Source organism: Natator depressus, chromosome 5 (assembly GCF_965152275.1).
Source record: "Natator depressus isolate rNatDep1 chromosome 5, rNatDep2.hap1, whole genome shotgun sequence".
Lineage (NCBI taxonomy): Eukaryota > Metazoa > Chordata > Testudines > Cheloniidae > Natator > Natator depressus.
In genome coordinates this window covers 84,523,282-84,595,370 of record NC_134238.1, presented here as the reverse complement: position 1 = coordinate 84,595,370, position 72,089 = coordinate 84,523,282, and positions in this window count along the sequence as shown.

The following is a 72,089-nucleotide window of genomic DNA, read 5'->3' as shown; positions in this document are numbered from 1 at the left end:
TAGAAAGGGTTAAACATCCTTCAAAATAAATAACCCTCAAAAGACATGTGGAGAGATCATGTTTGTGTTTTTGTGTATTTACATATGTATGAGTAGGGTCAACAATGTAATCAACAGTCCCTGTCTATGCTGTATTCTGATAGTTCAGAGACCAAAATGAGTTGTAAACCTGGGATATCTAGGTATTCATCTGTCTTTGAAATGTACTGTGAATGGTGAAGGAACAAGCAAATGGCCTTATATTAATTTGTAGAGCTAAGTACAGGTGATGGACCTCCTTCAAAGTCATCCTAATTACCTTTTGTTCCATAAGGAACTCCAACTTGTCAAAAGACCTGAAATTGTATAAAGGGTCCTTGGGTCCTGATTCTGTCACCTCAGATATGCTTAGGCTTCATCAAGGGAAATATGAGTCACAAGACCGAGGTCCCACTTATGTTCTTCCACCCTGAATATGATATTTGCACATCGGGCTATAACCTATGAACTATTTCTAAAATAACTTTCTTTGCAACTACAAAGCTCACCATCTCTGCTATGAATCTGAACCTCAATGAATTAAACTCATGTCTGGTATATATATTGATCTTTTAAACATTCTCTTTCATTTTTTAATAAATTTTAGTTTAGTTAATAAGAATTGACTGTAGCATTTATTTGGGTAAAATCTGAAACATTCATTAACCTCAGAGGTAATGTGTCCGATCCAGTGGTGGGCAATCTGCGACACATCAGGGTAATCTGTTGGCGGGCCACCAGACAGCTTGTTTATATTTGCACATTGAACCGTGCCCACTGGGAGCTGTGGGAAGTGGTAGCCAGCATGACCCTGCAGCCCACGCTGCTTCCCGCAGCTCCCATTGGCTGGGAACAGCAAACTGCAGCCACTGGGAGCTACAGATGGCCATGCAAATATAAAAAAACTGGTGGCCTGCCAGCGAATTACCCTGATGGGCTGCATGTGGCCCACAGGCCGCAGGTTGCCCACCACTGGTCCGATCCTTTGGAATTGGTAGAATCTTCTCTTATATAATGAAATAAGATTTACAGAAATTTTCATCATATTTGACACGGGTACCTGGATGGAGGCCTGAGGCAGGATCACGTTAAGGGAACGGTGTTGTTTGGACTCTGAGTAACCAGTAAGGTAATAAAGAAGCTGTTTTATGCTGGCTTGGTAAATCTTAGTATTGGAATATCCACCAGCTTTATGGGAATTGTCTGCCCCATTCTTTGAGATTCACCCTAATTAAGTGACCATAGAAATCTCCTCATGTAGGTTCTTCTAGACCACGATCAAGTCACTTCATAATCTTCTCTTAAGGAAGATGGATTTGTTCAGTTTACCTTTACCTTAGTCTCACTATAATGCAGGTTTTCCTGACACAAAATCATTTTTGTAACATTTTCCAACTTCACACTTCAGAAAGAATGTTTAAAAATGGAGTAGACACCTGAACTAGACATAGTATTTCAGTGATGATTGTTGCCACTTTAGTGAGAGACCTCCCTACTTCCATTCAATATTTCCTCTGTTTATACAACTGAAGGTAGTATTTGCTCTCAACTATTGCTTTGCACTGCAAGTCACAGTCAGTTGGTTACCGACTATGAAATCTAAGTGCTTTTTGGAGTCTCTACTTTCGAAAACACAGTAAGTGTGACCTACATTTTTGTTTCCCAGGATTATGACATTGCATTTGGCTGAGCGATCTGGGCTTATTGTGCAGAACTGACCTGTCCTTATCTTTACTTAACAGTGTACCAATTTTTGTTTCATCACCAAACTTTGCCAGCAATGATTTTGTGTTGTTTTCTTCCAGGTTATTGATGACCTTTTGCTAGTCAATATAGTTAAGAACAGATCCCTGTAGGTATCCACTAGAAACAGATGACTCCCCATTTATAATCATGTTTTGAGATCTGCCAGTTTTTTACCATTCAATATGTTCTGCGTTGATTTTGTACAGTGCTGAGCAATGTTCCCTCTAATTTTTGATAGGCTGTGTGCATGAAAAATTTCTTCTGTGCAAATTTTTGTGCTCGCAGTGTTTCGCCGTGTGCGTGGGGTTTAGGATCTGTGCACACCTTAGAGGCAACAGTGGTGCTTAGTGTGATGTACAAGTCTTTTAAAGATTTACAGTTATCACAAGATCCTTCTTTCTTCCAGGAGCTAAAACATTCATCTATGATCTGATCATCTTTAGTTTAGTTGATAAAAGTAATAGTGCTGATATAATATACTTAAGACTTCTGCAAGACATTTGACTAGTGCCATACAACATTTTGATTATGAATACAAAAATCAAGATGACATACATTAAATGGATTAAAATCTGGTTGATATATATCAAAATGTAATTGTAAATGGGGAATCGTCATTAAGCAGGTGTTTCTCTAATGGAGTCCCAAAGGGATCTGTTCATAGCCCTATTTACCATTTTTTAATCAATGAGCTGGGGGAGGGGAGAAGTCATGACTGATGAAGTTTCCACATGACCCAAAGATTAGGGAAGAAGATAGATCACTGATAGAGCAATGTGGATTGCTCGGTAAACTAGGCACAAGCAAACAATATGCCTTTCAAATGACAAATGCAAATGTTTACATCCAGGAACAAAGACTGTAGACCCCAGTTACAGGATTGGGGGATCAATCTTTGAAAAGCAGTGATTGCGAAAGAGACGTCAGGGGTCACGCTGGATAGCCAGCTGAACAAAAGCTCCCAGTGCAATACCGTTTCAAAAGGGCTAATATGATGCATTGATGTATAACTAAGGGAATATCAAGTAGGAGTCGACAGGTTATATTAGGTCTCTATTTGGCACTGCTGTGACCACAACTGGACTCATAATATCCAGCATGTCAAGACAAAACCATCTGCTAGACTTCAAGAAGGATGTTAATAAATTGGAGAGGTTTCACAGAAAACTCATGACAATGATTAAAGAATTAGAAAACATGCCTTATAGTGAAAAAGAGTCAAGGAGCTCAGCCTATCTAACTTATCAAAGAGGTGGGTGGGATGACTTGACCACAATCTATAAGAACCTACATGGGAGTATAGTATTCATGCATAGTTAGAGAACTGGTGCACTGTCCCATTAAAAGACACAGGAAGTGACTCTCATATACTGGCTCTGTGTGCCCACAAGCTGAGGTGGGCTGCTGAAAATGAAATATGTATCTGAAAGCCTTGTAAATAAAACCAAGTTTAGTTTACCCCATCCTGTGTAGACCTCCATTCCTGTGAGCAGTCTAAACAAAGACAGTACAATGGTGAACAGAAATCCAATAATAAATGTTTTTTTCAACCTAGCAGACAACTGTACAACAAAAATCCAATGGCTGTTAGTTGAAACTGGGCATATTCAACTCAAATAAGGTGCAAAATTTTAACAGTGAAGGTAATTAACCACTGGAACACCTTACCAAGCGTTGTGGTGGAATCTCCATCACTGAATTTTTAAATCAAATCAAGAGTGGATGTTTTGCTAATATAGATATGCTCTAGTTCAACCACAGCTATTAGTCTTGAAGCAAAAATTAATTCAGAAGTCCTATGACGTGTGTTATGCAGTAGGTGAGAATAGATCACAATTGATCCTTCTGGCCTTGAAATCTCTGAATCTACAAGCCATCCCAGTTACTGCAGCCTCTTCCTTCTGGTACTCTCATCACACAGACAACCCTGCCCCCCTGGCAGTCACTCCAAATGTAGCTGCAATAGCTATAATTATAATCAGATTATTAACATTTGTTTTAGTAGAGAGAGTTTTAAAATCACTTTGATTAATCAAATAAATGCATTTAATGATACAACCCCACAACTCTTAGTAACATGAATAATCCACGACCACATGACTACAATTGAACCACTCACATTAGGAGGGCCTACTCATATGATTAAGGGTTGCAAGAAAAGGCCCTAAAGCACCATTAAGCAAAGGCTTGCATACATGCTCGCCCTTATGAACTCTGAATTGCCCCGCTGGCTTCAACAGGACTACTCACAGTGTGTGAACTTAAGCACCTGTGTAAGCTTTTACAGGGTAGGAGCCTAACTTTATAAGTCTGATTACTTTACTGCCAACATAAACCCTACAAAACCCAGGATTTTTGGTGACAAAAGAATCTAGAAGAAAAACAATATTTGGTATTCAGTTTCAGAAGAACTACAGCATCTATAAAAGTTCCCTAAAGTCCATTTCTATAGAAATATTAGGAAATTCCCCCAAAAAAGTTATCACTAAATATTCAGTAAAAATCAAACAAACCCCACAGAAATCACACCTTAGATATCAGATCTATGGTAATTCAATTATCTCTCTAGTTTCAATATCTATGAGATAGAGGTTAGACCTTGATTCAAAATGCTGAGCTAAACTGGTGGGCTGGGTCAGTGACATTGTTCTAGTTAAACATACTGCTATACCCTTGACTATTAGCACCACTCACTTAAAAGGGACACTGACAAGACCCACATTTAACCTACCTTGAACATTTTTTTTAATGTAATTGGATTTCTGATTCTGAAAGTTACATCACTCTCCAAAGCAAGGGTTTGGAACAGGTAAAATGCCTGATATTCATCTGGGTATTAAAGAGAGACAAGGTGCATGAAGGAATACCTTTTATTGGGCCAACTTCTGTTGGTGAAAGGGACAAGCTTTTCAGCTTACACAGAGCTCTTCAGGTCTTGAAGAAGAAGAGCTCTGTGTAAGCTTGACTCTCTCACCATCAGAAGTTGGCCCAATAAGAGATATTACCTCACCCACCTTGTCTCGCTCATATCCTAGGAGCAACACAGATACAACACCACTGCAACAAACCCATAGGGATGAATTTATTTACAAGTATGTTCACACTGTGCTATTCCTCTGTTCTTACTGACCCATTTCAGCAGAGTACTTAAGCACATGCCTAACCCCACTGACTTCAGGGAGACATCTCTCACATTCAAAGTGGGGTATGAGGTTAACTTCTTTGCTGACATTTCTGCTCTTTGCATGGGAATAGGTATTGTGTTGAAATATTAGACTTTGGCTGCAGGAACTGTTTGTCCAAAGCCCTATTCTGATTGGCAAGCCGGATCTTTTAGATATCACAACCAGAAGTGCTGGAACAATTTGTATAGCAGGGGTGCTTAAAGCCAGTGAATCAAACTGTAAACCTCATATATAATGGAATCCACTTCAAGCCAGTGTTCCTAGTTCCAGCACCCATCATCACAACTGTGTACCAGCTGTCAATTATGTGCAGCTGAGATCTTGTCAATGAAAAACATACAGAAAAATATGTATGCTCATTATGGGAGTGTGGACTTACGCAGGAAAGAATTCATTGTGAGGCATCAGTTAAAAAGGCTCACTGCACAGGTGAGACATTTAGAGAGATGGATGAGGTTAAAAGAGAGAGAGAGACTAAATGAGAAAAAGTAAAAGTTTTAGACTTCCCACTACTTAAAAGGTTTAAATGTTCTTTCACGGCAGTAATTTGTGGCCATCTAGCCACTATTTAGTAGAGCTGGTTGAATAATATTCACCGAATATATCAATCAGTGAATAGTACTGTTTAACCATCAAATATCTTGTTCAATTAAGGGGGCGGGGTGAGGAGTAGAGGATATATATTCATGTAGTTCTATAGCTGGCCAAATACTATATACCAACACCAACAATATTGAAGTAATTTATTTATGAGAGATTTTTTTCTGGTACTCAGCCAGCCATTCTTGAGACACTTTCTCAAGCAAAAGCTAAACTGGGAATTGTTCAATATTTGGGACACTGCTTTGTTTTTCTTCACATTTCTTTAGGTTCCCCTAGCTCACCAACCACAGTCGCCACAAATTCCAGCTTCACACACACACACACACACACACCCACCCACCCACCCCGACTATCTGCACCAGAGGCTGCTTTTCAAAAAGGGGAGAATTATAAAAAGGAAGCCATTCAGAATGTTCCCGCTGCAAAAGTTACTGAATGTTTCACTAAAAAAATTTTTTTTTACATAAAATGCTATTGTGCTCTGAAGATTTATTGTGCCTAATTTGAAGAACAAATGCAATCATTAAAGAGTAAAACAGAGGGATTTTAGTCCGCCTCCAAGCACAAATTCTCCATACAACCTTAACTTTGGAATCACTGTTGAAGCCTACACACTTTTCAAAAATATGTTAATTAAATAACCCCAATAAGAATTCAGGGAAATAAGCAAACTAATTTGCAGAGTTCCTTGGTGTACTAGGGGTTAATTAAAATGATTCAAAAACATTTGATTCACCATTCAGTTGAGTTTTGACCATTTCTTGATGTTTCAATTAGTTCTGTTAATAAGGGGTTTGATGGTGTGCATTAGAGGGAACAGACCTGGGGGTTGGGTGCACAAAAGATTCTTACAACCAAGAATAGTCTCTTGAAGCAGGCCGTCTATTTGGTGTGTTATCACATACCCAAGCTGTTTCTCTCAGAGGATATGGATCTCTGTGTAGAGTATACAGATAATGCAAAAACGTGACGTTAGCTTTGTTGGGTATACTATAAAACTGCTATTGACAGTTTATGAATTAGTTCTGTGATGGTGTAGCTTTTGAATGAGTATTATAGGCATGTAAAAAAGCTGAAGCAAATGTAGCCCATTTTGCTATAAAATGTTTCATAGACAGGACTGGCTCCAGGCACCAGCAAAGCAAGCACATGCTTGGGGCGGCACGTTTCTAAGGGCGGCGTTCCGGCCATCCCATCTCCCCTCTGCGAGCTGCGCCCACCCGCTGCCCCCACATGCACGGGCGGAGTTGGGGGCGCTGCTCCCCACCCTCCACCGGGGCAGGCTCCCACCTTGCAGGCGAGATTGTAGCCCTGCCTGAGTGACAGGGACTGCTCCTGGACTGCCATGGGGCACCCGTTCTGGGCAGGAGCCGTGGACCCTGCCCAGCGACTCAAGGTCCCAGGAGCCTGGTGCCCGGGTAGCAAGCGGGAACTAGGAGAGGCTGGGCAGCGCCCACCCTGCTGCTCCTCCTCCCCGTGGCCCGCCCCCTTCCTGGCTCCGCTGCTGTTCGTGCTAGGGACCGGACCAAACCCAGAACCGGAGCAAGCCCAGCAGCCTCCCCAACCACCAGCGACAGCTAGGCCCGTCCGTTGCTCTGTGGGCTGTGCAGAACCAAACCTTGCTGCGCGTTCCAAGGGCCGAACCAAACCAAACCCCAGCACCCCCTTCCCCGGACCAGACTGTTTCCCTCTCCCAGTCCATGCCTAGCCCGGACGCAGCAGCAGGGCCAGCTCTAGGATTTTTGCCGCCCCAAGCAAAAAAATTTGGGGCCACCCCCACTTTTTTTCGTCCCCCTCCCTACCCCCAGCTCTGCCCCAACTCTGCCTCTTCCCAACCCCTTCCCCAAATCCCTGGCCCTGCCTCCTTCCCCGGACATGCCACATTCCCCGAGAGGCAGCGCGTTCAGGGGAGCAGACGGAGCAGAGGTGAGCGGGGGGGAGGGAGGAAGTGCAGGAAGTAACAGAGGAGGGGGGTAGAGGAACTGCTCCCCGCCCCAGCTCACCTCCGCTCCACCACCGCCGCCTCCCCCGAGCGCGCCGCCACTCAGCTTCTCCTCCCTCCCTCCCATTTTGCACGGCAAGCCTGGGAGGGAGAAGCCGAGCGGCAGCACCGCGCTCAGGGGAGCAGGCGGAGGCGAGCTGGGGCAGCGGGGGCACATTTCTAGGGGCAGCATGGCCAGCGCTGGAATACCGCCCCTAGAAATGTGCTGCCCCAAGCACCTGCTTGTTTTGCTGGTGCCTAGAGCCGGCCCTGCCCAGTGGTGCCACCCCAGCCTCCAGCCAGAACAGAACCCAGTCCCAGACCCAATTTATGAGAAACTGGGTGCACCAGAAGACACTAACGTTTTTCATTACAGTGTATAGTTGAACCCAAATTGTTTGTAATTGTGATTTTGTTAAAATGAAATGAGTACACTAGTAGAAAATTGTTTTATTTCACTAACTACAAATTCTCTGTTTTCATTTTTAAAAAATTTTAAACAGTCAAAAACCAAAAACATTGCAAAGTGCAAACAAGTGTAAAAGCCAAAAAAAAAAGTGGGGTGGGGGGGAAGACAAAAAAATTTTTGCTTGGGGCGGCAAAAAAATCTAGAGCCAGCCCTGTTCATAGACCTTCCATATTTTTTCACTTTATAGAATTATGTAGAAATAGTTTCTTCCTAAGGTTGTTACTTTTTTGCCTTATGTCAGTCATAACAGTGAGTGAATAAAGCAGCCAGGAGTGAAGCTTCTCAAAACCACTGCCTCTAGGCATTTCAGAGTAGTAATCATTTAATCTACAACCCATACCAACACCACAAAGAGTGCTGCCTAATTGTGCCCAAATATGGCATGATCCTCCAATATGAATCCCTTGCTTCTTAAAAATGTAACTGCCAGATGTACAAAATTTATCCCCAAATCCCAGTACATAAGCCAAAGTGCAAGAAATAATGCCTAAAACATATCAGCTCCTGGTCCAAACTGGCTTTTAACTTTCACTTTAAATAAATAAGAATGTGACAGTCTAATACCAAATCACATATTTTTCACTGTAACAGCCGTGACACGAGAAAGTCAGATATACCATTTTCAGACATTGCATGAATTATACCCGTCTTCCTGTTTAACAAAATCCACTCCTCAGGTAAAACACCTCCTCCCCCAGCACTTTTTGGAGGCGTAATGCCTGATTCACAAATGAGTTATTTCAGTTTTACACCAACATAACTCCATTAATAAAAGTTATACTAATGTAAAGCAGGAACAATGAAGAGATGAATAGGTTTATAATATTGCCTGAAGTACATGCAATAGTCAAATAAATGTAGCTGTCAAAATGGGATATATAGAAGGCAAGGAAGTGTCCAGGCCAGCTTGTCACATCTCTGAGATGTGTCAGATTTTACATGGAGATTCAGGTTTATAGCAAAACTGACACTGAGCTAACATTTATAGAAACTTAATCCTAAAGTCTATTCTGCATGCTGTGTGTGCATGCTATTTAATTGGTGACTTCAGGGTCTGGTTTTATTTTTCACTCAGATGTTATTCAGAAAAGCAATTATATATTGGTAGGATTTCTATGCACAACACTGCCCTCTACCTGCAAGTATAAAAAACCCCTCAAAATCATCAATTCTATAGTTAAGGTTGTGCTGAAACAGACTTAAAACTGGGCATAAATTCCTGTTTTCCCCCTTCCAGCCTCCCCACGCATGGCCGTCCTGTGTGAAATTTCACACACAGTTTTTATGTACTTTGAATATTAAATATAGTTTTTATTTGGTCTTGTGCAAAATATTTTATAAGTGTTTGAAATTGGTCTGTGCCCAAGTTGTCAGCATTTCTAATATTTCATTGTTGATATGTATCCTTAAAACAACTGTGCACATCACAAGTTGCTCGGGAGAGATCCCTTGAGTATATCTGGTACAGTGGATAATTTTTCTTAAGAAATATGTAGGATTGAGAGTCAAATGTTACCATCATTCTCCATAACTAAAAGTTTGTCTGCAGAGACTAGTGCATAAAATTTCTTCCTTCCAAGAAACTCACAAATAACTATCCGTTTTAAATGGCTGCCATCTCCCACTCTTCTCATTGGAACTAGGGCCACAAGCTACCTTCAGTTAGGATGGCCACCATTTCCCAACAGCTTGTGCAGAAGGATATTTAGACTGTCTTTACCAAAGATGGGCACCATCTCTTATTGTCCCACTAGGAGTAAAACCAATGAAGACCACCGTATACTAGGCTTTCAGGAGGCAGAGAGGGGTGCTATGGGTATCATTGGGATAGGGAGGCTGGAAATGTCATGGAAAAGGGAAATAAACTGGGCTGGGGCATGTGAATGGAAGGTACCGGGTGAATTGGTGAAGAAGAGAGACAGGGAGGGGAAAACTACCACAACCTTAACTCTGCCCACCTTACTGTACCAAAGATCCACAACTACTAGAGTTACAAGGAGGTAGAATTTTGAAGTAGGTATATGGAAGGGAAAGCTATGGAGTAGTTTCTCGCTCCAGTAACATGAGGTTTGGTAAAATTAGTGCCTGAAGGCTGGTATGTTAAGGTTATTGCATTCCTGTGAACAAAGGAACAGAGGTTATATACTATTAGGTGGCTTAACTTCTCACTTCCTTGTTTCTGTGTGTCTCCGATGTGTTTGTAATTCAGGTTTTGAAAAATGTGAACAAAGATATATTACAATTATTCTGTATGTAAGAATAACCTATGGAACTGAAGATATCTTTGGTGATGTGGTCCAGCTGCTCAGTTGGTGTAAATCAGCATAATGATAATGAAATCAATGGAGATACACCAATTTACATTGGCTGAATATCTGGACTCAAGAATTTAGCAGCATTCATAAAAGGATTAGTCTCTTATTTAATTCTTGATATTCATATATCTGATATGAATATTAAGAATTAAATAAAATAGGATACAAATATGCTTTGGGGTATAAAAGCCAACCACCATCTGCTAAAGGTTAGAAAGAAGCTTCCTCTATTAAAAGCTTATTACATAATTGTCCTTAATAGAATTTTTTACACCCCTGAAGCCTGAGTTTAGGAAGAAAAAGTATAGACCATGTGTTATCCACTCCAAATCTGATAAGACAGTTCCTAGGTTTTTAAGACACTTGTTGACTTGAGGAAAAGAAATGAGGAGGACATTGCAGCAAAATAGAGGGGTGGGAAGAGAGAGAAAGATGGTGTCAAGGCTCATTCCCCATTCTGGCACTTCAAGTGGCCCGCAAGGATTCTAAAAAAAAAAAAAAAAATAGTGGCCACTCCAGGCTTGTATTAAACTCCCAGGGTTACAGCTTCTGTCTGACCTTGGATGTGTAGATGCTGCCACCACCCTTTGCAGATAAAGCAAGTAGAAAACAGCTACTAACAGGTATTTTGTAGCTAACTGGGTGTCCATAAAAGGAAGCTACCCCCCCCCTTCATTTTTACCTCAGAAACGGGAAGAACCTTTAAGTTATCATCTAAATATCCTTAATGAGTAGAAAAAAGTTGCAAGGGAATAGAAACCAGTGAAAGGTGAGCCAATCAGATCATGAAATAATCTTGCCCTATTTTGGGAACACCCCGTATGACCAATCCCCAGTGACTGTCCCAAACAAACCACCAAACAGAATAGATTCTCTCGAAAAGGTCTCATTTATTAGTTTTAAATAACTTCAAAACAAAGACAGTCAAACTCAGATGTCCTGTGCCTGTGGTGATTCTCAACCCTTTCAGACTGGTGACCCCCTAATTTAAGTTTAAAAAAAAGTTCACTATGGTGTTACATTTAGCAATAGTAAAATAATTTATTATATGCTTATCACTATCAATACATTTGCATTTCCAAGTACATGTGTTTTTCTGAGAGGCTGACAGAGAACACTCAACCTTGAAGTAAAGGCCAGGAGCAAGATAGTGGGAGTGAATTACCTGTGTGGACTCACAAACTTTGAAGGCTTTGGCTGCCCTAAAGTTATTCTAGAAATTTTATTTTCTTTGCTTTAAAAAAGTAATAAAATGTTCATTGCTTCACAACCCACCTAATTGTCTTTTGTAACCCAACTGGGGGTGAAGACTCACTAGTTGAGAAACACTGAACTAAGGTATATAGAAGAAATAACCTTTGCATCATGTTTGTGTAAGTCCCAGGTCTATCCAAGGAGATTTCCCTTGAGCTTCCCTCAGAAATGGAAATGTTTTCTGTCAGCCTGCTTTCTTTAGATACTCTTTATAAACCCTCTATTAGCAATATTGCACAGCTGTCTTAGTTATAGTGAGTTAGATTCTCAAGATGGATATTCAGGGATCTCTCAACTTTCAACAGCATTACAGGCAACATGTGTGGGTCCTAGCTTCCTCTGGAGTTCTCCTATCCTAATGTCGAAGTTGAGGTCACAGCACTTTCAGAGAGAAAATGGGGCAGGAGTGCATCAGGGCTATGAGGGCCACATATGAGGCACCAAAATATACCACCCATCAAAACCAGTAGCCAGTCATCTTATCACTCCTTTCATCACATGGTCTTACACAGACCGCAACTCAAATATCTACATGCATTCAATCATACCATGCTTCTACATGACAAGGAGATGCAAACCTCATTTCACCGAATGATGAAAGTACCAAAATAGAAGTGTTTCAATGCAAGTAATTCTATATGCACCATTTCCAAACTCATTCAACCGTTGTCCAACCCATTCACACAATCACAAAGACCCACTCATGCACAGAAATGCTCAGTGAATGATTCACTCATTCTCTGTTTCACTTTTAGTCAATCACTCCTCAATTCTCCTTTGATGCATTAGACATTCAAGTATTCAGTCCCTTAGTTACTTGGCTCTAGCCATTTTTTGAAAGGGCATGTCCTTTCACACCTCCATCTTTCACTGCTCTGCAGCTGCCATTCAGTTTCTTCCAGAATTTTTATGTCAAATATTAGATAGCACTGAAATGCACACAGCATTACCCATTCCTAGTTGATCCTTTTAAAAAGCACCTAGAATCAAATACAATTTTAACTATAAATAAAAACAGATGGGTCACTTCAGGATATTTTTAGCTCAAATGTAGGGTACTCTTAGGCTTGTGAATTAGATTAGGATTTCACCTATCTATCCTAATTCTGAACTGATGCATGTCATGTTCTGGAACATTGTCATTCCCCAAAGAATTAACTTCATGTCTGACACCAAAAGTTAGAATGATATTCTTTGTTACTAGGTCAGAACTCCTATGGGTAGAGCTTTTTTGAGAGGAAAATTGCCTGTAGGGATAGGAAGTAGGACATGCCCGTTAGCAGTGATACCATGGCTGTGAGGAGGGAACAAAGCTGATCTTGGAAGATTATTTCAATCCCAAACAATCTAATTCATACAACAATATACAGATTTATATTTAAATAATCATCAAATGTTCATAACTACACTGGACTGACCACACTGGAAAAATATGAGTGAGTGCCCACACCTGCAGATGGTAGTGGGGAGAGAGAAGAAGGTATGAAGTGGATATGAACCATGGGGAGGGGAGCACAGGACTCGACTATGAGGGTTATAAAGGGATCTGCAATGAGTGTGGGGGAATCTGATGGAGCAGGAGAAGAGGACGCCAGTTAACGGTGTGACCAGGGGATTAGGAGATACTGGGCAAGGCGAGGATTAGAAAACATTTTAGTGACAATAATGACGTTCAGAGGCAGGGAAGGAAACAGAAGTTGGATGGAGAACTGACAGTTTGACCCTACTTTAGTCCTGCTGGTGATCAGGACGGTGAGGACACAAGTAACTGGGGGGGGGGGTTTTAAAGCTGGCTACAATCCAGTTGTCTGCAGAGGCTAGCAGATGGTTTGTCTTGACATGCTGGATATTATTTGATCTCCGAATAGTGTACCTTTAGCAACTGCATCTTGTTAAATGCAAGGAGGTGGAGAAGATTCCTCTCACATTTGATCCTGAAGTTGCTCTAACAAAGTACTAATGGAATTTTCACTCCTTGGATATCTAAAGAAATATAAACGATATATTTACTGTGCAACTGATCCTCACTGCTGTATGACAGAGCTTGGCTCATATGAACTTACACCTCTTTGAACTACAAAATCCTACAAGTTGATGGTTTCCAGCTTTATTTCATTTTACATCTGTCCATGTTTGTTCTCCCATTTTACCCCAGCTATAAACAGAAGTTTCATCTTCCCTTGATCTTTATCTTGAAGGACCTTTCTCAATAACCCTTGTCTTGTCCTCCTTACTGCCAAGCCCCACGCCCAGTTCTTTGGTCGCATTGCAGCATCTCATGATTATTTCATTTGGTATACTATGTAAAAAAGTACAAGTTGCAGCTTTTTCACTGAAAGTGTATTGATTTAAGCTGAGCGTGGAGCGTTTGATTTAGACCTGTTTTGGTCTACTCTGTACATCTTATGGGGCTCACTCACAGCTGAATGGATCAGCTCATTATTAGACCATATTAGGAAAAGTAATCAGTACAAACCTTTAATCTATCTTCGTTTTGTGTGATAATGGATTAGTTTATTTTGATTCAGTTTTCTTGTTACAGTAATAATGTGACTACAGGAACACATTTAAATATAAATTGCAAGCAATGTGAAATACATTTAGAAAATGTTGGTGAACAAAATGCAAGCCTAGCTAGCTCTGAGAAGGGTAAACATCTTAATATTTCAGGTGAGAGGGAATAGAGCTCTGCTGGAGAAATAGAAGGGCATATCATTATCAGTGTTACTGCATATTTGGAGCAGAGAAAGTAACCAGAATATAAACAGTAACAGGCAGAATATAAACAGCAACCAGGAGGTATTTAGTACCCACAGGTATCCTCCAATACCTATGGATATGGGCTTACATACTGCCACATCAGTAGTTAGAACCATTTTCCAAGACTTACACAATAGCTCAAATTTGTCACATTGGGTTTAAGCCAAAGCCCACTTAGGTCAATAGGAGTCAGTACATTGATTTTAGTGGGCTTTAAATCAGGTCTTAATAGCAGAAGCATGTAAAGAGCATGTAGAGTGGTTCAAGATGAATTAGAATCCTTCATTACACTAACTACAAGATAAGTTAGGCTTTTCAATTTGTTAATGTATATTTATTTATGTAGCCTACACCTAACAGCTTGCTATGTTTCTACGCTCTCCAAATCTCTCCTTAAACTCACTTCTCCAATGACATTTGTAAAGCTTAATCTTCCCTTAACCATAACCTTATATTTAAAGGCAAGTCTACGTAACCTGAGCACCCATGTGATCTTGTTGTCGTCATCCTCACCCCTGTCTAACCACTCATCTTCTCATCCCTATATTTCTGTCACCATCTCTAATTACACCTGGCTGTCACTTAAACCTAAAATCTGCAGTCTGATCCTTGCTGCCAGATGCTTACATCTACAAAGAATCCCACAAATCAATGGTGCTCGGCCTGAGTGTGTGCTGCTTAGATCGCAGTACCAGGGCCTAAGGCCTGACTTATAATGTTGTTATACTTGTACAGAAACTATCAGTTAAGGGTGTCTTTTCTTTTTTCAGCCTCAAAGAAAGTTATACCAGTACAGCTCCTAGTGTAAGCACAGTTCTACTGGCATAAAGGTGCCTTATTCTGATATAGCTTATTTTCCTTCTCATACAGGAATAAGCTATGCTGATAAGAGAACCTTTATACCAGGAGACCTGTCTCCCCACTAGGGGAGTTACATATACTGGTATAGCTAAAGCGGTTGTGTGTGTGTAGCTAAAGCGGTTGAGTGAGTGAGTGAGTGTGTGAGAGAGATCAAGGCAGTAGATTATAAAATTCCTCAGGACAGGGACGTTACAGACAAAGAAAGACAAAGTCCCATACAAACAAATGATGTTGAATAACTTAATACATTTGTATTTAGCAGATTTTAAAGGGCCTGTTGAGTAAGAAACGTTAGGATTAAACCTTTTAATAAAATATAAACGTTGGAGCCTGGGTTTTGCACAAGAAGTTACCTTGACATTTCTGGAGTTTCCAAGTCAGGCACTCTCTGATAAATGGAAGCCAGTGTGGTCCTGGATACCCGAAACTGCATGGCCTCTGCAAACCAAAATGTATAGCAATAGCTTATACACATGCCTGCGCATATCAGGGCAAGACACATAGTATCCTTTCTGCAAGCACATTTTTCTACTATTCCCCTATACATTTTAAAAAATCTATTATTGTAGAGCAGGGGTCGGCAGCCTTTCAGAAGTGGTGTGCCGAGTAAGTCTTTAATATATAACTAAACTATTGTATGTAAAGTAAATAAGGTTTTTAAAATGTTTAAGAAGCTTCATTTAAAATTAAATTAAAATGCGGGCTGGTGACTAGGACCGAGGCAGTGTGAGTGCCACTGAAAATCAGCGCACGTGTGCCATAGGTTGCCTACCCCATTGTAGAAACTGCTTTTACCCTGGAGAACCCTGTTGTGTACTTTGGAACATGTGTGTGTTGAAACTTATCAGCTTTATTGTGGCTTTTATCCTCATGCCTGTACTGGGGCAATGCAGAGCTGAACCTCCCCTATGGGTGCACTGGCAGGGATTGCATGTTTAGGAAGTATAATGCTACCTGGGAGTCCGTAGTGCACAGAGGACCTGTGCCCATTGCTTCACCCCCTACAGGGATGCAACGTGTGCTGCCTTGAGTGGCTGGCTAACTCTGGATGGTACAGTTGTACGGCTGAAAGCGGGGGGGGGGGGGTCAGAGCCACAGTCCTGCCTCCCCCTTCATGACTCTCTGTCTTCTTGAGATGATTAGATGCCACAACACACTTTCAGGGAGCAGTTTCTGAACCCAGCTGAGTAATAAGATTGCAAGTGTTGCCAGTTTCTGTGCAGGGGAACAAGAGAGAGAAAGTCCCCTCCCTCGTGCACCCACACAGGAGCAAACTGTGATCTGATCCAAAATGTGTAAGTATTTAAAATGTTATATAGAGAGAACAGATGTTACTTTCAGAAAAATGAACACCAGACTACATAAACTGGCAGTGAAAGCCTAGCTGCAAAATTGATTGAGAATCTGGTAGCAATATCTGAGTGGGAGAGGCATTCCCTAAACCAAATGGAACTGTCAAAGCTGCTCGATGTTTGAATATAAAGCTGGTTAAATTTCCTGTAGTTGATCTAAGCTTCCATTAGTACAATGAAGTCATTTATTGAGTTTCATAATCTCAGATTCTCACTTCCCAGAAGTGCAACCCTATCGAGCCTCTCTTTGTCTAACTTAATCCCTTCCATAGATTTCACGGGACAGATCTTGGAGTTCAGACACCGTGCAGGGAGGGTGAAGGCAAAATTGGCTTGAAGTCATTTTCAACACCCCCCCCACCAGTTCTACAGTGCCTGCCTGAAGCAGCCAGGGTTCACCAGAGCACGGACACCCCAACATGCTCCCATTGCGCTGAACACATAGGACTAGGTCATCCAAAGATACCCCCTACTCTTGTGGATCCTCCATTAGCTGGCTAATCCATCTTTAGGGTAGCTGTGTACTGGCTGACCAATGCAGATTGCCCTAGTGACCCCACATCTTTAAAAGGATGAACTTTTTTCTAACTTTTTTGTATGAGCGCAAAATATTGCGGATGAGGCTTGTCTTATTTTTAGAGAAAGAACTGGTGAAAGTGTGTCTGTCACAAAAAGATGAACAGATGCTAATAATTAAATGTTTAATATAAACACTATAACCAAATTTGAATCCAGAGCTTTTTAAACTGAATTTTGTCACATTATCAGCCAAACTACATGGAGTCTTTGGTAAGAATCAGAGGTGTTTTATGAGGTCTGATATTACATGAAGTCCTATGAATTTAATAGGAACAGAATAAAACAAGCCATGTTACAAGGAACCATATATTTTCAGGGAGGAATTTTTTTCTTTATGTACAGCATTCAGCAATGAATTAGGTCCATTGTAAGAGGTTTTTGTATTCTTATGAAGCATCAGGTATTGTACTTATTACTGGAGACAAAATTTAAGATTTGATGGATCAAAGGTCTGATACATCTGAATAGGTTTGGATAAATACAAGAACAGTAAAGTTCAAGTGTACAGATTTGTTATCAGAATATTCCTATTGTCTTCCTAATGTGCTGTCACACTCATATAGAAATCAGATTAGTGAGCCAGCAGTTAAAGTTTCTTTTTTTAAAAAAAGTCAGTTGCTAGTAGAAAAGAACTTTCAATAACCCAGACTCAACTGTAAACTAATATGAATACATTAAAATGATGTATCACCTTAACAACCATGATAGAAGACCACAAAACACCAATGCTTTGTTAAACAGGCTAATTGTTTTACATTTGTCATTTATCTTTGATACTGTGACCCCAAGGTATCTATTCTAATACTAATGCTTGTAATGGCATGACTGACAACAGAGTTGCATGTTAGGGGCTGTTTACAGGAAGTATCCCAAATCCTAACGTCAATTCTCTTCAGATTCTTACACCACAGAAACTGTATCTGAGCATCTACCTCAAGAGGCATCAGTATTTCTTACAGAATTTCATAAATTCAAATATCCTTTAAAATACATAGTGGAAATCTGGCCTGCTAACTTCGGGGGGGGGGGGGGGAGAAACACATATGCACACTTTTGGTAATTGCCCTATCATAAGTAATAGGGCAGGTTCCCCTCATGCTGCAGTCTTTGTAACAGTCCTCACATGGCAAGTTCAACACCACATGACTTATTTACAACATGCTATTCAAGTTTTTGTTTTCCACAGCATCAGGCTCTTACCTTCTCTTCAAACACCCAATTATGTTGGATCATAGTAAAGAAGTTCTGTATTAAAATCACAAATGAGTTTGATTCCCCATAATTAGTAATACCCTGGAATTTAAACTAAGAAGTCTCTTGGTTTCTGGTACTGTTTCTCTCCCTCTATGTGTGAAACTTGCAAGCTGCTAATTGTGTTAGTACATTCTAAGACAGAGTCTGTTCTCAAAGCAATCCTTTGTAACAACTACTCCTCACACAGAGAGAGACTCAAAGCAGTACTCAGTAACAACAGAAACAGCTGGATGGATGCTTGGTGTGGATAATAACTGAATGATCAGGGAGGTGCCAGCCTAAGAATCCAGTGTCCATCGGCTGAAGAAGGCGTCAAGTGGAAATAACCAGAGGACCCCTGGAGGGCAGACTGGAATCCACCCAACAGCCTCAAGAATGGGAGAACCAAAGAACAAGATAACATATGGCAGCACAGAGCCCTCAGGAATGTACCATCTGCTGATTGATTCAGCAACAGCATGATGAAGCAATTTCCATAGACTGGAATAGGAAGAAATTCCTATAAAAATGGACTCCAGAAAGTGAGAACTTTGGGGTCTGATTCTGCAAACCAACCTCCAGGAACATCAGATGAGCATCTGACAAGACCCTGCTCCCTCCTCATGTCCAGGCCACCTGGCCAGTGGCTTGGCATGAGCAACTCTAAGGCTGGTAACTATGATAACAATCTTGCAGAACCTGTGTGTGTATGTATGAATGTGTGAATAAATATGAAATTGAATGGAATGTTATAGCTATAACTGCTTACTATGATTCTTTCTGTATTCACAATAAATGTGGCATTTTGCCTTTTCCCCTTTAATAAGATCCTGCTGGGTTTTATTTTACTGGTATAACAATGAGAGGAAGAAGAGATCTCATCTTCCTGAGATCCTGCAATTCTCTCTTCTTGTCTCTCTTAACTGTCCTCAGCTGACAAGATGAATCATCTTTATTGATTAAGCATCAGGTAATTAACCAATTAATTCATTAATTTGGCCCACGTGGGGACACTTGCAAAGTGCACAGAGTGGTGAGTGAACCTCAGATTACTCACACACAGTCAAAAAGGTCATGAGAGACAAGGTGGGTAAGGTAATATGTTGTAGACCAACTTCTGTTGATGAGAGAGACAAGCTTTCAAGCTTCCTGAAGAAGAGCTCTGTGTAAGCTCAAAAGCTTCTCTCTCTCTCACCAACAGAAGTTGTCCCAATAAAAGATATTTCCTCACCCACTTTATCTAGTGACCAACACAGATACAACACCACTACATACAAGGTCATAAGACAATTTACAATATGTTCTTCCTTGAAGTGGCCATGTTGCATAGTCTACTTTAGCATTCCTCCTGTGCAGTGCAAACATGAAGCCACTGAGGGAAATACGAATTTTCACAATTCAAGGTCTTTATTTTGATCTGTAAAGGCTCTTATGATTTGGATATAGCTACATGAGAAATGGCATCTCTTCTCATGCTTTGTCCTGAGTTGGTATCAACTCAAGAACTCTTGCTAATAGTTTTCAGATTTAAGCATCTGAAACTGTTGGCAGCCCTAGCCACTGGGCTAAAAGTTAGAAGGAAGGTCCTCCTCCTCCTCCTCCTCCACTCTCCACCTCCACCCAGCTTCCTGCTAAAATAGCATAGGCACCTAACTTTAAGAGAAGGTTTGAAGCTGAGAATTCCCAGCAGACAGAGGCACCTCTCTGCAGACCAGATTTAGGAGCCTATCTCTGAGAAAAGGGAGGGGATTAGCATATACTCCTCTCTTCAGCATCTTCCCTTGGCTAGTTTAGGCAAGAAGCCACCTAGCATGCTGGCTTTTGTGCCTCCCATTCTGGGATGCCTATCTCTCCCCATTCCTCATGGAGGGAGCCTAGCAAGGCTTTGTGAATCCTACTGAGTTTCTAGGCACCTTAAAGTTAGGTGAGGGGGATGATGATCATCATCATGCCTATGTTTTTTTGTAAATCGAGCCCCCTCTAATACATTACTATTATAGGGCTAAATTTCATACTTGGTTAATAGAGGTCCAGTCCAATTCACTTCTCATCCCCTGCATAAATTATCATCTAATTGATAATCCACAAACCCTTTTTCTTCTAAGTAACATTAAGACATTTTGTTAGAGTGGGATTCAGCCAGTGCTACTGAGCATGGAATTTGGCCCATACTATTTAAAGAAAAATTAATTTTGTAAAAATGAATTTAAAACAACAGTAGACATTACTACAGTAGTCAGTTGCCATACCCAATATATAAAAGAGTATTTTTTTCTTACTTAAAAATGTAAATAAAGTTTCTCTGCAGAAATACTTTAAATGTTTCCTTTAGATTCCTGCATTCTCCATTCAGTCAGTTTGCCTAGATTTCTGTTCCACGCAATTTTCACAATCAATTTATTTACTGTTGATGCTCTTTGAATCCGTTTCCTTTTTCCAGAAACCCCTCCTCCCATATTTTGCTTGAGTGACTTTCCTACTTCAAAGGAAACCTGAATGGAATATAGAATGGGGCCGCAATCATTACACTTTGCTACAAGTATTACAGTATCTGATCAGAGTAAATCTTTCTTCATTTCTTATTATAACATTAATTCTAATACATTTTTCTAACCTTTTTTCAAGAGCTCAGTTACAGAGGATCTCAGTTTAAATATGAAAAGTTATACCTTTATATAAACACCAGAGCTGGCATAACCTACAATATATTTCTTTAATAAGTGGGTAATGTAGCCTGATCCATGCCAGACATTAAGTCAATTTACAATACTTCCTGATTTCATCTTCAAAAATAAGTTTGTGTTTTCTGTAATGTCACCAAAGTTCAACAAACTGATCAGGGAAAATATATTATACTGGCTTCTGCTTTCTGCATAGCTGGTTACATTTCATAGACTGTAAAGCCTGAAGGAACCACTATGATCATCTAATCTGACTTCCACCATAACTCAGGCCATAGAACTTCCTCAAAATAATTTTTAACTAAGGTATCTTTCCTTCCCTGCATTATTGAAAATTTTACCATTTCCATCTAATAATGGATCAATACCATTGTTTGGATTCTTTTTTGTTCCCAATATACTTAAAGAAAAGCCCTTCCTATTGTCCTTAACTCTGCTGGCCATAGATTTCTCCCTCCTTTGCATGAAGCATTGTTCAGATGTATGTTTTAAGTATTTCTGGACTACAAAAATGTAAGACAGAATACAGCATACTATGGATTTCATCTCATATTGCCTCTCTGTTGGATATTTTGTACATGTTCTATTATGCAAATAAAATGAATGGACTATGTAGCAAAAATTTGCATTGAAGATAGGAGTGGAGAATTTTCCAGTAGGTTGATAAGTCTTTAACTCAACAGCTGTATATGTTACATGTGAATATACCTAAGCTTTCATTCCTAGAATGGTAGTTTCTGTGAAGCAGGGAAGTTAAACAACTTTTGTGACATAAGGTCGAGAAATAATTGTTCCTTGCATTTCTATAGACCTGACTGTTTAATATTTATTTTTTCTGAAAATCTACTTTGAGATATTTAGCCAAATACAAAACAAACTGCCTGCTATTTCAAACTATATCTAAGGATGTGTTTCCTTTTAACTTCCCCCCAAATTTGCTCTCTGTGTGACTAAAAGCCTTGAAACTCAAGTGAGAACTTTAACTAAAAGCTTCTACAAAAATGTATTAAACATCAATTTTTATCTTTTTCCCTTGGGTTGTAAGTCACTTCATATGATGCAGCATTTTATAGAACAATTAAAAACCAAGGAAACACTCATCAATCCAGAGATCTATAAAGCTTTAGGCTTACAGACTTAAAAAATTACAACCAAAATGATAGTTTGGGTATTTCAATGATTATTACACAGCACTAGTTGTGATTTAAACATTTGACCATCATATTTATCCATGGCAAGCACACAGCAACCAGTGCTCATAGAACCTAAGGTCCAGGACTGTCAGGCCCCGTGGTGATTAAAGTAGATTTCTTTGAAGTTGTTAGTTGCCACTGTGAGGGGATAACATAAGATGTATTGAATACTGCATGAAGTACTAAGAATAGGAAAAGCCTAAAAGCTTTTCCAACATTTACATTTGCTTTTTGTTCCCTTTGGTCAACAAAGGTCTTTTATTAAAAAGTGGAACATTTTGAACCTTTGGTATTAATGAGTTTTCAAATTGGAATACTACAGTTTCAACAAAAATAGCATCTCGCTTATCTGCATACTGATGAAACCCAAAATATGATTTTTGTTTTGACAGTGGTACTAGTTCACCTTTACAAGTTTCCTGTATACATTATTAATAGAGAACATTCTGTGTACTAGAGTACACACAGAAAAGGTGGATCTAATTATTAAACATGTTCTTTTATGTGGATAACATTATTCCATAAAGATACTTTAGACTAAATTCAACCCTCCAAATCCAAGTCAACATAAATTGTCCCAACCAGAGTTAATCTGAAACAAAAGCATCCATAAAAAATAGAGAATTATTTATTCCACAAGAGTAGACAAATTAATGAGATGTAATCTCTCATTCCTAAAAAGGGCCTTGTACATAAGCTGTATACAGCAAATAAAAAGCAAATGGAGATATTAGTCAGTCATGTCCTAGAAAAGAAATAATATGGCTTTCTCAGAAACCACACATTTTCAACACCGTACTGATACATATTCAAAGACTTAAGCCTGATAAGTTAAATTCTCTGGCCTGTGTTTTGCAGGTGAGCATGAATGGTCCATCTGGTCTTTAAACCCCTAAATCTACACTACACCCCTGAAACAGGATAGGGCTCTTACAGCAGTAGAGTACACAGATGCATTTACACACCCTTTAATGCTTTAGCAAGTATTTAAGACCATAAAAGGTCTCTGTGCATCCAAGTGAGAACATACAGCTAAGTGGAAGGCTTTGGCCAGGAGAAATCTAACATGTCAGGGCAAGCAATACATAAAATGAAGTGACCCCTCTATATAATGAAAGTGTGGACACAGATAGGAGGTGACTGTATGATAACAAACAAGAGGGGAAAATGACAACTTTACAATTGGGGGCGGGGGGGGTTGAGAATCTAATATAAGTGGACATGTCAGTGAGTACTGAATTAGAAGCACAATTGGGCAAGTGATTTCCTTATTTTCACTGCCACTTGTGTTACTAAAAACAACCAGACAGCGGAGTTAAAGGAGCTTGTTATTAGTCACGATCAGAACCATACAGCATCTCTCTCTCCTTCCAGGCACCTATGCAAGAAGGAAAATCCTCTCGATTTTCCTTTCTATTCCAGTTTCAAAGGAGAGTAAATCAAAGCCCACTACAGAACTTTTACACATTCTTCTGAAGCGTCTGGTGCAAGCCACTCTCAGAAATACGATATTGGCCCACACGCATGATCCCATATGGCAATTCATATATTTCTATATTGTCAACCTTGATAAAACAAGAAAAACATTTTATGTTGTGCTTTAGGAAGTCTTCTTGGAACATAAGGATAATACTTAGCATGAGACTATAGTCACAATAAATTTACTTGGTTTAATCATTTATTTACCTTCAAAAGCCACGTTATTGCCTAGTATACTGTTCTGCTATCAACATTATACCCTAAATTATGTCTTCCGTTTGGATTAATCTTCACAGTGCTTCATAAACAATGGTATATTATATGCTTTGTGAATCCATTCAGACTATTTCATATTATCTGAATAAAACCCATAATTGAATGTTTAAGTTGAAAACTTTTAATAAGGGTTATCATAATAGACTGCTGACTCACAAGCATTAAAAAACCATACTTGCTTCAATTAATAATATGAACACACACATAATTTAAACTTCAAATACAACAATGGATTAAAACCAAAATTGACTAGATGAGAGAAGCCTACATTATATAATCTATGCATTTTACCCATTGTTTATATATTGTTCTCATTACTGTAAACAAAAGCAAAGTAATCTGCAATGGAAAGAAAAAACTGATGTTTTATATTTAGTTTTAGAATTTTTATTCACATCAGTTCTTCTTTCCAACCTTCATGCAATAATCAAAATCTGTATGTGCATCAATAAGAAAATCAACAGGATGAGCTATGCAACTCGTTTTTATTATTGTCCTGTTAAGGTCAAATCCTGTCACTCTCTCTCAACTGTTAATTAGTCCAAACTCCCACCAACTTATTGATATTTCCATCTTTCAGCTCTTGCTCTCAAGTCAGCACTTTGTTGTTCAGTCTGCAATGATTGGAAACACATTTGGCTGAACACCTATTAGTGACCCGGGTAAAGAGTAATAACCTGATTTAAAAAACTCTTCAACTGCCTTACCTCCTCAAAGTTGTTTAACAATTTAAGCTGCTTTAAGTGCTAAGATGTGTTAAAGCTCCTTTGAGGATTTTAAGACATCTTAACCATTTAGACTGCTTTAAAGAGTTAAGATGGCTTAATTTCTTAAAGCATCTGATGGACTGATTTTTTAAAAAAGATTGTGAGCACCTCCTACTCCCATTGACTTTCAGGCATTAGGAAAATCAGACCATGAACTCCTTAATGTGACTCAGAAGCTTGAGTAACCATTTAAGGAGCTAAGCTGATTTAAACTATCTGAGCTCTGTATATTTTTCAGGTCATTATCCAAGATATTCCGAATAGTCTCGGAGGCTGCAACTTTGTACAAATCGAACCCAGGCTGAATATTCATCACATCCCTAATACTAAGTTCTAGTCTCTCACATTTTTATTTTTAGAAGCTGTCCGTGTGTTATTGAAGCAAACAATGTTTATCATTATGTAAGCGGGGGAATAGTCCCGCTCTTGTGGGGAACTTTCCTGGCTTCTGCACTACCCCGGTGAAATGGGCTAGTGAAAGGATCTGAGTCCTCGTTCCCACTTCCTTTACCCAGTGGCCTCCCTGCCCTTGAGGACTCCCCTTCCACTCTCCTGTCTGGCAGAGTCCTTGTAACCCCAACAAGGCTGGGCCCAGGATTCCTGGGGGGCTCGACCCCCAACCCTGCTGTAGTCACCTAGGACAGGGGCTAGGGTGTCCCCACTCCGGGGTACTCTCTCTGCACTGGGCACTTCTCTGACCCACTGACCATTACATACAAGTTAAAGCAAATGCAAGTTATTTAATCAACAATTAATTTTAAAAAGAATAAGGAAACAAGGTTAAAGGAAACACATCAACCCACTCGGTGGCAGGGAACATCACAAACAGTGACTCTGGAACATCAGGGCAGTTCACAGTCTGTTCCTTGTAAGTCCCAGGCCTTCTTCTCAGGCCCTGGCTGTGCTGCAGGGATGCTGTGGGTTGGACACTTGCTCTGGTGGTGGCCACACACTCTCAGGCTCTAAGTGGTAGGACCCTTCTTCCCAGTGTCGCCCCCGCCCTCTCGGGGTTACGATCAAAGCCTGGCCTGCAGAGCCTCTTGGCTGAGGCGTTTCCCTCTGCTGGGCCCGCTGCCCAGGGTCCCCCTCGCTCTCCCCAGCTGCTCAACACACCCAGCTCCGGACTGCTCCAGCCCCAGCCCCAGCTCCACCACTCTGTCTCTGCACTGCTGCTGCTGCTGCTCTGCCTCCAGCTCCCTGGGCTGCTTCTGTGACTCTGCTCCCAGCACTGACCTGCTTCGTGGGCTGCTTCTCTGGCCCCTCTGGCTCTGGTTGCCGCAGCTGTCCTCCCAGGGCAAGTCTGCTCTCTCTGGGCTGTGCCTCTGGCTTTGGGGCTGCAGCTCTGCTCCCAGGGCAGGGTCTGCTCTCTCTGGGCTGCTTTTCTGGTCCCTCTGAATCTGGCACAGCTCTGCTCCCCAGCTTAGCTTGGGCCCCTGCTTTCTCCTTAGCTCGGCCCCACTCTGTCTGACCCAGGCAAATCCAGCTCACATGGAGGACAGAACCTCCCTGGCCTCCTGACTCCCTGATTAGCCTGCTCACCCTGTCATTCAGGCTGACCTGGGGCATTGGCCTCTCCCCATTTGTCCTGGGGGTTGTCAGTCTCAGGGTCCTGATTCCCCATCGACCCTTCCCTCTTTTTAGTACTGGGAGCTAGCAGCTAAAACACCCCCACTGAATGTTAGTAAGGGGGTAACAGTCCCCTTACAATTACAAAGTGACCAAGCATATTGTGAGGTGCGCTTCCTCTGAAGCATCAGGTATTGGCTAGTGTCCAAAAAGATAGGATGTCTACTGGCTAAATGGACAAGACATCTAAGCTGGTATAATAATTCCAATATGTGTGTTCCAGATTTATCAGTACATCTGTTCTCCTCAGGTGAGCACATGCCAATAAATTTGACAGACAACTTAGAGTGCCTCATACTGAAATACATGGGAGACCCTGTTTTCATACAGAAATGGCACGTCACTATGGATTTCAAATATGGCTTCTAGTCCTGATAGGCACTGTAGGCTATTTTAGTGAAGAGATCAACCTGTTAGGATTTGAGGTATTTGCTCCTTGAAATGATCAGCAAGGGCAATGACAAGAGATGTTTGGTTTTTGAGTATGTGTTATTTAATATTCTTTGCATTGTGTCTTACTGCCTTGTCACATCATAGCAGGTGTAATATGATGTGCTTTAACAGTATCTGACAGAGTGTAGCTAACACATTGCACTGAGAGGTAAGAAGAAAACCAACAAAATTCACATCTCTCCTCTGCTCTTTCCACCTTAACATTTCTGAAGTAAATGAGAAACTTGATTTCCCACTCCCACCTCTCCGAGTAAAAGCAACCTGTTCCAGCCTCAGAAATTACTTTCACTAGCATTAATTTCCTCGAGCTGCAACTTCATTCACTGTGGTCCTTGTAACAGAAAATTAAGCCCAAATAAAATCCTGCTTTCTCTGTATCAGTATTCAGTACACAGCTTCAAGAAAGTTCTTTTTCTTACTAGTCACAGCTCAGTTTTGCTGTCTCCTTGGGAAAAGGGGAAATAGCTCTATTTTCTTTTACTTGATTGCTTAAAGTTTTCCCACTCTGTTGCACTCTCAGCAGGCAACTAGGCTCATGCTGAGTGAAAACAAAAAATGGTCACTTTGAATTCTAGCCTGGCATCTTACTTCCAGCCCACACCTCAGAATAAACCTGAGGCACAGTAAGGTGAGAATTTTACATGTCATCAGTAAACTACAGTTTACCTGATTGCTTTCAAATAATGCCAAATTCCTGGATGTTTTCATATAATTAAAAGCAAAGCAAAAGAGAACAATGGACATGATGAACCCATCCAAAAGTTGGACCACTTTAACTATGGTGGTACAGTTAAAGCAGTGCAATACCCTAGAGTGGATGCTGTTGCATTGGTAAAAGGTGCTTACACCGCTATAGTTTATTCTCATATGTGAAAGGGAATGTTACACAGGTACAGGCATCTTTATACAAGTATTACACACAAAAAACAATGATAAAAGAAAATGACGTTTTGCAGAGCAGCAGCACTAGCAGCCACATTGCCCAGTCAGGTTTGGGTCTGTGGCCCCGCTGTCATGAGAGAGGTCTGGCAGGGCCAAACCTAGGCGGGCAGTGGGGCAGCCAGCCACTGCCAATCATATGTGCCATGCGGAACATATGAATGGCTTTGGGTGCCAGAGTTTGAAAGCACCAGAGATATACAGAATCCCTGCTTTTGGTTTCAATGCCCATGCCCCCCAGTTACATGCAGAGTTGCCAATTTAGTCATTGGTTGGAGATTTCAATTGAAATTGAAACATTAATACACACTTTAAAAGCATACACAGTATATGAGAAAATACTTATATCTGAGAAAGCATAATGTGTTTGAAAAGTATGAACAAAGACTAGCTTCCTCATACAGCTGTTATTTATGACAATGTCGGCGCATTTGTTTCGGCTATACTGGCCTACCTAATAATTTCAAATTATGATTTGTAAGCAAGGTCTGAATGAGCTCTCCCCTGACAGCTATCGATGAGCCAGGGGTGGGTGGAAAGACTTCAGGACCAGACTGCATTTACATGAACACACCTACTCTGTCTAGGTATCCCGCAGACAGAACTGTGTTGCCCAGGTGATCAATTTTGGCTGGTGATGGGTTACAAATCACTTAAGTATTAAATGTGGGGGTCATGAAATGTTGTTATCCGTATTGTAGGAGGAAAGGGCAGCAGAACTGTACTTAGCCTGCCTGAATGCGGGGGTCTCTCTCCGTGCTTAATTTGTGCTAGGGCTTACCAGGGCTGAGCCCCAGCACCTCTAGGCTTGGCAGTTCATAGCCCTGGGACTTCTGGGCTTGTCACATCAGTTATGAAAGTAACAAACTTGCTTGATCCCTGGCACCTCTTTCATCACAAATTAAGCACTGGTCACCCTCAGCTGAAATACACTCCCTAAGCAGGAGGTTTGGATGCCATATCCTAGTGAAGAGAGAGAGGGTGGGGCACAGGTGTTTTGCTTGGTGGTGTGGGCTCTGCCCAAGAGTCACAGGCACTATTGACCTGCTGCTCTCTCCTGTTTAGAGAGAGAGCTGATTAGGCTTCATAGAGAGTCTTTTGGTTTGTTAAGTGATCACTATAGCTAAAATCACTGATAATCAGGTCTAAGTGCTTAGACCTGCTGCACGACAGCATTTCTGTAGAAGAGACAGCCCAGCCTGCACTAGCAGTGAGGTTCTCCCACTAAGAGCTAAAATCACTGAGAGCTGGGTGGTACCTCGAGAGACTGACTCGCAGAGGTCACAGTGGCAGGTGGCAGTAGAAGGTGACAGTGCGGGGCTATTGGGGACAGAGCAGTAGAGTGAACGGTGGCAGGACAAACAGCGCCTAGAGCACTGGACTATGTTTTAGTGACTTTGCTCCAGAATGCTAGATTTGTGACTGGGAAACTTGTATAAATATACATTTCCTAGTGGGCCAAGATTTTTTAAATGCATTATTTGCCAAGGTCATTTTCTCACATCATCACTATCTCAAGAGGTCATTATCTTGGGGAGATGCTATACTAAACTTTTTTATTATTATAATAATTATTTTTATGCAAGAGCAGCCATATTGGGTCAGACCAATGGTCCATCTATCCCAGTATCCTGTCTTCCGACAGTGACTATTCCAGGTGCTTCAGATGGAATGAACAGAACAGGGAATCATCAAGTGATCCATTCCCTGCTGTTCACTCCCAGCTTCTGGCGAACAGAGGCTAGGGACACTCAGAGCATGGTGTTGCATCCCTGCCCATCCTGGCTAATAACCATTGATGGACCTAACCTCCATGAACTTCTTTAGTTCTTTTTTGAACCCTGTTATAATTTTGGCCTTCACAACATCCCTGGCAAGAAGTTCCACAGGCTGACTGTGCATTGTGTTAAGAAATTTTGTTTGTTTTAAGCTTGCTGCCTATTAATTTCATTGGGTGATCCCTGGCTCTTGTGTGAAGTGAAGGGGTAAACAACACTTTCTTATTCATTTTCTCCACACCAGTCAAGATGTTATAAACCTCTATCATATCCCCTCTTAGTCTCTTTTCCAGGCTGAAAAGTCCCAGTCTTTCATCTCTCCTCATAGGGAATCTGTTCCATACCCCTAATCATTTTTGTTGCCCTTCTCTGTACCTTTTCCAATTCCAGTATATCTTTTTTTTTTTGAGATGGGGTGACCAGAACTGCATGCAGTATTCAAGATGTGGGCATATCATGGCTTTATACAGTAAAAGTGGAGGAGCTTGGTTTGCCCCACTGATCAGCTAAGCCAATATTGACAACCTATATGAAAAGGCTACAAAACACCGTGCCTCTGGACTGCATCAACATGCAGAAAGCCTTATAAGCTAGTCACTGTCAAGGCCAATTTTAGAAGAACTTAATGAGATTGTTAAGAATGCTGGAGACACAACTCAGTTTATGTTAGCCAACATGATTGTTGCATCATACTTTCTATTTAAGCAAGAGACACCACACACTACAAACTGGAGGCCAATGTTAAGTGCATTGTCACTTGTTAATCCTGAAGTTGGACACTGGTTTCGAACAAGACTGGCAAATGCTCACTATCTTTCTGCAAGAAACTCAGCTGACTCTCGAAGCATGCAGTGCAACAGTAAAAGACTCAGCAGTTGAAAAAGTGAAGAACTCTCTCACCATATTCAAAATATGTGCATACATGGCTGATGAATGCACCAATGCAAATAGGCATCAAGTATTAAGTCATCGTTTATGTTATCTTGATGTCCGTGGTTGGCCAGTAGATGCATTCTAGATGTTCAGGTTATAGAAGACACATCAGCTGCATCTGTGACATCTTAAAGAGTTAAATGCTTGTAAATTGAATTCCAAACAGATAGCTGCTTGTGCATTTGATGGAGCTACAAACTTCTCTGGAAGACATAGTGGAGTACAAGCTTTTCTCAGAGAAAAGTGTAACTCTAATCTCTCCTATACACACTGCAGAGGCCATCTACTCCAGTTAGCACTAGTACAAGCTGCAGAATCTTCAAAAGACATTAAAAAGCCATAAAATTAATGGCTTTTTATACTCTTTTGTTCAGCAAGAGTCCAAAAGGACTGAACGCCTTGGAAACAAATAGAATATACACTGGGATTGAAGTTCAAATTAGTTCAACCTGGGAAAACCTGCTGGCTTTCTCATGAGTGATTCTTGGCTGTTGTCTTAAAATTACTGCAACCGTTATTACTGGCTTTGGAAAGTATCCATCAAGATAGGACTGATCTAAGTGGTGAGGCTGGTGGACTACTTTTGTTCAGAGAAGACTATTGCCATTCTCTCTCTTGTAAATCTACGGTTGAAACCACTTGGGTCATTAAACAATGTCATCCAGGCATCTACTACAACAGTAGTAGATCTTTGTCCAGCAATAGAAGCTACCTTTGGATCAATCAGAAATATCCATTGAAAATGTACTGGAAGAAGCAAAGACTTCAGTTCAGAAATTGACCATGAAGGTACTTATATTGACTCCTTAAGTAAGGAGGACAAGAAGTGTTTGTTAAGCCATCTGAAAAACTACAGAGACTTGATTCTTACAAATCTACAATAACGATTTCTAGATTCTACTCAAACTCCATGTAGCTTTTACAGATGCAGGTGTTATAAAACACCTACAGTTGAGTGGATTGAGGCATTACCAGCAATAGGGCTGCTATGTGATCAGGACAGAATAGTGTGGAATATCATACAACGAACAAATGAAGATTTAACTTCAACTTCTTTATCATCACTAGTGGTTCGACCCAATCTTTGTGCTATGTTTCCTGGGATGAAAGAAGTAGGAATTCATCTCTTGCTACTACCAGTCACAACATCTACAGTTGAGCATTCTTTTTCCTCCATGAATAGAATTTTGTGTTCTGAAACAAGTCGCCTTCTGCCTGATCATGAGCATATCATGAAGGACTGGAAGTAACGGACACACAAGAAGACACCAAAGAGTGCAAAATTACAACAAGAAACCAAGAAGAGTGCTTTAGAGTAGGCTTAAGTAGCCAAATTTAATTCTGGTGGTGATTTTAAAACGTGAGTTAAAATAAAATGGTCATGAAACATTTTTCCGTTTTTACTATGGTGCCACATAGCCCACCTTCACAGTCACAGCCTCAGCCCTCATCGGCCCTCACCCCTCCTGAATATTCCAACACCCATCCCACCCAATTTCAATTCCTGGGGAAAACACTGCCCCCAATCATTACAGGGAAAGTCCTTTGAACCCCTGTAGCCCTGGCCTGAAGCATGCTCTGTTGCTTTAGGAGGGAAGATGCAGTCCACTCACACACAGGAACTGTAAGGGGAACAGAGCAAGCTCAGCTGTTCTGTAGAGCTGGCCAATGCATGGACTGGTAAGCACCAAGAAATGCAAGAGGCTCACGCAAGCTATTGCTAGAAGTATAGCCAATTGATTGACTACATGTGCAGTTCATTATTAAAAATATTTGAGACCAAACAACCAAACTTAGCCAACTTTACTGTCTACGATAAAGTAGTACAAGAAGAAAAGGAAACATACATAGCCTCTGTCTGGGAAACAAATCTTATCTCACAACATGTTCACCTTACACAGAAGCTGTGCTTTCAAGATACACCCCCCAAACCTCTTATATTTATCAATGCCAGGGGAGGAGGGTTGAAAAGAAGAATAGCAGCTGCTATCAAGAGGACAAATTCAGTTCAAGCAGCAAATCCTGAATGAGCAAGGGAGGGACATTTTTTAAGAGGCCCCCACATTTTGTGACATCGCCAGCCCACAAATGTAGAAGCAGATTTACCACTGCTCATTTCTGGAAGGGCCCCCAGTTTTTGATTGTGATTCCACCAGCTATGTGCACATGCACCACCCTAGAAGTCATTGAATGAATTTGAGGCCTATCAGAGGGTTTACTACTCACCATCTGGCACCTCGTTGTGGCTACATTTGGGGATTCACTCTCAACCAGTCTTTGGTTGTTTGCCCTGTGTCTCCCCCTCTCTGGGCTTGATGAGTTGTGAAGATGGACTAAGAGTACTCCCTCTTCATGGTTTTGTCCTCCAGATAGGTCTAACAGATCATTATAGTTTTCCCCTTCCAGGGTATCAAAGTTCCACTAGATGATCTGTCTCAAGCAATCTTCCATTCCACTGCCCAGACAATACTGTTTCCCCAGTGGCTTGCTAGAGGAAACCATAACATACTCTCTTCCTAGACCTTCACCTTATCTCTAGCCTACTCCCCTCCTCACTACGGAATGACTACAGAATTCCTTCTTGAAGTCCCTTCTTGCACTCTACTTACTGATTTTATATTAGTTCAGTCTGCAGCTGTGCAGCTCGTTTTCCTCATCCATCATACCTCATCTGCCCTGACTCTACTCCAGGTGCAGCCTGGCACAGGGTTAATTGGCCTATGTTACCTATTCTGGCCTTGGGTGGGGTAGACACCCCAACACAGGGTGTCAACATTGTTAGCCCATGTGGGCCACATTTAACCTTATTTTGTTCTTACATCTGTAGGATGTAATCTCAGGATTACAGTACAGACCATAGTAAAGGTACAGAAATAAGATGAAACCAGAACACTCCCATTGATTTCAATAGTATTTTACCCATGGAGTTTTGGTAAACAACTGATGCAATACATAATCACAAAATATATTTTCCATACCATAAATAAGATACAGTGTTTATATGTAAATATACTAGGGAGCCCAACTTTCAAATGTGAGCAGCTCAATTAGATATCAAAATTGACACTTACCAAATTCAGACACTTTGTACAGGTATTTGGTTGCCTAAATGCACAATTTGGAATGAACCGTGGAAAATTACACATTTAGTATCTTATACTGCCTTTTACATTGCTTCCCTCTACCTCCAAAGTTTTTTAAATATATGTAATCAAGTATTTCCAGCTAGCAATATTTTGCATAGTTTTTAACAGTGGATACTACTTTTATATAGGTTACTGGTAACCCTGAGGAGCTTAAAGGATATGAATGTTACATGAAAAGAAGGATTTTAATAAGAGTAATAATGGTTTTGCTGTTTGAGCAAGGATTTAATAGTCTCACATCTGAAAGGATTCTAGTAAACAGCTTTAATGAGAACAGTTTCCTCAATATAGCTTAAGTGTCATCTTATTACTTAAGTGTCAACATTTTAATTGCTGTTGAAGTGAATCACATATATATATATATATATATATATATATATATATATATATATATATATATATAATCATAGGAGGTAATGTGACACCATTTTTTTATAATGTAAAATGGATATTTAATGAGAACTGTATTATAAAATGTGGAAATATTTTGCTCAGATTATTTCACATTTATAGTTTTCTCCCCATTGTAAAGCCATATCTTTCAAACTTAAAGAAAAGCTTCTGCCTCAATACCAGAAGGCCAGGATCCAGTCTAATTATTAGTTTTAGTTAAAAGTTACCATTCAAAAGAGAAAGTAGATCTTTGTTAGTGTCTGGAAACTGTTGTAAAGGAAAATTTCATGCACAAGATGGAGTACAGGGGATGTAAGCATCAGAATAATTAAGTTACCTTTCCAGAAAAGCAATCTTCTTGCTTGGTTCATTAATTATTGACTTTCTGCTTGAAATAGTTACAGGGCAAGATGGACCTCCGACCCCTTTTAGTTCCTCTCAAGTGCACCCTTTAGGTGCCTAGATTCCTGCACCTCACTCTGAGAGGAACCAGATGACCTCTGGGCTTCAGCCCTCCTGTATAGCAACCATGTTAATCCAACAGGCCCAACTTGCATTGGACACCTATGGAGTTTGTGATGGTAACTGATTAAAGTAACTCAAAAATAGCTTCTTCAGAACCAAGCAGCATTTAATTGCCAAAGGGAACCCAACACTTAGGGAAATGGATTTAACACAACAGAGTCTAAAATGTCCCTTTCCTTATCTAAACTTACTCTTTGTCCATAATTTACGTACATCCAGTTTATTCCCATCTCTGAGTTGGGAGAGCCAGCATGCTCAAGTCATGTGTTCTCTCTGAGTCTCAATCATTTGGGGCACCAGTAGGCTGACATCCCACTCACCCCTCCTCTTTTCTGAGGCCAGCATATTTAAGTTTTAGGTTCCTCTTCAATTTGAGGCTGTCAGTCTTGGAAGAGTAAGCTATGCCACGTTTGGATGGAACCAAATAGGTAGCTACTTCCCACTGTTGTGTTAATGCATTTGAAGGAATTCATTAATTAATTTTTATTCAATGGGGGAAAATTACTTAATTTACTCCCCACTTCTCTTCTCCCAGTGAAAAAACGTCAAAGTGAGAAACAGATTTTTTCAAAAAGAAAACTGAAAAATTTAAATGTAATTTTTCATCAAAAAACTCACATTTCAATTTTTTCTTCATGAAATATACTTTATTTTATTTTTAACAGCTCTGTTCACTGTGTAACACACAACATCATTGTTCTTGCACTGCATCTCCAATTCTATGGCTAAGGAGAATCAACACTGCTATAGAAAGCTATTGGATTTGTGTAAATTGGAGCAACTCCATTGGCTTCAAAGGAGCTACTCTGATTTACACCTGCTGAGAATTTGGCTCATTGTGTTCTGCCATACACTTTCAAATAAAGATATGCCCACTGAGATGGTGTGCAGATATGTATCTGAATTAGGTTTGGACTAGTATATGGCTATGAATTCAAGGTTGGATTGGGGCTAGGATCCAGATTCTGCCATGAATTCAAGAGATGTTCTCACAACATTTCCACCATCATTTAAATTCAGATTTCCAGTGTTAATTCATTACTCATGCCTACCTCATGGACACTTACTGGTATAGCAACCTATGTCTAATTCCACCAGGTGCAACAGAGCAGTGATTAGCACACCCAGGGATGTGGGGAAGACAGAGGTAGGGTAGGCTGACCCTGGATGCTGTCAGGGGTCAGACTCACACCAGCTGCTGTAACTTATGTTAGTAAATAACTGCCCTCCAGGAAGAGCATAGGGCTCCATCCCCGTCCTAGAACACTCCACATCCTGACCAAAAATGTGCCCATGTAAGTGCAGCCAGAAAGGGCCAGTGTATGGCTAGCTATGACAATTCAGGATTCTGCTACTGGGATTCTCTGCTGTTAGCTTAAGGTAGCTTTCAACTCTCTCTGTACCACTTTAAGAGGAATTCTCATTGTGTCACAGAGGCTGAGGATCTGACCCTATATATTCATAAAGAGAGGAAGGTTACCTTGTTTATTGTGACCCTACCTCTGGGGTCACAGATGATCCACACAGTAATATCTAGCACATAGGGGGCGGGAGGAGTGGAGGAGTGAAGGAAAATAGGGCAGGAAAGAGGAAAAGGAAAGAGCTGCACAGATTAGGTCCGTCATAAGAAAAACTAATTTAACATTAATGTCACAATCCCAGCACTCAACCATGAGCTCTTTCATGGGGCAACAGCAGAAGAGAAAGAGGGAGGGAGGAGATAAGAATAATATGTACATATGTATGTATGTACCAGATCTTTCATGCTCATGTTAAAAAAGTTATAAATCAAAGATGCCATCTAATTTACTGTAATTTTAAACAATATTTTGTATGCATTTGTGACAGATTTGGAGTTAGTTGTATCCATCTATGAATGCTTTATATGTTTGTATATTGAAAAAAGGATCACTAAATGTACATATTGAATTAGTTCAACACAGGATTTCAAGGAAATGCATCCAGCAAGTGGAAGGATAGATCCAGAAAGCTATACATGTCAAGTGATAACGTGTTGTCTGACCTCCCTTCCCCCATTATGGAAAGAGAGGTTAAGCTTAGATAAGGAAATAGGCATATTAGAATCTTTGTGCGTTAAATACATTTTCCTAGTGCTGGTCAGATAAATTCAGCAAATAAGGAATCCAGAGAACAAAGGACTTTGGCTGTTTTAAAAAGGACACTCCCTGAAGCAGAGGGAGACAGGTTTTGCAGTGGGCAGAGATGGCTTCTTAGACAGAAGGTGAGAGAGCCAAGATGAAAAGAAACTTAGCCCTGGTCTACACTAGGACTTTAGGTCGAATTTAGCAGCATTAAATCGATGTAAACCTGCACCCGTCCACACGATGAAGCCCTTTATTTCGACTTAAAGGGCTCTTAAAATCGATTTCCTTACTCCACCCCTGACAAGTGGATTAGCGCTTAAATCGGCCTTGCCGGGTCGAATTTGGGGTACTGTGGACACAATTCGACGGTATTGGCCTCCGGGAGCTATCCCAGAGTGCTCCATTTTGACCGCTCTGGACAGCACTCTCAACTCAGATGCACTGGCCAGGTAGACAGGAAAAGAACCGCGAACTTTTGAATCTCATTTCCTGTTTGGCCAGCGTGGCAAGCTGCAGGTGACCATGCAGAGCTCATCAGCAGAGGTGACCATGATGGAGTCTCAGAATCGCAAAAGAGCTCCATCATGGACCGAACAGGAGGTACGGGATCTGATCGCTGTATGGGGAGAGGAATCCGTGCTATCAGAACTCCGTTCCAGTTTTCGAAATGCCAAAACCTTTGTCAAAATCTCCCAGGGCATGAAGGACAGAGGCCATAACAGGGACCCGAAGCAGTGCCGCGTGAAACTGAAGGAGCTGAGGCAAGCCTACCAGAAAACCAGAGAGGCGAACGGCCGCTCCGGGTCAGAGCCCCAAACATGCCGCTTCTATGATGAGCTGCATGCCATTTTAGGGGGTTCAGCCACCACTACCCCAGCCGTGTTGTTTGACTCCTTCAATGGAGATTGAGGCAATACGGAAGCAGGTTTTGGGGACGAAGAAGAAGATGATGATGACGAGGTTGTAGATAGCTCACAGCAAGCAAGCAGAGAAACCGGTTTTCCCGACAGCCAGGAACTGTTTCTCACCCTGGACCTGGAGCCAGTACCCCCTGAACCCACCCAAGGCTGCCTCCTGGACCCAGCAGGCGGAGAAGGGACCTCCGGTGAGTGTACCTTTTAAAATACTATACATGGTTTAAAAGCAAGCATGTGAAAGGATTACTTTGCCCTGGCATTCGCGGCTCTCCTGGATATACTCCCAAAGCCTTTGCAAAAGGTTTCTGGGGAGGGCAGACTTATTGCGTCCTTCATGGTAGGACACTTTACCACTCCAGGCCAGTAACACGTACTCGGGAATCATTGTACAACAAAGCATTGCAGTGTATGTTTGCTGGCGTTCAAGCAACATCCGTTCTTTATCTCTCTGTGTTATCCTCAGGAGAGTGAGATATAATCCATGGTCACCTGGTTGAAATAGGGTGCTTTTCTTCAGGGGACACTCAGAGGAGCCCATTCCTGCTGGGCTGTTTGCCTGCGGCTGAACAGAAATGTTCCCCGCTGTTAGCCACAGGGAGGGGGGAGGGTTGAGGGGGTAGCCACGCGGTGGGGGGAGGCAAAATGCGACCTTGTAACGAACGCACATGTGCTATGTATGTAATGTTAACAGCAAGGTTTACCCTGAAAGAGTGTAGCCAGTGTTTTATAAAATGTGTCTTTTTAAATACCGCTGTCCCTTTTCTTTTCTCCACCAGCTGCATGTGTTTCAATGATCACAGGATCTTCTCCTTCCCAGAGGCTAGTGAAGATTAGAAAGAAAAAAAAACGCACTTGAGATGAAATGTTCTCCGAGCTCATGCTGTCCTCCCACACTGACAGAGCACAGACGAATGCGTGGAGGCAAATAATGTCAGACTGCAGGAAAGCACAAAATGACCAGGAGGAGAGGTGGCGGGCTGAAGAGAGTAAGTGGCGGGCTGAAGAGAGGGCTAAAGCTCGAATGTGGCGGCAGCGTGATGAGAGGAGGCAGGATTCAATGCTGAGGCTGCTGGAGGACCAAACCAGTATGCTCCAGTGTATGGTTGAGCTGCAGCAAAGGCAGCTGGAGCACAGACTGCCACTACAGCCCCTGTGTAACCAACCGCCCTCCTCCCCAAGTTCCATAGCCTCCACACCCAGATGCCCAAGAACGCGGTGGGGGGGCCACCGGCCAACCAGCCACTCCACCACAGAGGATTGCCCCCAAAAAAGAAGGCTGTCATTCAATAAATTTTAAAGTTGTAAACTTTTAAAGTGCTGAGTGGCATTTTCCTTCCCTCCTCCACCACCCCTCCTGGGCTACCTTGGTAGTCATCCCCCTATTTGTGTGATGAATGAATAAAGAATACATGAATGTGAAGCAACAATGACTTTATTGCCTCTGCAAGCGGTGATCAAAGGGAGGAGGGGAGGGTGGTTAGCTTACAGGGAAGTAGAGTGAACTAAGGGGCGGGGGGTTTCATCAAGGAGAAACAAACAGAACTTTCACACCGTAGCCTGGCCAGTCATGAAACTGGTTTTCAAAGCCTCTCTGATGCGTACCGCACCCTCCTGTGCTCTTCTAACCGCCCTGGTGTCTGGCTGCACGTAACCAGCAGCCAGGCGATTTGCCTCAACCTCCCACCCCGCCATAAACGTCTCCCCCTTACTCTCACAGATATTGTGGAGCACACAGCAAGCAGTAATAACAGTGGGAATATTGGTTTCGCTGAGGTCTAAGCGAGTCAGTAAACTGCGCCAGCGCGCCTTTAAACGTCCAAATGCACATTCTACCACCATTCTGCACTTGCTCAGCCTGTAGTTGAACAGCTCCTGACTGCTGTCCAGGCTGCCTGTGTACGGCTTCATGAGCCATGGCATTAAGGGGTAGGCTGGGTCCCCAAGGATACATATAGGCATTTCAACATCCCCAACAGTTATTTTCTGGTCTGGGAATAAAGTCCCTTCTTGAAGCTTTTGAAACAGACCAGAGTTCCTGAAGATGCGAGCGTCATGTACCTTTCCCGGCCATCCCACGTTGATGTTGGTGAAACGTCCCTTGTGATCCACCAGAGCTTGCAGCACTATTGAAAAGTACCCCTTGCGGTTTATGTACTCGCCGGCTTGGTGCTCCGGTGCCAAGATAGGGATATGGGTTCCGTCTATGGCCCCACCACAGTTAGGGAATCCCATTGCAGCAAAGCCATCCACTATGACCTGCACATTTCCCAGGGTCACTACCCTTGATATCAGCAGATCTTTGATTGCATGGGCTACTTGCATCACAGCAGCCCCCACAGTAGATTTGCCCACTCCAAATTGATTCCCAACTGACCGGTAGCTGTCTGGCGTTGCAAGCTTCCACAGGGCTATCGCCACTCACTTCTCAACTGTGAGGGCTGCTCTCATCTTGGTATTCATGCGCTTCAGGGCAGGGGAAAGCAAGTCACAAAGTTCCATGAAAGTGCCCTTACGCATGCGAAAGTTTCGCAGCCACTGGGAATCGTCCCAGACCTGCAACACTATGCGGTCCCACCAGTCTGTGCTTGTTTCCCGAGCCCAGAATCGGCGTTCCACAGCATGAACCTGCCTCATTAGCACCATGATGCATGCATTGGCAGGGCCCATGCTTTCAGAGAAATCTGTGTCCATGTCCTGATCACTCACGTGACCGCGCTGACGTCGCCTCCTCGCCCGGTAGCGCTTTGCCAGGTTCTGGTGCTGCATATACTGCTGGATAATGCGTGTGGTGTTTAATGTGCTCCTAATTGCCAAAGTGAGCTGAGCGGACTCCATGCTTGCCTTGGTATGGCGTCCGCACAGAAAAAAGGCGCGGAATGATTGTCTGCCATTGCTCTGACGGAGGGAGGGGCGACTGACGACACGGCTTACAGGGTTGGCTTCAGGGGGCTAAAATCCACAAAGGGGGTGGCTTTACATCAAGGAGTAGTTCAGGCAGGACTTCACGGAGGGTTCCAATAAGAAATGGTGCACCTAAGTTATTGTTCTTATTGGAACAAGGAGGTTAGCCTGGCCTCTGATTGATACATGGCTAGATTTACCTCGCTGCACCTTCTCTGTGAGTGACTGCAGTGTGACCTAGAGGAATGAGTCCCCTAGACAGGGGAGAAGGCAAATGAGTACAAAACAAATCTGGTCTATTTCTTGTTTTGATCCACTCCATCTATCTTTTACATCTTTGGCTGGCAGCAGACGGTGCAGAAGGACTGCAAGCCATCCACATCTCATGGCTGCTCGGCAGAAGATGGTACAGTACGACTGCTAGCCATCCTCATCTCTTGCCTGCCTGGCAGAAGATGGCACAGTACGATTGCTAGCCATCCTCATCTCTTGCCTGCCCGGCAGAAGATGGTACAATACAATTGCTAGCAATCCGTATTGCCTGCCTGCTCACCATTAGACAGTTCAATACAACTGACTGCAGGACTAAAGAGAATGACCTGGTCAAGTCACCAAAAATTTAGTCCCTGCGCCCATGTCTGCCCAGGCGCTCCCAGCCAACGTGGCCAGGAGCACCTCGGACATGACGAGGACGGCTATCAGTCATACTGCACCGTCTGCTGCCAGAAGGCAATGGGTTGCTGCTACTGTGTAGCAATGCCGTACCGCGTCTGCCAGCACCCAGGAGACATACGGTGACGGTTACCTGAGCGGGCTCCATGCTTGCGGTGGTATGGCGTCCGCACAGGTAACTCAGGAAAAAAGGCGCGAAACGATTGTCTGCCCTTGCTTTCACGGAGGGAGGGAGGGAGGGCGGGAAGGGGGGACTGACGATATGTACCCAGAACCACCCGCGACAATGTTTCAGCCCCATCAAGCATTGGGATCTCAACCCAGAATTCCAATGGGCAGCGGAGACTGCGGGAACTGTGGGATAGCTACCCACAGTGCAACGCTCTGGAAGTCGACTCTAGCCTCGGTACTGTGGAAGCACTCCGCCGAGTTAATGCACTTAATGCACTTCTGTGGGGACACACACACTCGAATATATAAAACCGATTTCTAAAAAACCGACTTCTATAAATTCGACCTTATTCCGTAGTGTAGACATACCCTTAGGCTGAGAGCACAGACCCACTAGGGTGGCTGAAGGAGTGGGCCTGCCCTGGTCATCTACATTAGAAGGACTTAGGGGTCAATTCAGCTTGCATGGATGTCTTTTATTGTTTTAGTTCTCTTTCCCAGAAATGCATTAGTTTTAAGAAAGTTTCACTGCTCTTTGAAACACATCGATCACAAGCTCCCAGAGGGGAACAAGAACTGCACATATATGAACCCAGGCAGACCCGTAGGGAAAAACGGCTGGTACACGGGATCCTGCAGTCCAGATCTCTGGTCTGAGGCGGGGGGAGAGAGGTAAAAGCCAGAAGGCCTAACATCTGAGGAGGTGAACTCAGAGATATCACAAAGGGGACAGAGGCGCAGTTAGCCCTGAACCGTAGCAGCATTTAATTGCACGTTTTCTTTGTTAGTCTGTTCAAAAACATTGAATACATTTCTGCACTCAGTCCTCCATCCCTTACACATGTGAATGGGCCTATTGATTTAAATAGGTCTTCTCACATAAGTAAAGGTGATGGATCAGGTCCTGGAGGTAACACTTAATACTATGCTAGTCATTTTTTTAAAAAAAAAAAACATTTTTGTATGTGTTACCTGATAAATCTGCCTGAGTGAAGTATGCAGGAGCTGATGGATAATAGGTATCTTGACATGAAAGACTCTGCTTTTAAAATTATTGTGGATCTTGTTTACTAGGTTTAACTGCATGGCACTCTTATAAAAAGTGACACAACAAGGCAAGAAGCATCAAAAATACTCTAAACACTCACACTCATGGATTGTCAGCTATCCACTATCAATTATAGATAGCAGGTGTGGGTATAGAAATATCCTCTCTACCCCATTAACTTCCTTTCTGAGGCATCTGAGCCATTTCCAGTAGTTCAATACATCTCGAATAAGAAACATCTTTCTTTAAATATGATACCAGCTTGAGGGCTGCAACAGACAATCGGCAGGACAGAATAGTAGCCTTACTTCAGAAACAACAGGACAGAACATCAGGAGACTCATTTTAGAAGGAGACAGGGGGAAACTGTCTGCAGAAATTTTTTTTTCAGTCTTTTCTCATGAAGTTGATGCTTCTATCAGCTTAAACTGTTAACAACATGCTACCTACTATTATCAATGCCTGCTTGCTAAAAGCAAAATAAAGGGATGACACTTCCAAGGCAGGCAACATTTGTGCCTGGTGTCAGGGGAAACAGCAAAGTGAAATTTAAAATAAAAAGCCTTTGAAAAGGTAAACGAGTCTCTAGCCTGTAAATATGTGTTCGCTGTTGAAATTCTATTTGTGTAAAGTAGACCAAAACAAGAAAGGGCCAAAGAGAAAATGTGTTTGTGATCCCATCTGAGTCGCCATTTGTCTGCAACATAAAGCCATAATTTAGTATAATTTAGCATGGTTGGCAGCTCAAGAGAAGCCCAGGAATAGTATTGAGGTGTGCTGGCAGAGTTTGGGGGGAAGCTTGTACAGCATTCTGCTTCCAGTCTGACTTTCCCAAGCCTGTGTTTTTAGCCTCTTGCTATCATGGATACTAAATTCACTCACAGTATTTAGAAAAAGAAAAGAAGGGAGGGCACACCTGTTTGGATACAAACCTCCAAACATTATACTATTCACATCTAACTGCAACTAGTTAGGTTGATCTATAACATCTCCCTAAGCAGAGCTCTCAGAAAATCCATAAGATGTCTGAGAGAAAAGCATTTTTGGCAAACATAATTAAAGGATTCAGAGTAGCAGCCATTTTAGTCTGTATCCACAAAAAGAAAAGGAGTACTTGTGGCACCTTAGAGACTAACAAATTTATTTGAGCATAAGCTTTCATGAGCTACAGCTCACTTCATCAGATGCATCCGATGAATTGAGCTGTAGCTCACGAAAGCTTATGCTCAAATAAATATAATTATAGCAGTTCTATTTCACTTATCCACACATAGGCAACCGAAAGTCTGCTTCGAAATTAACCAAGTCAGAGAGGTTGCCAATTTTTGCTGGCTCTGATGTTAGCTATTCAGATTTTTGTATATGTTCTGGGGGGTTTCCCATCAGCTGAACCACAGTGTCTTCCACAGTTGTCAACTGGTTCTAGTGGTAGTGAAAATGTTTTGGCAGCATTTTCATATTTTTGTGAAACCACCAATATAGGGTTGCCACCCATCTGAGTTTTACCCGGACAGTCCAGTTTTTGTCTTCTATATCCAGGTGCCATTTAGGGTTGACAGGTACCTGGTTTACGACCAGAAGGGGTAGGGGAAGGCACGGGGACATTAACCCACAGCAGCCCCTGCTCAGCTGGGACTGCCTCCTGCCTGCACACAGGCTCCTTGAGATGATCCAGCGAGCTAAGGGGGGAGGGAGGGAGAGGAGCAAGCAACAGGGGTGTGGCCTCAGGGGAAGAGGTGGAACACAGGTGTGGTCTTGGGGCGGGGAGAGGTGGAGCAGGGGCCGTGGTCTTCGGTGTCTGCTTACCAGCAATTAGAATGGTGGCAACCCTACACTAATAAGGCAAAGTATTACTTTCTCTAAAAAAGTATTTGGCACTGCTTGAGTCTAGATGTAGAAGAGCCTTTACTAGGAGAATCCTTACTAGACAGCTGAGTCAAAGCCCGTTAAAGCCAGTAGGAGTCTTTCTATTGATTCAGTGGGCTTTGGATCCAGCCATAGGTTGGCAAGTTTAGTAATCTATTCCCTATTTATGGAAACAGTTCCCAAATTTCTCTATTTACCCAGCAAAGATTGATATATAGTATGAGGTTATACAGTAGTTACTAACTAAGGTAACTTCATGAATGCACTGCATCAGAAGCAGATTTGTAATGGTAGGAAGGAGAATGGAAATTTAAGCTTTTTGGGGATAAACTCAATTCTTGCAGGAAAACAGAGCAACCTTCTTACTCCCCTGAAATTAACTGACCTGCATACCATGGAAGTACACTACATAAAACATACAACACAAAGATGGAACTGAGGCAGGTGTATACCGGGTCTAAGTATTTATATTTACTCACAAGGTGCACCTGTTGTAATTAGAGGCAAGAACTGGAACACTGAATCCGAACTTCCTCATCTTTAAGGTGGTATAGAAAAGGAGTTAGCTTTGAATCCCTCAAGTCCAAACTCACCCCTATCATTTTGGTCATGGGTCAGTTCTAAATCTGGATGTGACTTACCATCGGGTTCTAGCTGAGATGCAGCAGAAGCTCTTATGAAAACAGCTAATCTTGCCAGAGTTCCACCATGGAACTGGTGGATTTCATTTGAAAAATCATATCCCAAAACTTCTCTCAGATAGCTCTCATCATGATTTGAGCCCAAAGGCGGCAGATTTTGGTATCATCTAAATCAGTGGTTCTCAACCTGCAGCCCAATCACCACACAACTGCAGCCCATGTGACATCTTCAGGGCCATACAGGTAGTATTGTATGCAACCCACATAACACATTGTGGGTCTCATATGTGGCCCATAATGGTAAATAGGTTGAGAGCCATTGATCTAAATGTTGTAGAGGAAAGAATCCAATAATAAGGTAAAGGAGGGTTTTTCAATATTGTAAGACTTTGTCCTCACAACATTTATTAAAATATTGTAGCCTAAAATATGCTTTAAAAATGAGTATATATTGTGAATAATGCTTGACCAAGAACAGAGTTCAGAATTATGCACTTATCACATGATGCAAGTTTTAAAGAGTTGCTTTTGTGACAGAATGGCAATTTCCTTCAATATCTTTGGAATATTTTATGAAATTAAGTTTAAATAGTTTGAGTCCATTGTATTTGTGGCAAATTGCCGGTACGATTATGATGGACCCCACACTTCCTCTTCTGGGGGGGGGGGGAAGAGGCGGGTTCAGGTTGCAGTTTCCTGCCCCTGAACTAGGGTATTTACTGTCCTACTAGTAACCCAGAGAAGGGTAGTGGAGAGGGAGGGACCTGGACCCACCCTCTACTCCAGGTCCCAGCCCAGGGGCCCTAGGGATAAGTGGTAAACCACTTGAACTAGTTCTTCCTTCCCCTAGGCTACTTCCCTCTCCTGCTCTTCAGCTTGTGGGGCTTCCTACCCTCTCTCTCTCTCTCTGTACAGGCCAGGTGTCTCTTTACCTAAGGTCTTAGTCTTCTAGCCAGCCACAGTACTTCTCCAAACTCTCCTCTACTTCAACTCTTTCAAACTGCTCTCTGCTCCAACTCCTTTCCCTGGCTGATTGGGGCAGGGGGTTTTTATCAGGTGACTAGCTTCAGGTGCTCTAATTGGCTTCAGGTGCTTTTAATTAATCTGTAGAAACCTTTCTTCCCTCTGCAGGGAATAAGGCTCCTCCTCATCCTGGGACTTCCATATCTCTCCTATATCACTCTCTTGCTGCTTTCTGGTCATGCTGTATCACATACTATAAATGCAAAGTTTAGGTATTATTGTGAGATTTTATATAACTTCTCTAGGTGGGAGATGTAGCCAGTATAAACTCTGGGAAGTGGTTCTCCTGCCTCTTTATTCAACTTTGTTCTCCATAACTTAAGAAACAATTGCAATATTAACAGTGCAGTATTAATAGTGGGTGAAATTTTTAGGACACAACTTTTTTTCTACAAAATATGTAGATTCAGGTTGACCAAAACATATTGCAAATTTGTGTGGAATTCATTGAATTATTTGGCTGTAATAAATTTCAAAAACACAAAATGTTTTGACATTTTTAACACTAAACTTTTCAATTTTTCTATTCAAAAATGACTTTCACGTTTTATTTCAGTTTTATACAAAAGGTAAAAACTCAAAAATGAAATGAAACATTTCTTTGATCCAAAACAAAAGTTTTTTCAGTTTGCCAAAAAATTCCAAAAAAATTGTTTTGAATTGACCCAAAACAATTTTTTTTTTAAATTTTATGATTTGGCCAGCAAACTGAAAAATAAGTTATTCATGCAGCTCTAATGATAAAAATAAGAGTACTCTGGTAATATTGTACTAATAGGTCATAGACTTGTCAAACTTCCTTGCTAGAATAGAAAAGACAATACAGAAAATAAAAGCTAGTGCAGATCATATGAACGTTCGCTACAGAGGCCACTTGCTGACTATGAGCGTAAAAGGCTTAAACCTTCATTTTCTCCAAATTAGCTATATATATAATATGAGCTTGAATTATCATGTCAATTGTGTTTCTTTCTTAGTTATTACTCCTTAAGTGAGATATGCACCTGTGTTTGACCCATCCTGCAACTCACAATTGAGCTGCTAATCATTTTAAAGTGGTGATAGACACAAGTTGCTATGAGCAACACAGACTATACAAACATGGTTCTTAAACAGTGAACAGTAAAATCAGATTGCATTCTAAGAGTATAAAATCTTCTACAGTTTGTTAATAGAAGGATTGTGGATTAAATAAATAAATATATATACATGCTCTTGGAGAATTTAGTTTGCATAGCTCTATTTCACTCTGTACTTTAGGGGTTTGATGGCCTCCCTAATTTTAGAAAGTATGTCTTATACCATCCCCTTCCATTCCATACATTTCCTTCCACCCATTCATCACCACCATGGTCTGTTTCTCTCTCTTTCTCTCTCTCATTTTTGCTCTGTTATGTGATAGTCTAAATATGAATTTAATTTGTCTGTGTTGATTGATTGTTTATTTTACTCCAAATGGGAAATGTAGGTTCAGTTATTATTAAACAATCACTCTTATGTAGGTCAATAGTGGAAAGACACAAAGAAAGTGCTTACTTTTGACTTACCACCGTATAAAAACAATGCCATTATAAATGAAATCTGGGGACACAGTTTTGAACCCTGAGATTGCTTTGGGGTAACTATTTCTCCACATGTGAACACAGTGAGCAATGACTGATTGATTTCAGAAAATCAATATTGTTATTGGAGAAGAGAGAAACAGTTGTTTAGCTGAGCAGATCAATAAAGATACAGATGCTTTAAAAGTTTCTGCAGAGGAAATAATTACATTGAGCAGGTTTCATTAGCATAGAGGTTATTTTGAAGGAAATACCCATGTCACAGGTCAATCACTATCTTGTGGGTTTAATCACTACGTTGCCAGTTTCCACTACAGAGACACACTCAAGACAGCTGAGGAAATAACTAATGGTTGCTGTAGATTGTTAAGTGATAAACTACTTCTCTGTTTCTAGACTGACATGATCCTTTGGTTCATTTATTACACAATAATGTCTTGGCACCCAAAACACCATAGTGAAACTTCATCTCCACACTAAAATCCTGATTCTGTTAAAATTAAAGCATATGCTTAAATTTCATTAACTACAAATTAAAATTAAGCATATGTTTAAATGCCATACTGAATCAGCCCCTACGTCTAAACCCATAAATAAACAAGGTGAGTGTTCCTAACATCATTATTATATGAGTAGATTTTTGGCTTTGTAAGAGCCTATGGCACTTAACTTCTAATTTACTTCAGGTTAGGAGGTATTCAAATATTTCACTAAATTCAGTTTATGTCATATTAATAATATGAATTGGGAGGGGCAAAGATAGTAGGGGACTGACACTGAAGGAAAGAAAGCTCTCCTGTGTTCTATTTAGAAACTCAGGGACACTCAGAGTTCATTCATTACGTTTTTACAGTCCATGTTTGAATCCACACTTAGATTCTGTGGTGACTTCTACCATATCTGCACACAAAAAAGACAGACCAATCATAAAAAATTGAGTACAAGGCACTGCTTACATTTTAATATTGACTTTACTTAAGGTTAGTGATATTCGTAATAGTCATGCATGTTTATAGCACTCTTTCTGATAGGATCTCAAAACACTGAACTACATGTAGAAAGTCTGGTTTAAGTATTTACAAAACCTCACTTCACTAGCACATGCGACTGAAAAATCTCTTCTTGAACAAGGTAGGAACTGTTTTACAATGCACAGTAACCTACCATTTGCAACAGGAAGTAAAGATTATTGTACACAATTGAAACTGATAAAGGAAGTTAGGAAGACAGAACATATTTTCCTAAAATGTAAATTAGTCAGGGGTTGCATATTCCACTTGTCTATAGGAGGAAATTGACCAGAATAGCTACTGTGGAATAAACTACTCCTCAACAGCTATTCTAGAATAGCTCCCCATATGGACACTCTGTTCCAGAATAATTACTCAGCTTTGGAAGTGAATTAAGGTGAAATGAAGGCCAATGTTATTCCAAATTAGAATGTCCTCATTATTCTGGTTTAACTAATTTGGTTAAATTTAATTTGGTTATTCTGGTTCAACTAATTTGGTTTAAATTCACACTTTCAATTAATCCAGATTAATTTCCTTGTGTAAACAAACCCTATGGATTTCTATTATATCACACCCTTGAAGGACATCAGGAACAGTGTGAGGTCCACTGAAGCCATTCCCTAAACAGTGTAGGCTTTTTTACATTAATAAATATATTCAGAAAATTAATGTTTTGTGTTAATTTCAGCATCATAAATTATTCCAATCTTAAATCCTGCTGTTCCAGTGCTGCAGTTTTTACTTCAAGAGCCAGGATTATATCGACAACTTTAAAACCTTAAATCATTTGGGCTCAGCATTCCATAACAATTGTTCTGCTTCAGGCTTTTGGAATCTGCTCTTAATTTTTTATAGATGGGGACACTTAGTCCATCAGGTTGCTTAGTCAACCACTAAATTTCCTGGAGTGACACAATCACTAAGGTTTGTAGCTAGTGGATATGCTTTCTAGAGTTATTTCAACTTTTATTCTGATTGGGATTGGTTTGATGGTTCCCTAATCTCAAGGTCTGTTTTGTTAAGAAATAAATCAATGCCTTCCTCTTCGCAAAATTTCTAATCACTGTGCATTTACCATGGAAAAGATGTTCTGTTTTCATGCCCTTTTAAAAAGCATCAACTCATTAGCTGTGTGCCCTTTCCAACATCTGTTATCCAGGAGTAAAATGATTATATCTGGGAGACTGGATGGCTCTGGGCTATGGCTTTTCACCTGTAGGTCACTGATTCAAATCCACTGTTAGTCAATAGTGACCAAAAGTCATTTCCATGACTACTCATGAGTATGGTTTGATGTTGAACATCTAACCATGTAAACAATGGAGTGTGTGTAATTTGCTTTAACAAAACTATTGGTTTGAAAAACTGCTTCCCACAAACTTTGCAGATTGAGTTGTTCTTGGCACCACTGTCTATTGTCTCCTGAAAGTGAATTACTTAAAATACAATGTTGGTTTGGCTAGTCCTCAGAGCCATCTCTTCCCCACATGTGCAGATCCACTAAGCGCTCTCCCTGAGGCTAAGGCAGAAAGGGGATACGGCTGTGGAAGCAGCTAAGCCTCCTTCTGCATGGGAGGGAGAGATCCATGCAACAGAAAGTTCCCTCTTCATAGGTTCAGCATTTAAGGCTAGGAGGAACCATTAGATTATCTAGTCTGACCTCCTGTATGTCATAGGCCATTACATTTCACCCAGATGACCCCTGTGTGATCCCTTCATTTTGCTTTTAAACTTGTGTTTATCTAGAGCATATTTACCAGCATTCATCTGAAGACATCACAAAATGAAGGAACCAGCAATTTCCTGACTAGTTTGTTCCAATGGCCAGTGACCCTCACTGATAAAAAATTGTGCCTAATCTCTAATTTAATTTGTCTGGTTTCTGCTTGCAGCCACTGGTTGTTGTTCTGCCTTTCTGCACTAGATTAAAGAGCCCTTTAGTACTCGTTTTCTTCCCATGAAGGTACTTATGCACTGTAATCAAGTCACCTCTCAATCTTCTTTTTGATAAGCTAAATAAATTGAGTTCTTTAAGTCTCTCACTGTCAGGCATTTTCTCCAGCTCTCATCATTTTTGTGGCTCTTTTCTGCACTCTCTGCAATTTTTCAACATCCTTTTCAAAATGTGGGCAAAAGAACTGTATGTAGTTGTGACAGACGTACCTCAAAGTAGCACCCTGTAACCTCCACATTCATCATTCATATACGATTTTGATATTTCATACAAACATGCCAGGTAAGGTATCATATGAAAGGTCATGATCTGCTGAAACCCATTGTTCTGTAAAAATATGTATATCATTCATGTATAGAAGTTATGAGATTTTGCTGTATGGTTATTGTTAAAATATGTTGTAAGTTTGGGAGTCGTCCATTGCTAGTTCTCTAGCGACAACAAAGGAGGTGATCCACACCCAGGTGGGCATTAAATGACCACTAATTAGCAGGGGAGTTGTAAAGAAGGGATTTACAGTTCTGTAAGAGAAGCACCACAGAATGGGGATTGCTCAACCCTGTGACTCAGCAACAGCCACCAGGCATACCTGGGTCAGTTTCTTTCCAGGGAGACTCCCCGTCACAAACTCTCCCTCCTTTCTCTTTCCCCCACCTCTACACTTCTGTGGGCTTCTTGTATTAGTGTTCAGCAATGTCAGTTTAGTCATATTACCGAGTGCTACTTTAAAAAGTGATTTAAAAGGTGTTACTTTTTGGGCACAAACAGCCACCGTTACAAGGTTCATAGCCCGCTGCAAACAAACAATGCCAGGCTCAGCACACTACAGCAACACACACTACTGTGGTACAGTGTTAATATGCTCCTTAAAGGCACCCCCAGTCAAATATCCCCCCGTTGAGCACCTCTTATAGCCTTCTGTTCATAATGCACAGCACAATACTGAACAGCAATGCAGGATCCATGCTTTCTGACAGAGATGGCTGGGTTGAAGGTTACAAGGGCAGTTGACAAGTGGCTGGCAATCTAGTAGGATGCCCATGGAACACTAGGATTAAGAAACCTTCATCATGTGACACTGTACCTGCCCCCATGAGGCATTTCAAACCCTTCTGAAAGTACCCTCTGGCCAGTTGCACGGTGGGATAGCTACCCATGGTGCACTGCTCTCTATGTCAATGTAAGAGCTGCTATTGTGGATGCGCCAACACAACACAAGGAGCATAGTGTGGACATGTAACAGTGGTTTAATTACAGTGGTGGCTGTACATTGGTGTAACTTAAGTTAATTTAACTGTGTAGTGTAGATAAAGCTTGGGTATAAAATAAGGGACAGTGGCATCATGTTTTTACCTTTCTCCTCCCCCACCTACACTGGAAGCAATAGGAATTCTGGGAAGACAAAGAGGAGACTGGTCCCAGGCTTACAGGGGAAGCCTGTGTATTAAGGACTGTAACGTACCTGCAACATCCAGTGGGGTGAGAAAAACTGCTTGATCCAAATACTGCTGAGGCTAATAAGGTTTAAGATTTAGACTATGTGCTTACTTTTTTTTTTGTAACTATCTCTGACTTTTTGTGCCTACCACTTATAATCACTTAAAATCTATCTTTCTGTAGTTAATAAATCTGTTTTATATTTTACCTAAAAGAGTGCTTTTTGGTTGAAGTGCTTGGGAAATCTCAGCACAGTTTAAAAAGGCTAAAGTGTGTCCTCTCTGCATTGAGGGAGGGGTGGACTGGGTAATGAACTTACACTGGTCAGGCTTCTGATCAGGACAAGATGGTACAGTTCTGGGGTGCAAGGCTGGGGGCTTGGGAGATTTTCTGGTGCCTTTCTCTGTGATTTGTGACTGGCTATGGGAGCATTCATGCAATTTAGTTGGGTGTGGGGCTCCATATGCGGTTGTGCTGAGTGATAGCTCCTGGAAGGGATTGCTGCTTGTCACTAGCAAAGCCTTGTGAGAGACAGGCCAGGGTGGAGAGTTAAGGAGACACAGTGGTACTCTAGTTCCAGATTGTACCCTGGAACCCATCACAGTAGTATTCCAGGATCAGTGTCACCAATTCTGTATACAGAGGTAAAATCATCTCCCTGCTTTTATTCACTATTTCTCTATTTATTCATACAAATTACAGGGACCCAATCTGGCATTTAAATTTAAATAAATAGAAATTTATTGATTGGAAATTGTTAGACATATATATTGTTTCTTCACTACAGGAGCATTAGAGATTATATTTACATAATCTAATAGTTTGGCTCCCAACTGTATTACTCTAAATGTACAGTTCTGATATATATATTCAGAATCTGATCCTGCACCTTGTGGCCTCGTGGAACCTCATTTTACACTCAATTGCAGGATCAGTGCCTTATGTTCCTTCAGTTATAAAATTATTTTGTCATAATGTAGCATTGTGCACAGGACCGTCCTTAGGATTTATGGGGCCCTCGCAGCATTATTAAACTGGTGCCCCTATGCCCAACCTCAAATTCTGAATCCCCGCCCATGGACCCCCAGAAGAACCACCCCCACTGCTGACACACACCAAGCTTCATACGCAGCAGTTGCTGCCACAGCCTGGGCTCAGCGGCGGGGAGGGATGAGGCAGCAAAGGATATCGAGCACCTGGCCCACCTCATGGTGGTGGAGAGTCACAGTTCCCTGCAGAGACCTCCGTACCCTCTTCCTCACATAGCATGCGCCGCGCCAGCGCATTCGCATCCCTGCCTAAGGAGACTGCAGCGTACGCTGGGTGTGCAGGAGCTGACCCACTCTTACCTGCTGTCCCATGGTGCCCCAAATTTTTGGGTGCCCTATGTAGCCAAGTATGCTGAGTATGCCTAAGGACAGCCCTGATTGTGCAGCTACAGTCTAGCACCACTCTTGAACACTCAGACTTAATGCCTGTGGAGTCTGAACAGTATCTAGTCACTGCCTCTGGCCTAGGGTCCAGACTGTCTATCTAGCACACCCTTCTGAGAGTTTAGACCACTTGGCCCACTGCCCAGCACCCTGGAATCAGGACTGACCCCTCAGACTTCCTCATATCTTAAAAACACACTCCCCAAGAATCTTGGTGAAAATGAGAGCCCTCTGAGTTAGTTTAACTTTCTCAGGGGTCATATGATAAGGTGTAGCACATAATTCATACAGACCTTGCACAGGACTTGAACAAAGCATTGCTCTTTTTTTAATAGCATGAGAAATACATAACTCTATTCAAAAATAAACCCTACATATATTTCCCTGCCTCCATTTCCTCACCACTCCAGAGCATTCTTTGGGCTGGGGTCAAAGTCATCATCTGTAGCAGGGCATAGCTTTAATTTTGAAATTTGGAGCCTTCTCCACAAGCTCACCTTCTCTGACCTCTGCTAGTTTGTCCTCTTCCCCTCTCCTGCCCAAAGTTCCTGTCTCTCTGTGTGTGTCTTCCCCCATTAGTCATTTATAAATTACTGCATTAGCACTTCTGTTTCTTCATCCTAATTGGGGAATTTCCACTCTCTACTCTTCCCTGCTCCCTTCAGACAAGAGGAAAAAATATCTCCTCCCAACTCAAGCACACATCCTTAGTATATCTCATGATCAGTCAATGCAGTCATAAAAATTAAGTACTTCCCATTGTCCTCAATCTGACGTGAACCTATTGTGGGTCCTGTCAGAAATGGTGGATACAATTTGATATAGGGTCTTTCACTGATGGAACAATTTCATAACAACAACTAGAATTCATAAGTTGCACAGACAGACTCCCAAATGTGGATCAAATTCTGAACTCCTTATTCAGGCAAATCTCCCAGTGATATCAATGGGAATCAGTATTTGGCCTTGAGTGACTTTTAAATTGTATTTTATTTATTTATTTATATATAATTGTGCGTACGACAGAACAGAAAAACACATATTCTGTAAAAACTCCTGACTGAGTAGTTTAGTGGTTTTTGTGGCGAGTTCTTTTTGATTGTCAAACAAAATATATGAAATTTTATTCTGTGGAAATAAGGCAGTGCTAAATTTGTCTTCTGTGTAGTGTAATTCAGTTAAGATTGTTATGATGTACATTGCTGTCAATTATACTTCCTGCACCATGTCGTTGGACCAATTTGCACAGAATAAATTACCAGTTATTCTGAAACCATTTTCTCATGGCATAGTGTGCTAAATGTGCTATAATTGCATTTGATGTCCCTCTGACAGCTCTTGGTATTTCATGTCCATTAAGTGAACAAAGATGCAGTCTGGCCAATAGGATGCATTATGGATAAATGAAGTGTGATAATTTTTTACATTGCCATGTCCATTGATATGAAAGCAAGAAAGTGTTCATATTTTAAAAGTCCATTCCAGATCTCACTGAAGTCAATGGAAAGAAGTAAGTTTCTTCAATGGGAGTTGGATAGGACCCTAAATATGGACCCAGCTCAAGGCAAGCAGTGCATAGCACTTGAAAATGAGTCAACAGCCAAGCATCCAAATGGGATGACAAATAGCAAATCTACTCCTTAATAGTATGAAGATCCATGCATTGAATATACAATGACTTTGTAATTTAGCTCAGTCCAATAATTAATATTACTGTGACATTTTTATATTACAGCATGTTTCTTAATAATATCAACACCACTTAGTATTTCTATAGTGCCTTCCTTTTCAAAACGTCATCCAAAGTTCATTTAATTTCTAGTAATTTTTGTATTACCAAGATGAGGTTAGAAACATTCCAGTTAAGATTAGAACAGTTAAGACAGGAAAAATATTACCAACTAAATGGCAGTTTCTTTGAACTATGCATACAAATGAAATTTGCCAGAGTTTAGTTTAAAATTATGCAAATAAGTAGGGCAGGTCAAAAAATTTCCTTTGAAGCGGTTTTTCCAACAGAAAATTGGGAGTGGGGAAGGTGATTGAACTAAATTTTTCATGAAAATATTTCCTTTCCTTGGAAAATTTCATTTTTCATTGAAAAAAGAACATCTGAAAATCTAAGTTTTTGCAATATAACTGGTACCCCTCATTTCTGTAGTTAGAAACTCAGTTATTTTTTTCTAGTGCATTATGCAAGTCTCTGAAATTTTACAACAAACACGTTTCTTCCCCTGAACACACAAGCACATACATGACCAGGATGTGCTGTTTCCAGGATATAAAGTTGCATATTATATACAAGAAACATTTATTCATACCTTGTCGGAACATTGCTAAAATAGCTTTAAAATCTAATTTCAGTGCTTCCTTTCAAAGGCTCAGGTTCAGCAAAGTATTTAAGCACTTGAATAGTCCAACTGAATTCCACAGGATTACTCACATGCTTCAAATTAGGTATGTGCTTAAGTACCTTGCTGAATCTGGACCCATGGCTTAATCCATCTCCCACTGTAGTCAATGGGAATCTTTCTGTTGATTTCATTTTGAGCTGGTTTTGACCATACTAAAGAACATTGAATTTCAATCTCTCCCTGTACGTACAGGCAAGGAGTTGTGAGTGATTTGTTATTGTGGGGGAAGGATTCCCTATTGTCTATATGCTTTTGTCTGCATCTCCTGGACTGTTAGTATTTTGCTTTCATGTCCTCCGCACAGCCACTGGCTAGATCATTCATGATGCTGAATGATCGAATTCAGCACCTCTGTAGGGTCACAAAATAATTTCTAAGATAGTAAGGATATAAATATTTGAGAATATATAAGAGACTGGAATATTTACTACCATTCTATATCTAGTACCCTTCAGTACCACAGTATTTGACCATCTGGATACAAAATCAGAGAGATGGAAGTGCAAAACAGTTTGTTTGAGTTAGACTCCTATCTATTTCTCAGAACTACTGACCATTCTTTGTATTTACATTTAAGACCGAGCAAGGCCAGTAAGGATGTTTGGCCAAACTCTTCACTTAATTACATCAGTGTAAATTCAGTGCAACTCTATTGACTTCAATGGGGTTACTCCAAATTTTTATTAGTGTAAATAAGGGCAGGTTTTGATGCATTATGTCTAAACCTACCATGTATGAGCCCCTCTGAATACTCATGTATTCACTGATCCTTCAAACTATTTTAATGTAGGTAATTATTAGATAAAATCTAGTTGATAAAAGATACTATAAAATGGATTCCTGTACTGGAAAGACTATTTCCTATTTCATCTTGTGTGGTAGCTACTCATGAAGCTGGGAGACCAAGACTTTAATGCTTCCACCTATTTTCTTGGGAAAATTACTTACCAGTTGACATATACAATATGCCTTATATTAGCCTTCCATCTTTTGGAGTGTTATTGCTCTCATGAAAATAAATATGCATCAGCTACATAATATTCAGAAAGTCTTTTCTGAAGGTCAGTTTGGAAAGAGGAAATTTCCAATATGTGTAACTGCACTTCTGGAATTTTCTTTAACATCATAAACGTTATGGGTACATTTTCATAGCTATTGGCTATTGAGACCTTCATCCCAAACAGGTAACTGCAAACCTATACAGTCAGAACCTGCTATAGCTAATCTAGTTCCTCCTGTTACAGCATCCATTTAATAAAATAAAGTTAATTTTTAGAACAGAGCCAGTGATATCAGTCAAGACCAGGTCTGTACGCTTTCCACTTTACTTGTGCACATCATTTTAAAATTATTTTGTTAAAGAATCTTAGTACTTCTGAATTTCAAAATACTCTAAATTTAAACTTAGAACCACCAATCTACCCACAGAAGTGCTACCCTTACCAAACTACCCAACCCAAACATAGGCTAGAAATATTGTTTTCTCCAGTGATAAGAAATTGGTCAGTCTCAACAGTTTAACTGATCTGCCACACTAGAAATCGCTTGCTCTGTTGATTTATTTGTAATGATTCAATGAGGAGGACTCTAGTTTACTGAGATGCTAAACCAAGATTTTGATGAGTATTGATTTAGGTGCCTCGATTTTTGGGTGCTCAACTTGAGACACCTCAATGGTGTCCTATTTTTTGAAAGTGTTGAGCTCTCACCCCTTGAAAAACAGGCCATTTTAAAGATGTCTCTTTGAGTACCCAAAATAACTAGACACTATAGCTGGCTGGGAATTTTCCATCAATTATTTTTCAATGGAAAATGATAGTTTCACAAATTTTTATTTTACTAATTTTTTGTGTTTTCTGTTGGGAAAATCAAACCAAAACATTTTATTTTGGGTCAGTTCACCCAAACCAAAATATTTTGGTTTGTTGAAATGATCCAAAACATTTCATTTCAAGTTAGTTCAGCATTAAACTATATCTCGCATGACACAACACAGTATCTCCTCAGAGAGCTGTGTGGTGCAACATATAAGTCACATGGCTGAAGGTGCATCATGGGACAGACAGTCTGGTCAGAGAGCTTGACCCATAAGAGATAATGGAGGAATAAGACTCCCATACTACAACTTCCATGAAGAAATTCATTAAATAGTGAAATGTGTCATAAAAACCCCAACATTTCATGTCAGTTCAACTGAAAAGAAATATTTCAATATTCCTGAGTCAAAATGTTAATTTTGGTTTGTTGAAAATGCGAAAACAAAATGTTTTGCCATTTTCAAATAGACATTTTTTGAATATTTTGTTCCCTTCTCCCCAAAAACTTAAATATTTCAAAATTTCATTTCGATTTGGAGCCAAAAAAAAAAAGTTTACATATTGGAATTTCCCAAGGGAAGGACATTCCAATTTTCACTCAGTTCTACTCGTCACTTTTGAAAACTTTGGCCTCTAGAATATTATTATTAGTTATAGTTGCAGATCCCCATGTGTTTTAGACACTTTGCTGAGGGAAATGGAAGTACATAGTACACTCTATATAGCCTATAAGCTTGCAGTCTAAATCAGGGTTCTCAACCTTTTTCTTTCTGAGGCCTCCCCAACATGCTATAAAAACTCCACAGCCCACCAGTTTTTTCTGCATATAAGAGCTAGGGCCAGAATTAGAGGGTAGAAAACAGGGCAATTGCCTGGGACCCCATGCCACGGGGGGCCCCGCAAAGCTAAGTTGCTCAGGCTTCGGCTTCAGCCCCAGGTGATAGAGGTCAAGTCCACGGGCTTCTGCCCTGCACAGTGGGGCTTCAGCTTTCTGCTCTGGGCCCCAGCAAGTCTAACACTGGCCCTGCTTGGCGGACTCGACCCCTAGTTGAGAACTACTGGTCTAAATGACATGGCAAGTAAGGGTTAAAAAAAAATAGAGAGGAATGGGGAATAAGGAGGTGTTGTGATAACGGGGCCTACAAATTTGCCCTAATTGTAAGCTTGACTGTAAAAAGCAAGTGGAAGTTTATACTTTGTCACCATGACCTATTATTTAAAATTGTTTAAGAAAAGATATAAGAAGGAGACAGAAAGACTGAATTTAAACAGAAAGGCTTTACTTGTACCACTCAAGGACAGTGTTTAGATTATGACTGAAAGTGACAAGAGAAGTAGAGGACTGGAAATCAATGAACCACAATTGCTGCTTTGGAAATTGGGCCTACCTGGTAAACAAAATAATGAAGGGATGGGATGTTCCACCCATTGCACCCCTTTTGGGTCCTCGAAAAGAAACCTGAGGGGGAAGCTGACTACCACAATGCTGGCCAGAGAGGGGTAGCCAGTTGATACCACCACCTACGGGCTCCAGTTAAATCCTAAACTCCACGTAGGATGTAAGAATTTTTCCCTCTTCCCCCTGACCTCTTATGCACTTTTTCTTCCCCCCCCCTATTTCTTTTCTTTCCCCTCTCTCACTTTGCCTTCTGTTTAATAAGAGTCTGGCTTAGCCAGCCAAGACTTCATATTTTGTAACACTGCTGCGAGCTCATGATCAGAGAGGCAACTAAACGCAATGCCTGATGCAGTACAAGTTTGCCAGTTCTGAGTGGCTGATAAGACCATATGTCATGCTTGGGTTTTTCCAGCAGCGAGGTTGCAAGTGACAGTCCATGCCAGAAACAGAAGCTGCATTTTTTCTATTTGCTATTGTTTTCTCTCCCTTTGTGTGTGTGTTTGTCTTGTGTTGCCTTCATAACAGAATTGGAGTTTAACAGCAGCAGCAATAACAACACCTCCAGTCCATCTCAACTAACATCTGTTTTCCCAAAAAAGGGCATTTCCATTGCCAATACCATCTAAAAGACTGTCAGACATGAAGGTTTTTTCCTTCTAAAACTCTCTCCAGCTAGAGGGAAAGGGAACAATAGATGTTGTTACAATGAAAGCCTCATTTAACACTTTAAATTTCAAATGTTTTAACTGGTTTTTCGTTCTTTTCTGTATGTTTAACAAAAAGTAAAAAGGATTTTTAATGGTGCATTTGCCACTGTACTAAGCAGGCTGAGGTCTGTGAATACGAAACCTCAAAGCTTGTTTAAACTGTTTATTGTTGGACAGTTTCCGGGTCACATTAACACCTTTTGCCCATATGTTCCATTTAAATTAATACAGCAGAGGATGAGTATTATGGCAAAGTCATACTGTAATTATGTTGAGGCATGTGTCCATCTTGAGGATACAATTAGAAAGTATTATATCTGATTACTGAACATTTGCTGCTGCCAGCATTGCCATGGCAATGCTAGTATCTTTAAATTTACCTCCACCTGACCTGACCTTGTCAGTTCATGAGAAAAAAAAATTGCCACATGTGTGGGCCCCAACTGACATGTCTGTCAAATGTCACTCATGTAGCCTGACACACACTTTCTCTCAATGTGACTTACCTGCACACAAATTTGAATGGCACACAATTTATTTTTATGTGGAACAGAACATTACATTGACAGAAATTGTGGAATGTGTCTCCTCAGCCATTCTTCAGAATGGGGCCTCATTTTGGAAGAAATCTTCAATGCACAGCACCACTCCAGCTCCTTTACTTCTTATAGCAGATAGCACTACTGATTCCAGCCTCCTGTAGGCCCTTGGTGTGGAAGCACTGAGATTAGAGAGACTCTGTTAAAGCTAGTCATTATTACAGACAGGCATTCCTTCAGTGAATGCTGCACTCTCACCTCCCTTTCTCCACTAGTACCCTCAACAGTGGTGTGCCCCTTCTTCCCCTAGTTCAGGGGTTCTCAAACTGGGGGTCAGGACCCCTCAGGGGGTTGTGAGGTTATTATATGGAGGGTCGTGAGCTGTCAGCCTGCACCCCAAACCCCGCTGTGCACCCAGCATTTATAATGGTGTTAAATATATTAAAAAGTGTTTTTAATTTATAAGGGGGAGATCACACTCAGAGGTTTGCTATGTGAAAGGGGTCACCAGTACAAAAGTTTCAGAACCACTGCCCTAGTAAGTGCTCTGTCCCTCTCCCCTCTGATTTGGAGAGTTGAGAAGGTGGTGGGAAATATAGACAGAGGCACCCAATATATTCTGAGGGGAAAGTAGTACCTCCTACAAAAAACATGCAAGCTTTGTCACAGCAGACACTAAAAATGTAATCTAATGGGCTACAGTAAATTTGGTTGCTCTGAGTTAACTGAGTGGCTACCCAAAAGTTGGTAGCTCTGAGTCGATGATTCTCACTTTCCTGTGGTCCTCGTTTTACGTGATGGCCCCACTGCAATTGTCTACACTGTCTCTTTCACCTCTTGCTTTTGTAGTTGTTCATGATAAGAATCTCCCTCTCAAAAACAAAAGCTATATGCCCTGGACACTATCTTTTAGTGCACATCCTTTCAATCTATGCATTTCTGCCACAACCTTCACAGTGGGATCCAAGCACCACTAGTTCTATACAAAAGTTGTGTAAGGGAATCCAGAGCCTTATGAAAATTGACTAGTAATGGGCATGAGCCTAGCAATGAAACTAGACAAGTTTCTTTTATACCATCACTGAGCTTCCTGACCTTTCACTGAATTTTAAAAATAATTTTTTTTTTTTTGCTGTCTCAACAAGTGTATTTTTTGAGGTTTGTGATTTGCTCATGAACACTATTTGGTAGATGTCCTGGGTCCCTCATAGGATGAGCTCTGCCCCACCTGACACTGGTTTACCCAGTTTTGTTTGGACGGTTCATTTAGGCAGTTTATCTGGTGGAACTCTGTACTGCTTAGCATTTTTTAAAAAAAGACCACCAAACGTGCAAGGCTCATAAGAGTACTAAATCTTATACCACAACAAATCATTAACTTTGTATAGACAGAAAGCAGGCAGGGACAGGAAAAGGGGAGTGGTTTTTGTTCTCTTTTGGCTTTGACAGGCCTCAGCCTCCTCTGTCCAGTAAGTGAACAAACATAGTACAAGCCTAAAAAAACTCCCATTAGTCATCTGTCTGAGTATTATATATTATCTCATCTCTATCACCGAGCATTGGCATAGACCCTTTTTATACTAAACAACAGCAGAAACTCTTTAGGAACAAGAAAACAACCTGTGCCTGTGAGATGGGAAGCATTTTCAAAGGGCAATAGCACAGTTCATCATTAGCCACCTCCCAAACAGGCAATTCCACTATGATGAAAAATCTCACTGGGAACTGTTGCAGCAAAGTTCAGATTTAAATTGAAATTTGCTACAGGGGAAAAGGCATCAGGAAAGCAAGGGTCAGATCCATCCAACACACCCTGCGAGACAGAGAGAGAGCTAAAGCCAATGTTGATTCTAATTCAGTTGCCTAAAGCATAGCTGTATCTGACTGGACTTAATGACAGTAAAAGTGACTGCAGAGAGGGAAGCCTCTCCTTGTTCCTGAAGGTCATCATAAAGGGTGGTGCCATTTTGAGGTAAAATCCTGACTCCATTGAAGTAAGTAGTAAAACTCCCATTGATTTCTATGGGGACAGTAAGCCCTTTGTTTCAACATTAGCATTCAGCATATTTTTAAAGTTGCAAAGATGCTACAGCTATCAAAAAAAGTGCAGAAAGGTAGATAAAGACACACAAGGAATGAAAAGGACAGGGTCTCCATACTGTAACAGAGCAAGTAGTGAAAAATATACACCCACATACACAAAACACACATCATGCGAGCAAGCAAAATTAAAATTATAAGGTATGAGACATTTGCATAAACAGGAATCTTGAGCAGGAGTAGAGAGGGTTTTTTCACCTCTATCTTTGGCACTGGTGCAACCACTGCTGGAATACTATGTCCAGTTCTGGTGTCCACAATTCAAGAAGGACATTGATAAATTGGAGAGGGTTCAGAGAAGAGTCACAAGAATGCTTAAAGGATTAGAAAAGTGCCTTATAGTGACAGACTCAAAAGCTCCATCTATTTAGCTTAAAGAAAAGGTAAAAGGGTGACTTGATTACAGTCTATAAGTATCTACATAGGGAACAAATATGTAATTATGATCTCTTCAATCTAGCAGAGAAAGGTCTAACATGATCCAACATCTGGAAGCTGAAGCTAGACAAAATTCAGACTGGAAACAAGACATAAATTTTAAATGGTGAGAGTAATTAACCATTGGAACAATTTACCAACATGGTAGATTCTCCATCATTGACAATTTTAGAATCAAGATTGGAGGTTTTTGTAAAAGATATACTCTAGGAATTATTTTGGGGAAGTTCTCTGGCCTCAGACTAGATAATTACAGTATTCCATTCTGGCTTTGAAATCTATGAATCTATGAACCATTTCTGTCTTGATTATTGTTTTTCAGATCCGTTGAAGGCATCTACGGCATGATCTAGGCACTTTAAGATTTATATTTAAATATAAATAAATACCAATACCTAGCTCTTATATAGAGCATTTCATCAATAGATTTCAAATTGCTTTACCCAGGAGGTAAGCAGCATCATTATCCTTATTTTACAGATGGGGAAACTGAGGCAGAAAGGTTAAGAGGCAAATAAATAGCTACTGGGATCTGCATGAATGTAAGAGTGAGAAAGTACTTTAATTTTTTTATTTCAGTGTTTGTTATCCTAAATGAATGTCTTAAAAACCTCACTGGCAGTAACAGTGTTCTTAATATGGAAAGAAGACCAGGAAACTTCTTTATATGTGATTTATAAAATATGTATTGGGTTGGATAAGACTTACAGCCAAACCACAGGATAAATATATCTGAAAGGACTCACTGACTCAGAGGACTACCTCTAAATCACAGGTTTGAAACCAGTCCATTAATATTATTATTACTGAATAGCATCAAATTGCTGGGCATTTTACAGACAGGTTGATAGACCACACAGCCTACATTGGTAGTTTCCAAAGGTCATCGCCATCTGCTGGCTACAGCATCCTCCTGTATGTGAAAGGGGTTCGTTTTCTCAAACCAGTCCCTGGTGACATCACATGATCCACCATTGTAATTGGCACCTTGTTTGGCAGGCTCAGCAAAGAGGCCACTGAATAAATAGGCCTGGAAACTGAATCATTTTATCCCTAAAACCAGTCCTTTTGCATCTGGAATGGTGACCATTTGACCATTGTGAAAGCGTTATAGGTAATCTCATGTTACTGATGTGTGGGGAGCATGGGAAGGTTGTTTGGGTTTTTTTAGTGTACTGCCAGTGAAAAGGGGAATAGGTACCCATCGATCAGATCAGCAATATTCTTCTTCCTTTCCTGGGAAATTGCATGAGGTGGATAATTAGGATTCTTTCACCAACATCAGCCAAGGTCATTTATCTTTATAGACATCTTTGGCGTATCAGCAGACTCAAATATGGATACCCTTTGGATTATGGTATTTTTGTCCTAATGGTTATTATACAAGAGGAAAGGGACTTCATGAATTATCCATATGTTAGCAGAAGTTCTAATGATAGATTTTAAGCCTGAGAACATATGAAAGCTCTCCAATCCAATGTTCAGGGAGTAACTGAGGCTTTTTGGTGTGGTCTTCTTTTTTTGTTGTCATGCTTAACTTTAACATATTTGCAGCACCAGAGAACTACTCTGGTGCTGCAGATATGTTCCTCATATTCCAGCTTTGGATGTTGCTTTCCTTTTAACTTTTATTTTAGAATTGTTGTTCCCAAGTGGACACCATTCATCCCTTGTGTTTATAACCATGATGTGGTGCAGAATGCAAATCACTGAGGTTGATGGGCCAGAATATAAGACTTTGTTGATCTTTTGATCTCTGCAGATTTTTCTAATGCATACTTTCAGCTTTCTTTTGGATCACATTTTGCATGCAGCTGAACAATGGTTCTTTGAGCACTCATTATTACACAGCATGGTTATCAAAGGTTTTGTGGGTGCTGCAATTTGTGGGTTTTTCTTGATAATGTACATGATGCACAGGAGGTCAATGTAAATTACCAGAGGGCTGCAATTTAAACATTCGCTGGCTTTCTGCTTCACAAGTTTGATGGACATTTTAATAGTCTGACTTAGATTATGTTCCTCAATAAAGATCACCCTCTGCAAAGAGCTCACAGCTACAAACACCCTCACAAAAAGCTTCAAGCTACATTTGTATTTTCTGTCAGATGTACTTAATACCTGCAGAATGCTTCTGCCACATGTGCTATTAACTTCACCTGAAATGTAACGATCCATCCCTAGTAAAATTACATAGATGTACTGCAAAGTATTCTTGGTATTATAATAGTTGCGTTTTAGAGAACTTTTTGTAAACTTCAATAAAGAAAAATAGAAGAGACTATTGATGTTTTAATATAAAATGAATTGAGCAAACAATTAAGAATTTGTGATTAAACAATTTGGCAACTTATCTTTATCAACTTGAGTGACTATTAAATGACATACAATTACTTTGCTTTAGTACTCAGGATGCAATCTACATTTAATAGTTGCTGAGCATTCTTCTGATGTCTAAACTATTTCTAGACACAAAATGGATTTTGTAATAAAAAGTAAAATGAAAGAAAATAGGGGACTAATAGGAAGCTATTGATTTTTATTTGCTTTACTTTGTACCATCTGCGTGGCACAGAGTTTGCAAATGGCATAGTAAACAAGTACACATATGGACTGGAAATGTGCCCTCCTCCTCCCCCCACCCCAAAAAAACCAAACTGAGAAACTCCAGCAAACTGAGAAAATACTCAAGTAGAATAGCAGTTAGGTAAATATTTTGCTGCTGTTTGCACACAGCAGACACTCTACTGAATGGTACATTAACAGTTCTTTCTTTAGTAAATGTATGGACTGATTCTCTCTTCCACTTCAGCTCCTTTACATCACTGTGGTAGCAAAAAGGTCCTATTAAAGTGGCCGCAACAGCCCCCAGGGAATACCTCTTCAGAAAGGGATTCCCTAGGCAGCAAAGAGCTGCTTCAGTGGTGCTACACTGCCACCCAATGTCAGCCCATGCATACGGGCATGCCAGAATGGGGCAAGAAGGAGATGCAGCAGAGTGCAGTGCATTCTAGTTATTCTAGGCTGCTACAGGGCTGTTGTGGCCAAAGTGAAAGTTGGAGCCACCCTGAGGATGATCTAACTTTTGCTGAGGGCCACAGAGATCAATCAGCCAACCTACAAACATGGGAGGCACAAGATATCATAAAGCTACCTTTGCCTCTCCTCCACTGCTGGGCACTTAGTCTATACGGAATTGGGATGGGAAAAAATACTTATAACAAAAAAAATTTAAACTGATAGAAGGAAGCCTGGACTGAGGGGGCGGGAATGACAAGTTTATTAAAAAAATACATCTTCCAAATAGCATTTTGTTAGCGGAACCTGAAACACTCAGCGACCTGCAGTACTAAGGTTATATGTGCAATGCTACAGTAGCCACATCCTTGCAATTCCAAACATCAGATCCCTCAAGTATTTGTGACTGGAGCAGAGAATCTAATAATGCTCAGCATCAGCCACTTTGGAAGTAGAAGAACTCCCCATCCTGCCATTCCCAGTACTGCTGGTACTGGAGAGTCCATGATGGCCTACAGGGAAGATATTTTATAGCCCTGAGAGACTCATTTCTATCAAAGGCCAAAACTCTCACAGTATCTCCAGCTGGGCTTGATAAAGGTGCAAAGGGCACATGCAGTGGCCATAGCAATAAGTTTAACTCTCTGAAGTAGAATGAGAGAGGGCCCTGGCAGCTCTGTCCCATCACTGCTAACTCACCAGGTTCCTGAATACAACACACAGAGCAACTACCTCTTCGCTGCCCCCTCCCACACAACCGCTGTGGTGACAGATAGTTGAAGATCAGCACCCCCTACTGGTTTCAGGCTTGCAGAGGAAAGTTCCCAATCCTCCTCTTCCTGGGGCTGCTACTTGCATAAGTGAGCAGTGAAGGAGCATGTATCGGCAAGGACAGGCAGAACTTTGACTCCATCCCCAGCATCCCAGACAGTGCTACTGAGCTAGGAGCACAAGGGAAGCATTCTACACCTGGTAACGGGCTGCTACCGATTACTTCCCCCCTAGACCAGGCAGGGACCCTGGAACTCATCTGTGTGAGTGAATTGTCACAATTCATTCCTGAGGAAGCACAGCTACCTACTGCTCAGGACAGAGGGCAAACCTGCAAGATAGTCCTTAATTATTTCATATTTTCATAAACCCTTTTTTCATGCTACTAAAGTTCGTTGCAGAACTATTAACTTCTTGTTTCCTAACCTTTCTTTTATTTTGTAAATAAGGGAAAGCTTTTAAAAAGGAAATACACCAGATGCAAGTGAAACAGCAATTAAACAACACTAATGCATTCAGCCTCAAACAGTAACTTTCAAATTAAGTAAATCAAGCCTAAGTGTAAGGAGAGTCAGGATGAGCTCTACCCTGACATCTGGTGGCGAGTCATGGTGGGTTGTGGAAAAGAACTTCAGGGGCTGATTTCATTTGCATAGGCACACCCACCCTGCCTAGGTGGTCACTTTGGCTGCTGTAGGAGCCCCAGTTTCTCTGTTACTGGGGCAGAAATAAACTGTTATTATCCTGATTATGTGAATCAAGGACAGTGGAACTGTACTCGGCCTTTGTTATGATGGAGGGACTCACCATCAACTAATTAGCACTCGCTAGGCAAGGGTCATGAGCTCCAGTAAATGGAGAGAGGCTAGGGACAGGTATTAATACTTGGTGGCATGGGGCCCCCTGGTGAGGGCCTTACATGCTACTTGCACTTTCTCCTCTCTCCACTGTGGAATATCATAGCTAATTTTGGTTCCATTAGGAGTCTAGTTGTAGGCTGCTGAGCTGAATTCACTTTGGGCTAATGGTGCAGCAGCACTGAGGCTCCCCCACTACAAGTTGAAATCACAAAAGAGCTAAACTTATTAAGAGTCAAGTGTTGTGTTAAGTAGTGGGGGAGCCTGAAGATATACGGCAGAGCAGTTGCGGGACGGTGAGCAGAGCGGCTGGTGGAGCAGAGCAGTTTGCAGGATGGCGAGTGGAGCAGAGCAGTTTGTGGGACAGCTGGCAGAGCAGAGTGGCTGGTGGAGCAGAGCAGTTTGTCGGATGCCTGGAGCAGCTCATGAGGGCGACTGGCAGAGCAGAGCCCCATGGAGAGGTGAGGCAATCAGCTTTGGACCACATAAGGTGCCCCTTAACCTCCCCCCCCCCCCCAGTCTCCACCCAGGTTGGGAGGTAAAACTCTACAGACAAACTTTTGAACTCTGGGGCTGCCCTGACCAGGGACAGAGACTTTTGGGTCATTGGACTTTTGGGACTTTGGGTGATTTTGGGTTGCTAGACTCAAGAACCAAAGGGAAAGGACATGCCCCAATTTGCTTGGGGTGGGTTTTTTGCTCATGGGTTGTGTTATGAATCCTGTTGGTGGTGTTTCCCCAACATAATGCCACATTGTTTCTCTCTGTTATTAAAAGGCTTTTTGCTACACTCAGACTATGTGCTTGCGAGAGGGGAAGTATTGCCTCTTAGAGGCGCCCAGTGGGGGTGGTATATATTTGTCCCAGGTCACTGAGTGGGGGCTCGGGCCGGTTTTGCATTGTGTTATTGGAATGGAACCCCTAGATACTGAACCTGGCCCTTGTTGCTGCCAACTCTGATGGGCAGAAGGGTTACATAAGTAATGCTAATAGAATAATGAATGTATTACCCTCCAGATCATACAGTAAAATGTAACATGGAGCTTATGAAGGTAAAGAAGAAATTTTAGGAGCAAATTGTCAAAGACCTCAAGACAAATTATTTTTAAGTATGCATAAGCAAGAAGCCTACCAGTTAGTCCAAATGTCCACTAATCTACCACAGTGTAAAGAAAACAGGGAAAAAAAGGATAAGGCAAATGAATACATTATTTTCATGATTCATCAGCAGAAGATACCAATCCCAAGGTTAATCTTTGCAGATAATATAGGTGAGGCACTTGCAGGGTTATCAAAGAAAGCAGTGATGGAACAGCTCATTACTGCTCCCTTCATTACTATGACTTTCCCACACTGCCTTGCTAAATGCTTTGTGTTTTGACTCCCAACATTTGGCATTGGCAACATTTTTCCCTCCTGCTGTTTACAAACAAACCATTCTTGAAATCTTTCTCCATATTGAGTGTCTGATAACACGTGTGTCATTTTTTTATCCAGAAGTTTCCTTCGGCATGCCACAATGCCACTTTCATGAAATTTAGACAAAACATCGAGGAAGAGTTAAGAAATAAACTGGAGGTTTTGGAAGTTAATAAATTCCTCGTGCTTTCACCATCTGCATCAACAACTCTGTATAGCTGTATTTATAACTCTAGGCGCTGATCCTAGAAGATTTTGCTCAGCATAACACATGCTTTTAGCTGACATTTAGTATAGTTTACCTACATCTAACTTTTAAAATATCTTAGAGACTAACAAATTTATTAGGGCATAAGCTTTCATGGGCTAAAACCCACTTCATTGGCTGCATGCCCCAATGAAGTGGATTTTAGCCCACGAAAGCTTATGCCCTAATAAATTCGTTAGTCTCTAAGGTGCCACAAGTACTCCTCGTTCTTTTTGCTGATACAGACTAACACGGCTACCACTCTTAAAATATCTTGTGCACCTGCCCTATAATTTTCACCTCCCTCCTGCCACTCACTTGTAATATTATTTCTCCCTGTATGAATGATTATAAATATCATTTAACAGTAAAGTTTCCAGCATCACATTTGTTGTAACCTATTTGCAACTGTATCTTCACCTCTCTACTGCACACGAAATAGCCTTTCAATGTAAAACACTTTATTTGAGGGTCCTGAGAAAGACTTTCATTATAAAAACAGCTACATGGGACTTGACACAGAAAAACCTCCATCAAATGAATCAAGACACGCCAGTAGCTCCAGAAGACTGACCACCACTGCATACTGTTCTTATAGCAGCCAACAGGGTTGTGACACTGAGCAAAAACCTATGGAAATTTAGCTCACAAACATTTTGAAATTTTCATGAACATAAGTTCGGTGCAATTCTCAGTGCAGCACAGGCTACCACCTCCTCTGAACTGACTTGGGGGTGAGGTTTGAAGTCTTGTGGGAGGAATGTAGGTATTTGGTCTACTACCTGCAAACCTATGTCTGTAGCAGCTTCACCTTTACCATTCAGATAAATGTCATGTTCAACAGCAACAAAGTAGAACTTCAGTTGCGCAAACAAAACTGGGGTCATTCAAGTAAATGACATAACTAGGGTACAGATTAATGGGGGATCCAGTTTTATGGGTAAGTGAACTTTTGTGTGCTGCAGTCTTTGCACATAGGGCCTGGTCTAAAGCCCACTGAAGTAAATGGAAAGGCTCACATTGACTTCAATTGACTTTAGATCAGGCCCATAAAGGGAAAAGTTGTGGCATGTGTCACTTTGGTAGAGCAGTGCAGAGGTACACCTCCCCAATGGGCATGGCTGGCAGCTTTGTGCCCAGCTTCACTAGCTGGTAGGAAAGAAGCAGGAGCAGGACCAAGGCCATGCACTCTCACCATGCTGCCCACACAGGAAGGTAAGAGCCTCTGTTGGCACTAACTTCACACAGCGAGTAATGAGATTCTGAACAGCCCCTGCACAGTAGTAGGAAAGGTGGGGTAGACTTCTTGCAACCCCTCCACCCCACATTCTCACACCCCTAGCCTATACCTGCAGGACTATTCTAACACTAGCCCAAGGAAAACATTCATGTGTAGATTTCTCCTTACCTATGGAAAGAATTTCATGTGTAAGTTCTCTCTGTGCAGGGAACTCTAGATACTGAAGCCAAATCTCAAGAGTTGTATGTGTGGTGGTGTTGTAGGGCAGGTGTAACTCCATCACCCTTTGGGGGTGTTATAGCCCTGCAGCCAAGTCCAAATAACTGCCCTTTTCCTCAGGGCAATATGACCTAATGGTCAGAGTCACAAGGACCGCCCTTCAATGCTGGGTGGTATTTCCCAGTGGCCAGAGTCAACAAGGTTGCCCTTATATGCAGGGCAGAATGACCTAAGGCCCAAGGAATGGTGGACTGCCCCCCAGGGGTGAGTTGACAACCAGGATAGGGGGACCCCAACCCTCCCTACTTCACTGGGTCCCAGCCCAGAGCCCTATCCACAGTGAATGCAACACACTGGCTCAGTTCCCAGTTCTATAACTGGATCAATATCTGGTTCCTCTGGGCTACTTCCTACCCTGTCTTCCTGCTCTGTAGTCTACAAGCTCTCTGGGGTAATTAGCAGGCAAAGCTCCTGATGACTCCTTCTCACAGGCTTCCACAGCTGGCCAGATATTTGCCTGAGTCTCAGCATGTCTGGCCTCTGATGCTCCAGCAGCTCCCAGCTGTGAGCCTGCAACACACATCCTCTCTCATCCACAATCCCTGAAGACTGAGCTGGGCTGCTCCTTTTTATACTGAGGTTCCAATTGGAACATCCCCAGCAGGGGCAAAGAGGTGTGGCTTCCTCAGCCCACAGTAAGGGGTTAACTCCTTCTTGTCCAGTGCAGGGCAGGTATACTCTGTCACCGGCGGTCATAAGTAACTCCATAAAAACTGTGAGGAATCTTAATGCTACTGACAATACTGTTTCAGTGATGGTAACCTGAAGCTGAGCTTTTACCTCTGCTGGCTTTCTCACATCTGTCTCTTTTTCTCCTCCAGTAAATAGAAACCAAGGGTTTGTCTACACTGCATTGTAAACTCAAGTCTGTGGGACCCAGCCTTATAGACTCAGTGTTTCCAAGCCCACTGTATTGTAAACCAGAGTTTAAAATTGCTGGATCTGGATCTCACCATCTCATTAATGTGTGCCTACTGCAATAAACAGACCTCCTGACTCGGGCCTGAGGCTTTAGCTGTGGTCACACTGAAAAATGACACAGTGACAGCTTGGACCAAAGCAGGACTAGGACTCTGACCCACCACTTCAGCAGGGTTCTAGGACTTGGATTCTGAGTGCTTGCTGACCTACATCAGACTGATTTGTGTGTGGTCAGAATTGATGCTTGGACTCAAAACTGAATCAGATCCCAGGCTTAGCACACATTATGGACATAGACTCCTAAATGAGCTGCGTGATGGGAGGAAACAAAGGTGGCTCTAAGTTACCTTTTCAACAAGCCAAAGACTGTCCCATTCATCAGCACAAGCTACAGAAACCAAAAGAGATGTGCAGTCACAAAGAGAACTCCTTTTGTAACCTTCAAATAGCTTGGTAAACCAGCTTCCTAGCTTCTGCCAGTCAGGCAGTGACTAGAATCTGGTCAAAGAATATTTCACAACGTTTAAATCCCATTGCCTGCCTGTTGTTCCTTCCTCAAGAGTTCTTTCCCTTTATGTGCAAGTGCAGCTGGAAGAGTGTAAGACTCCACACAAAAACAAAATTGCATCAAGGAA